The sequence below is a fragment of the Dromiciops gliroides genome, chromosome 3 (genome assembly GCF_019393635.1).
Source record: "Dromiciops gliroides isolate mDroGli1 chromosome 3, mDroGli1.pri, whole genome shotgun sequence".
NCBI lineage: Eukaryota > Metazoa > Chordata > Mammalia > Microbiotheria > Microbiotheriidae > Dromiciops > Dromiciops gliroides.
This window is the reverse complement of record NC_057863.1, coordinates 606171641-606226381: the sequence shown is the minus strand read 5'-3', so window position 1 is coordinate 606226381 and position 54741 is coordinate 606171641. Positions and strand designations below refer to the sequence as shown.

Here is a 54741-nt window from a genome sequence, read left to right as displayed (position 1 = left end):
CCTAGCAGCTCCTGTAGCCCCAAAGAACCCTAATTTTACCCTCTCGGTTCCCGCCCTGGGAATCAGAACTAGTCCACCTCACACTCTCTCCCCTCCTCTCCTTGGTCTCTCCCTCGGACCAAGGGGACGTCACCACCCCCACCCCACCCCTGCCGTTCAATCCCCAATAGTACGCGCCAAGTGCCCGGCAATCACCAAGACGCGCGGCCTGCTTACTGTGCGCATGTGTGGCTCCAAGGCCGCCCCTGGAGGCTAAGAGATTGCGACACGGAGGCGTGTCGGGGAGGAGGGGTAGCGTCCCGGCTGCTGGAGATGACGTATTCTTAAGGCGACGAGCACTGAGGAAGTACCGGCCTCCCTCTGAGATCCCTGAAGGTCCTTACCGGAACAGAGCCCGGCCAACGGCCAGCGGTGAGGAGGCCAGGGACCCCCCCAGGCTGGTGAAGTGTTGGGCCGAAGGAAGACTCGAGGTTAGGGAAAGGAGGGTCGCCCTAGGGAGACGGGAAGACCGAGCCAGGAAGGCGGGAGGGTCTCTAAGGGGAGGGGGACAGGAAGCGGAGGGGCAGAGATGCAATTGAGTGGGGGACTGCCTGGAGGAGGAGGGGGAAGAGGGGGGGGGGCTGCCTGGAAAAGGAGAAGAGATGAGGGTGCTGTCTGGAGGAGGGGGAAGGAAAAGAAGGGGGCTGCCTAGTAAAGGAGAGAGGAAAAGGGGGGGCTGCCTAGTAAAGGAGAGAGGAAAAGGGGGGACTGCCTGGAGGAGGGGAAAGGAAGAGGAAGGGGGCTACCTGAGGAGGAAAGGAAAAGAGGAGGAAACGAAGGGGGAGGTCGTCTGAATGGGGTGCAGAGAGAAAGGGGAGGACGGAACAAGAGAGAGGAAGCTGCCCGAATGGGGGAAGAGAAGGGGGCTACTTTGGGGGGTCCCAAAAGCAGGGGAAGAGTAAGGAGGGGTACCTGAAAGGGATAGAGGGGAAGAAGAGTAGGGTGTTCTCTGAGGGAGGGGGAGGAGAGAGGAGAGACCCCTGGCCAGGGGGTAGGTGTTGAGTGGGAGAAAGAAGAGAAAAGAGAGAAAAGCTCTCAGTGAGTGTGGGGAAAGGAGAAGAGAGAGAGAGGGGGCTCCTTTGGGTGTGGGAGGGGGAGAAGCAGAGACCCCTTAGTGAGCTTGTTTTGAGGGCGGTGAGAGGAGTATCAGAGCTGTTGTTCATGGTTGTTTCAATCCTGTCTGACTCTTCATGACCCCTTTTGAGTCATGGCAAAGATCCTGCAGTGGTTTGCCATTTCCTCCAGCTCATTTTATAAATGAGGAAACTGAGGCAACCAGGGCCAAGTGACTTGCCCAGGGTCACACAGCTAGTGTCTGACACCAGATTTGAACCAGATGAGTCGGCTTGAGCTCAAGACTAGCCTTGTAGGCACTGCGCCACCTAGCGCCCTCCAAGTGATAATGACCTCTTTTCCTTGAGTGTCCTATACTTACATATTCTATAACTCTAGGGTAGAAGGTTGTACAAGGCCTATATCCTATAAAACCATCTTCAGCTGGGTTTTTATTTCTGGCCATTCCCTAGTGTCCAAGGAACAAGAAAAGGCCCCAGAGGCCCTGTTGTAGTCACATCCTGGAACTTCTCATTGACTTTTCCCAGGTGCTGTTTAGTGTCAGGAGACCCACAGCTGGTTTCCTGAAGGAACCCAGAGACCATGTCGTGGATAAGGGAAGGAGAGCTTACACTCTTAGAGCGGTTCTGTGCCAACATCATTAAGGTAAAAAAAAAAAAGTCCAGGCCACATGTCCTTTCTAGTTTAGATGGGATATTATGTAGGGAGTAGATTCTTAACCAGCATCTATTCTCCTCAGCTTCAGCAGGGGATCCAATTCATTTTATTTTTTATTTTTTAATTTTTTTTTATCCAATTCATTTTTACTGACATTGATTTTAGTTAAATATTTTTCAATTTAACAACAGCTATTTTCTCTCTCCTCCAGTATGCTCCTCCCATTAAAAAAGAAAAGCAAGATTCTTATAAGAAACGTGCATAGTCAAGCAGAAATAAATGCCCCTTTGGGCAGGTCTCTTTCTGTGTCTTGAGTATCTGTTCCCCCTGTCAGAAGGTGGGCAATGTGTTTCAGCATTGGTCCCTGGGATTGTGGCAGGTCATTTCATTTCTAAAGTCCTTCTAAGTTGTTCCTTTTTACAGTATCGTCATTCTTGTCTATGTTGTTCTCCTGGTTCTTCTTACTTTCCTCTGCATCATTTTATATGAGTCTTCCCAAGTTTCTTGGAAATTGTCCCTTCATTTCTTAAAGCATAATTCTTTTGACATCATGCCAGAAGTGCTTGTTACAGATGAGACACTGTCCCCAGTGGTGGGAATACAATGACACAAAGCAAACACACCTCACTCTCTGGGAACCTCCCTTCTGTTGGAGGTCAGGAGAGCTAGACATGCATGGCAATTAGAAGAAGGAGAGAGCATGTTAACATTAACCTCTGTTAAGAGGGAGAAAGCATTAACAACTGGAGTTACCAGGAAAGACTAGAGATGACCATTGATGTAAACTAAGGTTCTTCTAAGAGGCAGAGAGATGATGAAGGAATGTGGGCTAGCTCCTTGGATTCTGTGTCCTAGCCGAAGGCTAGTCCCTTCATCAATGACTCCCGAATCTCAGCCTTCTGAGGAGGGGGAATGTGTGGTGAAGAATGGCACGGTGGGAATGTATCACACTATGAGGAGAGAAAACCAGCCGACTTAAAATCCTACAGCAGCCTCAGCCTCCTATGTAATTGGTTGTTTGTTTTTTGATCTGGACCTGTGATTTAATTTGTGTAGGAGACTCCTAGGGAAGAAAATCCTTCCGTCAATGCAGATGGACAACTGTTTTGCAGATTATATTCTGAAGATGGTTTCTGAACCCAGCAAGGGTCAGAGGTAGGGCTTGAGCTCAGGTCCTTTTGACTGGGAGGCTAGGTTTTTATCCATGTGTCCCTTTACAAAATTTACCTTAGATTCCCCTTGTTAGGAAACTCTTTGAAAGAAGCAAAAAGTTAAGTTAGAAAGGTGTGGGTAGGGTATTAGAAGGAAGTTGTTGTTCCATCCTTTCAGTTGTGTCTGACTCTTCTTGACCCCATTTGAAGTTTTCTTGGCAAAGATACTGGAGTGGTTTGCCATTTATTTCTCCAGCTCGTTTTATGGGTGAGGAAACTGAGGCAAACAGGGTTTTAAGTGAGTTAAGGCTCACTGGTGATCAGAGGCAGAGCTAGGTAAGTGACCAGACTTGTCAGGATCTCCACCTCTACATCCGTAACATGAAGAGAATTGAACAGTGTCGATGATTAGATGGCGTCTAGGTTACTCATCCAGGTCTGAGTAGAACCAGAATTAGAAGCCCAGGATCCCAGCTCTCAAGTCCATACTTTTCCCACTGCACCCCAATTATTATTGGTTCCTATAGGAAGACTCAAAAATTCAGGCAGTTTGTTTCTTGCCATTTTGCAGCTTGAAGAATTACATATATGTTAATGAATAAATTATTTTGAAATATCGAAGAATTAGTGTTGGTTCTTTTTCCACCCAGGTGGAATATAACCTTTACACACCTAGTTTAGAGCTTCATGAATTTCTGTGTAAAGTTTTTATCACCTGCTACCCAGCCCTGTGGTAATGAGTCTCTTGTCTACTTAACCAGGCTTGTACTTGGAGAACAGAAACATACTGTGTCCTCATGCCCATACTTGAAACTCTTCCAGCTTAGTGTAGGGCCTACTAGACCTTAGAGCCACCATCATGTCTTTAAGAGGGTTATAGGAGTAGGACTTAATTGAAAGGATAAGTTAGTTTTTATAACTAACTTATAAGTATTTATTTTGTGCTTAGTGCTAAGTACTAGTTATAGCTTATTCTGCTCCTTGAAGATAGGTTTGCTTTTAAAATTCTAATGTGTAAATTAAATAATTGCGGAGCATTTTGAATGTAATACTAATGGCGATTCCTGTGGAAGTAACCAAAGAATGGCTAAGGTAAGGAGAAAGTTCCATCTTGGAAGCCTTCCTAAAGAAGGCAGATTTTGAGTTGAGTCTTAAAGAGTAAACATGAGAGAAATATATGGGATACCACTAAAACAACTCTAACCCGACATGTTTAAGCAAGCTGTTGATGATGAAAATGGGGAAAGGTCGGAGGAATGGATATTGGCGCATTATGAAATGTGGTTTGCTATAAGTCTGAAAGGATTTCAGATGCGTGAGATAGGGAAAGGATAGTTGAGAAAGTGCTTCTCCGGGTCTTGGTTGTTCTCTAGTAAATCAACGAAACTTTCACTACCCACCATACCAGGTTATGCTAGTTCTTGCTTCTCTAATAAGGCTCTTCTGTGACCTACCAAAGCTAGACCAGTATACAAACTCTGCCCAGCTTCTCCCAGGCAAGAAAGTCTGCCAAAGGACCAGCCTAGCAAAGTTCAGAAAGGCTCCTCACAACTTGATCATAAATGGTTTTTAGCCACAGCAGCTCATTCATCAGCCCCCTAAAGGCCAACAGAGAGAGCAGTTTTTGTTGAGGGGAGCCACCATGCCATTGACTTCATTAATCCTTGGCTTATCTATCACTAATAAGAAAAATAATATGTAATACATTTTTATTGTTGTTGTTATTAGCAAGATCTACCCCAAGGATGTGATGTTCTCCAACCAGTTGATAGATCTTTAATCCAGTCACTGTTTTCATTCCAGTCTCCCTAAGATTTGGGTTATCTTGTTGGGAGAATAGCATAGTACAGTGGAAAGAGTGCTGTGTTTGGAGTCCTTGTGCTGCCACATAAGTATCTGTGTGACTTTGGGCACAGTAGCTATAACTTGCCTGGACCTCAGTTACTTTATTTGTAAAATGAGGGGGTTCCTTCAGACTCTCACTCTATGACTAGTGTTGTTCATAAACTTCGCTGTTACCACCCTTTCTCTTTCCCCTGCCTTCCCCGTAGTTATCTTAAGGCTTTGGCACTTGAGGAAATAGAGAAAAACAACAACAGCTTTTTGTAAAAAGTTCGGGGACCCAGTAAGAATGTCAGTGCCAGCAAACAGATTGGCTTGGCTAGTGTTGAGAAGCAATACTGAGAAGTGATGAGAGGCTGGACTTTCAGAGAAACTGGAAGAGCACTGGAGGCCCCACCAAGCTGGTAAAAGGGAGAAGTCAAGGTTATTAATGTACATGTACTATGCTGGTAACTTCACATGGATCATGGGTATCATATTGCTTGCCTTCTTAGTGGGGGGGGGGGAGAGGCTGGGGTGGAGGGAATTTGGAACTCAAGTTTAAAAAAAATGCTTTAAATAAATAAATGTTGGGGGGGGGGTACCTGTGTGGAACAAGGCACCATGCTAGGTAGGCAGTTAGGGGATACAAAGACAAAATGGAAAGTTCTGGTCGTAGTGGGCTATATGTGGAGTCCCTAAAGTCTGGATTGAAGACTACTGTGACGAAGGAATGAGAAGGCTAGCCCCTCAGCCCCCAGTTCTTCTGCCACTCCCTCTAGAGTAGCTTTCCATGCCCCTTCACTCTGGCAGCTGCATGGGGGTGGGATAAGGGAGCTGAGGCTCAAGAGAAGAGCCTTCCTCTCAGATGGGCCAGACCTTGTTGGCTTAGGGAGGAGGATCTTCCTCCTTGCCAGCTTCTCTCCTGCCACTGGCCTGCACATGATCTCTCTCTTGCCCCCATAGGCAGGCCCGATGCCCAAGCACATTGCATTCATCATGGATGGGAACCGCCGCTACGCCCAGAAGTGCCAGGTGGAACGCCAGGAGGGCCATACGCAGGGCTTCAATAAATTGGCTGAGGTGGGAGGCAGTGCCCCTGGGCGATGCTTGTGTACATCAGAATGTTTGACCCTTAGTCCTTAGGGCTACCTTAGTCTCTGCTTTGCTGCAGGGGCTTTTCTGCCCAGGTACAGGTGGGAGGGGAAGAGGAACAAGCCCTTATTAAAGCACCTACTGTGTGCCAGCGCCAGACCCTGCACTTCACACTTTACAGAGATGATCTCATCTGATCCTCACAGCAACCTTGTGAAATGGTTTCTGTTATGACACCCTCCCCCCATTTTACAGATAAGGAGACTGAGGTAGGCACAGGTTAGGCCAGAGTCCCACAGCTATTAAGTGTCTGAGGCTGGATTTGAACTCAGATCCTCCTGATTCCAGACCTGGTATTTTATCCACTGGGCTACCAGCAGCCTCTAGCCTGTGGAATGAATGATTCTTGCTTATGATTGTGTAAAGTGCCATTGTTACACAAGTCAGTCTCCCTGGATGCTGGCCAGCATCCCAGACAGCCTGCTTGTCTCCCTCCCTTCTTCAGGAAAGGCTGTCATGGTAATTCCCTGAATATTCTTGATTTTGTTTTTGATGAGGAAGCAGAGAGCCTATTCCTAAAACTGCCCCATTGGCCTCCTGGAGGTTTTTTGTTTGTTTTTTTTGTTTTTAGTGAGGCAATTGGGGTTAAATGACTTGCCCAGAGTCACACAGCTAGTAAGTGTTAAAGTGTCTGAGGCCGGATTTGAACTCAGGTACTCCTGACTCCAGGGCTGGTGCTCTATCCACTGTGGCCACCTAGCTGCCCCACTCCTGGAGTTTTTGATTGACTTCAACTTCTGCCTAAGTGTTTAAGAGACTCAACTTTGCCCTTTGTTCCAAACCACTTGTGGGGGTGCCTGCCCTGAGTAGCTACCATAGAGGTAAATTCTTTTGGATCTGAGCAAAGAACATGTCCAGTTTTCATTGGGGTGTTAAAAAGCTGGGCTTCAGTCTGAGATGCTTTGTTTTAGGGGAAGTTTTGCCCCTTTATCTATTTGACTGGAGTGGCTCGTGCTCCCCTTTAGCCTCCAAACATCTTGAGCATCTTATGTTCTGACACCAATTTTATTCTCAGATATAGAAAAGTCTGTAATTGAGAGCAGGTCTTAACTGGATGATCCTTCCCATTCCACCAGAATCATAAGAGTTAATGATGCTGTAGATCATTACTTCTTGTGTTTTAATATTTTCTTAGTAATATAGTGAGGCTGGAATTACATCCTCTGTTCTACAGAGAAGATGAAATTTCGTTCTAGAGAGGTGAAGTGATTTACCTACAGTTACATGGCTAGTTAATGAGGGAGCCAAGGATCAGAGTCCAGCAGAATCCTGTTTAGGTGAATTTTTTTCTGTTTTCATCTGTGTCATCATCTTCACAGGCTCTCCCTGTCCCCACTGAACTATGAGGCAGGATGTGAAGTGACTTATTTTCTACCCTCCCATCCTGGGGACCCTAGCTAGCCCTTTCCCTTTCTCCCCTCTTAGACCCTGCGCTGGTGTTTGAACCTGGGCATCCGAGAGGTGACTGTCTATGCCTTCAGCATTGAGAACTTCAAACGCTCAAAGAATGAGGTGGATGGGCTAATGGAGCTGGCCAGGCAGAAATTTAGTCGATTGATGGAAGAACAGTAAGATGCCATGCAGGGGAGGGAGGGAGGATATTCCATATGTTCCACAGGCTCCTAGAAAGTATGTGTGAGGGATCTTGTGCACCCCTTCTGAGTGCTTCTGGGACGGGCATAAGGCCCCAAGGCTTCATTCATGGGAAATCAGTGCTAGCGCCAAGCTTGGTCATGGTGGTTCTCCCTTACAGTTTTATGCAAAAGCTTGGTCCAGGGTGAGAATGTGGAAGAAGCCTGGAGTGGCATCTTTTTTCTTTCACCATTGAGAAAAGAAACTCCGGGATAAGTGACTGATTCTGAGGCTTGGAACTTCAGCTGGCCAGTAGGAGCCAGGCTTCTTCACTTCCAAGCAAGAAGAGGGAGGGAGGGAGGGAAGGAGTGCCCAGAAGTTCTGCAGCCTCCAGCCTGGGCAGATCTAAGAAGGAAGCTCCTTAGAACAAGCTTTCAAGGAAACTAGCTCGGCTGTCCCAGCCTCACATGGCTCACCCGGTAATCCAGTGGCCATGTGGCCCTGGAATAAACACCTAAGCAAATAAGTGAGAGCTGTTTAGGGAATGGCCAACTTGGAGCTCTTCAGAGCTTTGTGTTTGGCACTTGAAAAACGTGAAAAAATCATTATGATTATGCTGATGTTGATTGAAAGTGATATTATATCCTTTGAACAACCTAAAATGTTCTAATGTAGATGCAATAGAAGGGTCCTTTAACCATCCAGAAAGGGAGGTGGAAAAGCATTTTCCTAACAATGACCATTTCAGCAAAGTATTCCCTACCACCACCACCAAAAAGAGAACAAAAACCCCTTTGTTTGACCTTTTGCAAATGACCTGTCAGTCCTGATCCTTGACTTGAGTCTAATTGTCCACCCTTAACAGAGTGATGTCAGTAAATCACAGTTTTGTTTGGGGGGGGGTGCGCGCGCATGTACGCATCCGCACGCACACACGCCTTTTTGTGTGTTTTGGTTTGTGGGACAGTGAAGGTTAAGTGACTTGCCCAGGGTCACACAGCTAGTAAGTGTCAAGTGTCTAAGGCTGGATTTGGACTCAGGTCCTCCTGACTCCAGGGCTGGTGCTCTATCCACTTTGCCCCCTAGCTACCCCAGTAAATCGTTTTTATAAAAGGTGGCAAAGGCTCTTCATTTGAAAACATTCCCAGTACCCAGGCAAAAAGTAGCCTGTGCTTGTGTTTTCTGTTCCTGTGGTGCTTATGGTGAGAGAAACATTGCTTTTTGGGTCTATCTTCAGCTTTTAAGAAGTGTTATTTAGGTTATAATAAAAGTACATGACATAAAACACCTTCTGGTTTGCAAAGTGCTCTGTTTTTATTCTTTCATTTGATCCTGCTTTATAAATATCCTGCCCATTTTACAGATAAGGAGGCAGGTTTAGGTTAATGACTTACCAAAAGTCACACAACTAGTTAATAGCAGGGATGGAACTCACAGCCAGGTGTTTTATTTATTCCACTACATTTTGGAAAGATAGAGACCCTAATTCAAAGGGTTCTTCCTTGGTGAGAGTAGGCACACCCTGACCCTCTGGCCCCATGTACTCTTTGTATCATGTTCAGTTCCCACCATTAATCCTCACTGTGTGCTGGAGCCCTAGTCCCAGCTCTGTGAGGTTTCAAAACAACCTATTGTGCGCACCCCACTTGAGCTTGCAGTCTCAATCCTGCAAGCATCTATTAAGCTTCTGCTTTGTGCAAAGGCACTGTACCACCCTTGGGGAATACAAAGATGAAATGGAAACGAGGTTCTGCTCTCCAGGCCTGGACATTCTCCTGGGGCCTGTTGAGCTTACAGGGATGACACTGAGGGAGGCCCAGAGAGGGAAAAAGATTTACCCAAGATCATTATGCCAAACGGGATTTTCTGAGAACAAGAGAACAATGTTTGGTGAGAGAATTGGGACATGAGATTGAGTGCCTACTGTGTGCAAAGTACTGCTAGGGAAGATGCATTGATAATTCAAGTCCAGTGGTTTCTGCTGCCTTGGTGGAGGCCTCAGTCTAGCAACAGGGATGTGGATAGACGTGCATTACCAACCTGTATGAATACATAATACTCTAGTAATTATAATTCAGAATGGAGAGCTATCACTTCTACCCATGGGCAGCTGTGCTTAGTAAGAGATTAGAGATTTTTCTTTAAGCACCAGGTGCTTTTATAAGGATATATGTCTTGGACCTCCAGCTTTCTTCAAGAGACAGCCCAAATGCTACCTGCTGGAGGCCTTCTTCTCCCCCTTCCCCCCCCAAAAACTGCTGATGCCTTCCCCTCTCAGGTTACCTTCCATTTACTCTATGTGTATCTCGTGTGGACTAGTATGCATCCATGTTGTCTTCTGTATCAAAATGAGCAATCTTTGAGGGCAAGGACTGTTTTTGCTATTTTCTTTGTGTTTCTAGTGTTTAGTTAGCAAAATGCTTGTACCTATTAATTGCTTCACAAATTTTCATGACTTGATTCACGCACAGGAAGAAGCTGGAGAAGCATGGGGTGTGTATCCGAGTCCTGGGTGATCTTCAGCTATTGCCCCTCGACCTCCAGGAGCTGATTGCAAAAGCTGTTCAGGCCACCCGAAACTACAACAAGTGAGGGGGACCAGCTCCTAGTCAGGCTATCCCTGTCCCCTTCCTCCCCTGCTAGGGCTAGCCCAAACTTCTTATAGTTTGGGATGTTCCTAGTCCTCTCCTTTCACTCTAGGGAGTGAGAAGAGGTTAGCTGGGTCCACGTTTTATATGTCCTGTTCTCACTGTGGTCAGAAATTCTATAAATTCTATTTCATTGTGAAAGAAGGAAGGAGGAAGGACAGGAGGTTCTACTCAAAAGACTGATCCTCCTTGGGAGCTATTTTTCACCCAATCTACCTCAAATTATGAGGTAGAAAAGCTCTAAATAGCCTGCAGATTTAGAAGGGAAAAGTGTTTAGACAATCAAAAAATGATTTGTTTGGCTTTGTTTTGCATCAGATTTGCCTTTCCAATTCTGCTTTGTTTATGCCATAACACTTAACTTACATTCCCAATTCCCCGAGAGCACACTGACCCAAAATGAAAGGCAGTTGGTGACCAGGTGTGTGTTGGGGGCAGGGAGCAGTCTCGGGATTAAAAATTAGACAAGGTCAAAGAATCATCAGATGTCAGAAAGGGCCATTTAGAAATATAGTCCAGCCCCCTCTGACTCCTCCTCATTTTATAGGTAAGGTAACAAGGCCCAGTGAAAGAAAGGAATTTGTCCAAAGTCACAGAGCTTAGGATATGGTAGCCTAAGCATTCAACCCAGCTTCTTCGAACTCCCAGTCCAGCGGTCTACTCACTAGAACAGGCTGTCTTTAGATAATAATGACTATATTGGGCAAATCCAGCAAACCCAGACACATCCCCCGTCCCAATCTCATCCTGGCTCCCTCTGGGCCCTAACTCATGGGGAGACTGATGACCATTGCGGAAGCCTTAGTGAAGGCCTACTTTGATCCTCCAAAGAGTAAAGCCAAGTAAACTAGAAAAGAGATGGGGCTCAGGGCATCATAGGCTCCCTTTTGGCTCTCCCTATCTCTTTCCATGGCTGGATCTCCTCCCAGGTTACCAGAAGACAGTTGAAGTCTGGTTTGGAATTTTGAGACCTCCCTCCCTTTTTTCCTGTGTTGGGAGTGTACAAAGTTTAGCTGCTGATCCATGAATATTTTTAGTAGCTGACTTATATGACCACTTCGGATTAGGGCTGCTATGAATCAGACTCTCTTCCACCCCCTCTTCCCACCTCCCCTGACTCCCTATGATTTAGTTTTGTTCTTCTCCTTTACAGGTGCTTCCTGAATGTCTGCTTTGCCTACACATCTCGACATGAAATCAGCAATGCTGTGAAAGAAATGGCATGGGGAGTAGAGCAAGGTTTACTGGATCCCAGGTAGCCCTGGTTACCCAACATACTCAGTGGCTTGCCTGTCCACACACTGGTGATTTGGGGTTGGGAATAAGCCCACACTAGAGACATTCCAGTCATCCAGCCCACTCTCCCTGTCGTGTTTGCAGTACTGGGGAGCACCTCAGAGTTCAAGGGTTAGCAGCCTTTGGCTGGCAGAATGAGATGGGCCAAGAGGAGGATTGGGGTGATCCTCAGCTTGGTTCCAACTCTGAAGTCCCAGGCTCAGCTTCTGGGTTGAGGTTTCTATCCCACTCCCTGCTTCAGGATTTCTGTTTCCCCCAACCCTCACTGCTAGGCAGAATACGAGAAAGTGAAGATGCCTTAAAGCCACCGTTGATGAAAAGAGCCAGGCCAACAGGGATCCTCCAAACAGGTTTCTCGGTTGCCTACACGAGAGGCAGGGTTTGGTGCAGAGGCTGTCTCCTACTGCTTTCTGGTGTACACTTCAGAGTCACTGTCCCTCTTGGAGAGACACTTCTGGATGTCCAAGTTAGATAAATGCCATTTATATTGAAAAACATTGCCTGCTTCTGTCCATCCCTTTCATGGACTTGACTCAGGAATGTGGCGTGCAGAGGGAGTGGGCTGCTTTTATTTTTGTGGAGCTGGCAGATCTCAAGCAGGATTCAGGTGTCTGACTGCAAACAAAACCCAAATCATGATAGTTCCTCTTGGGCTGCCTGCTGGGTGAGCTAGAACTTTTTTTTTCTGACTAAAAGGATCTTGATCAGTTGGCGTGGCTACTAACAAGTCATTCATATTCTAAAGTCCTATGCCAGTGCTGTGGGCAAAGGTGCTATTAGAGAAATAGAAATTGCAGCTTTCTTCCACTCAAAGCCCGTTGCAGGGCTGCCTGTGAAATGGAAGCCGTTTGGGCCCCTCAAGGCTCTGCCAGGCTGGGGAAACTAACAAATACTGTCAGCCTGGACAGCCAAGGATGGATGGGATCCAAAAGCCAGCCTCACTTCTCCAAGTAAGAAGCTGGACAGCCACCAGCCTCCCAGCCAGAATTTTTTAACTGATAAGAACTCTTGTAGACAGTTTCTGCAAGAAGAGCTTCAGTTGTGTCGGTGGAAAAAGTATCCATTCTGCTATCTGAGACCCTGGGAGTACAACATTTTATAGGATACTCGTCCCTGTAGAGCTTAGGAAACAGTTTTAAATGAATATTAACCCCTATATGTATGGTGCTTTCATGTCCGCAGAGCACTTTTCTCAGAACAAAGTAAGCAAGCAGGTATCTTGAGTACACATCTTCCCATTTTATAAGTAAGAAAACAGGCTCTGAATGTCAGAGCTTGAGGCCTGCTGTCAGGGTGCATGCTGGGAGAGGCTGAGACTCAAGCTGATGGATACTGTGAACTGGGTGTTCTGAGTGGCAGTCAGGCTAAACCTTAACGTGGGTGTCTACCCCAAGTTCTGTAGCGTGTCACTTCAGGACAGTGAGCCCTAGGAACAATTGGCCTCTGGGCTACTTAAGGAGGAACAAAATGATCCGGATCTGAAACAGAAGGTCAGAGCTTCTAGGGGAATGGGGTTGGGCCCAGAGTGGCTGCTGGGCTTCCTGCCTGGGTGAGATTAGGGAGTCCCATTCTCCAAACCAAAAAAAAAAATCAGAGCTCTGATTCAAATCCAGGCCTCTCCCAAGTCTAGCAGTCTTTTTGCTGGACCATACCTCCTCCTTTATTTTACAGGGGAGGAAACAACATATAGTTATAGTACCCAAGTCAACTGACTCTTCCCACCTGATTCAGACCATCTTTGCTAAGCACTTTCATGTCATGTTTTCTTTTTTCTTTTTCTTTTTTTAAGTGGGGCAATGAGGGTTAAGTGACTTGCCCAGGGTCACACAGCTAGTATGTGTCAAGTGTCTGAGGCCAGATTTGAACTCAGGTACTCCTGAATCCAGGGCTGGTGCTTTATCCACTGCACCACCTAGCCACCCCATCATGTCATGTTTTCTTAACAGTTCTCAGAGATGGGCCTAGTAATGTAGATAAAGAGAGTGACAGATTGGATCTAGGACTTAGCAGGGTCCTGAACATTTCAATCCTGAACTCAGATGCTCAAGTTAATCTCCAGATGATTAACTTCTAAGGTAATACTGAGTACCCAAGGCTAAGTTTGTACTAATACCATTTTATTCATGTTCAAAGCAGAAAAAGAATAAAAGATTTTCAGTTTCTAGAATTTTCATTTTCCCTCTTGCAGTGTTTCCCCTCTCTGGCATCAAGAAAAATCGGCCTGATAGTTTAATAATCACAATATTCCTGTCCTTTAGTTGTGTTTTCTTCCTCTGGACTGTGCTCAAGAAACAATGACAGAGTATAGCGGTCTCCCTTTGTTTCCTGATTTTATCTTGGCTCTCCTTTTTCTTTTTGCCTGTTTTTGCAATAGGCCCCTTCCATTTCAATAGCCATTTCCCATGTGACTGCTTATTTTACATCGGTAACGTTTAGGTTGAAACTTTCCTGATAACGTCTATGGAATCAGCTTAATCATAGTGATTTCCCAATCACACAATAGGCATAGGTTACTACTGAAATTGGTTTCTGTGGAGTTTATGGGTTCCTGTTATTTTGAGCACTTCCCTTCTTATGTTTATTTTTTTAAGGGAAAAAGAATAATTTTTTAACTTTCATCGTAGAACTATTTTTTTTTAACTGGAAAATATTTTTAATGAATGATAGAAACAAAAGCTAAGTACTAAAGTGAAACTGAAAACACAAGAGCAAAAAAAATGAAGTTATACAAAATAGCTTTAAAAATGCTTTGTTCTTTTATACAGCTATGCTTTTTGTTTTTGTTTTATCTTCAAAAATCATTTACTGCTGCCATAAGCATTATATTCATAATAAATGAATTCTGAGACTGAAGATTCCCTGATGGTCAAAATGCTGACTTTTCTATAAGAACTACTTTTTTAAAAATTGAATATTTAATTTTTTCCCCCAACTACATGTAAAAATAACACTTGTTTTTTAAATTTTGAGTTCAAAATTCTCTCTGTCCCTTCTTCCCTCTTTCCCCTCCCAGCTCCTTAAGCAGGCAAGCAATTTGATATAGCCTGTACATGCAGAGTTATACAAAACATATTTCTATATTATTCGTGCTGTGAAAGAAAACACAAACCAAAAAAAGGTTTTAAAAAGTATGCTTCAATCTGCATTCAAACTCCATGGTTAGCATTTTTCATAAGTCCTTTGGATCATTCTACGACTGAGAATAGCGGAGTCATTCACAGTTGATCATCATATAATATTGCTGTTAATGTGAACAGTGTTCTGGTTCTGCTCATTTCATTTTGCATCAGTTCATGTAGGTCTTTCCAGCTTTTTCTGAGAGCATCCTGCTCATCATTTCTTATAGCACAACAGTATTCCATCACAGTAATATACCACAACTTGTTCAACCATTCCCCAATTAATGAGCATCCTCGTGATTTCTTTCTTTCTCCCTCTCTCTCTCTCTCTCTCTCTCTCTCTCTCTCTCTCTCTCTGTCTGTCTCTCTGTCTCTCTCTCTTTTTTTTTTTTTGGTGGGTTAATGAGGGTTAAGTCACTTGCCCAGGGTCACACAGCTAGTAAGTGTCAAATGTGTGAGGCTAGATTTGAACTCAGGTCCTCCTGAATCCAGGGCCAGTTCTTTATCCACTGCGCCACCTAGCTGCCCCCATCCCCTTTTCTTTTCCAACACCAAAAGACCTGCTATGAATATTTTTGCATGTATGGGTCCTTTTCCTTTCTTTTTTTTTTTTTAAATCTCCGGGTTACAGACCTACTAGTGATATTGCTAGGTCAAAAGGTATGCTTAGTTTTATGGCCCTTTGCTCCAGAATTGTTCCCAAATGCTCTCCAGAATGGTTGAATCAGTTCACAATTCTACCAACAGTGCATTAGCATCCTCATTTTCCTACATCCCCTCCAGCATTTGTCATTTTCCTTTCGTCATATTAGTCAATCTGATAGCTGTAAGGTGGTACCTTAGCATTGTTTTAATTTGCATTTCTCTAATAGTAAGTTAGAGTATTTTTTCATATGACTGTAGATGGCTTTGATTACTTCATCTGAAAGCTGCCTGTTCATGTCCTTTGAACATTTATCAGGTGGGGAAGGACTTGTATTCTTATTCATTTGACTTAGTTCTCTGTGTATTTCAGAAATGAGGCCTTTATCAGAAATGCTTGCTCTAAAAATTTTTTCACTTATGATTACTGTATATTTCCTTCCATGCTATTTTCCCCTCTGTTTATCCTACTCACTCTTTCCCTTTGCCCTGTCCACTCAAAAGTGTTTTGCTTCTGACTCCTGCCTCCCCCAATCTACCTTACAGCCCCCATCCCTCTTCCCTCTTCCTTTCCTGTAGGGTAAGATAGATTTCTGTACCCAACTGAGTATGTATGTTATTCACTCTTTGAGCCAGTTCCAATGAAAGTAAGGTTCAAGTGTACCTCCCTTATCTCCCCCATCTTCCCCATCACTATTCAAGCTTTTTCATTCCTCTTTTTTTTTTTTTTTTTGGTGGGGCAATGAGGGTTAAGTGACTTGTCCAGGGTCACACAGCTAGTAATTGTCAAGTGTCTGACGCTGGATTTGAACTCAGGTCCTCCTGAATTCAGGGCCAGTGCTTTATCCACTGTGCCACCTAGCTGCCCCATGCCTCTTTTATGTGAAATAATTTACCCTACTCTGTTCCTCCCTCCTTCCAGTGCATTCCTCTTTCTCAGTGCTTAATTTTATTTTTAAAAATATCCCATCATATTCAACTCACACCTTTGCTTTCTGTCTATGACTTTGTTATCTTCTTCTGAGTGTGTATTTCAATTTTTCTTGTTACCATAGAAACTTTCTGTGGTCAGCATCTTTTTCCATTTACTCATTTTCCCAGCCTATTTCTTGATTTTTTTGTTTGTTTATTTTGCAGGGCAATGGGGGTTAAGTGACTTGCCCAGGGTCACACAGCTAGTAATTGTCATGTGTCTGAGGCTGGATTTGAACTCAGGTCCTCCTGACTCCAGGGCCAGTGCTTTATCCACTGCACCACCTAGCTGCTCCCTATTTCTTGATTTTTAACTCTTTGTTAAAGTCGGGCACTGCTTTCAAAGTGAAGAGTGCACTGTCTGAAGCTCCAGGGGGCTTGTGCAGCTGTTTTCAGAGATATTTCTAGGAATTTGTAAGTTTTTAGTTCTTCCAAGGTGGTATGATTTAAGGAGAGGTATGTTTACTACTCTTCTGGGCTGTGTTCTGGTCTGCAAGCAGCAGCAGACCTGCTTTTCTGCCCTGGTGGAACTATGAACAGAGTTCCACTCCAGTGGCCACAAACTCCGGGGTGCTTGTGCTCTTCCCTTGGCTGGGACTGCCACCTAAGACTGACCTGGATCCGAGTATGAGCAAAACAACAGTGCTGCCTCAGTGCTGGAAAAGAGATCCCTGTAATCTCCTTCTGGCCAGTTGTTCGACCCCCTTGATCATCTGTGGGCTGAATTCCAGAAGTTGTTGCTGCCACTGCTGATTCAGAGGCTCTCAAGGCCTATTCCAGGTTTGCTGGGGCTGAGTCTGCGCTGGACTGCAGTCCACTCTCACCCCAGTACAACAGACCTTTCCTGCTGACCTTCTAAGTTGTCTTTGGCTAGAAAATTATTTCACCCTGTCTTTTTGTGGGTTCTGTTCCTCCAAGAATTGTCTAATGGCATTATTTGAAAGTTTTTGGAGGAGTCTTGGAGAGAGCTCAGGCAATTCACTGTCTTTCCTCCACCATCTTGGCTCTGCCTCCCTTTAAGTTCTTTTCTTCAGTGAATTTCTGTATATCTTTTCCCATATAGCCAATTCTGCTTCTTAAGGAGTTCTTCTTTTCAGTAGATTTGATCTATTCTGGTTTTTGAGGTTAGTTTCTTCAGGGTTTTTTTGCCTCCTTTACCAATCTATTGAATTTTTTCATTATTTTCTTGCATTACTCTCATTTCATTTCCCAGTTTTTTCTCTATTTCTCTTATTTTATTTTATTTTATTTATTTATTTTGTGGGGCAATGAGGGTTAAGTGACTTTCCCAGAGTCACACAGCTAGTAAGTGTCAAGCGTCTGAGGCCGCATTTGAACTCAGGTCCTCCTGAATCCAGGGCCAGTGCTTTAGCCACTGCACCACCTAGCTTCCCCCATTTGATTTTTAAAATCCTTTTTGACCTAGGAATTCATTTTGGGTCTGAGACCAATTCTTATTTTTTTTCTTTGAGGCTTTGGATGTAGCTATTTTGACTTTGTCATCTGAATTTGTGTTTTGATCTTCCCTTTTACTATGGTAACTTTCTGTGGTCAGGTTCCTTTTTTGTTGTTTGCTTATTTTTTCAGTCTCTTTCTTGATTTCTAACTTTATATTAGAGCTGGACTCTGCTACCAGGGTTAAGGGGGCACTGTTTCCAAGCTTTAGGTTTTTTGTGCAGTTGTTTGCAGAGATAGTTCTGGGTTTGTGTGTTTTCAGTTCTTCTAAGGAGAGGTGTATTTACTATTTTTCTGGCCTGTACTCTGGTCTGTGAATGACCACTCTTTTCCATGCTGGAACTGTGAGCAGGGTCCCTGGTCCCCAGTGACCATAAGCTTTGGTGTTCTAGTGCTCCTCCTCACCCTGGGACTGGGACCTGGATCCACATGTGGGCAGTGCAACAGAGTCCTACACACAGTGCCAATAAGGGGTCCTCTGTAATCTCCCTCTGACCAATTGTCCAGCTGCCTTACCATCTGTGAGCTGAGATCTCCCAAAGCCACTGCTGCCAATTTGGTTGTCCCCAAAGCCTGCTGCTGGCTTGCCAGGGCATTGCTTGCACTGGATGGCACTCCATCCTCACGTCAGTGGAATGGACCTTTCCTGCCAACCTTCTAGATTGTTTTGGGCTGAAAAATTGTTTCATCCTGTCCTTTTGTGAATTCTGCCACTCCAGAATTCGTGTTGAGGCATTATTTAAAGTTTTATAGGTGAATTTAGGAGAGTTCAGGCGAGTCCTTGCCCTTTCTCCACCATCTTGGCTTCACTAAAACTACTTTGACCTTGGGTTTTTAACTCTCTGCCCTTTGACTGTAATCAGCAAGACAGTAAGTATTCCCATTTTGCAGATGACACCTAGCCAAGAAAGTGCTGTACCTGAGATCACAGAGCACAGTAATGATCATGCTAGAGCCTAAGTCTCCAGCCCCCCAGGCCAGATCTCTTTGTAGCTGATCATGTGGCCAGGACAGATTGAATAGGACATCAAGGGGATCCCAGCTAGAACCCCTGCTGCAGTGAAAGTCTAAATGGTGACCATCATCTTTTATGTTTTAGGTGCTAATAACACGAGCTCTTTTTACAGAGTAATTGACAGTGTACAAAGCACTTCCATCCCCAGGGCTGTGAGGTATATCATGTGTAAATGATTATCCCCTTCTGACAAAGGAGAAGGCAGAAGGAGGTGAGGAAGCCCACAGCTCCTAACTAGGAAATGGCATAGTCAGGACTTGGCTCCAGGTCTTCTCCTCCTGGGGGGCTCTACCCTAAAAGATCCACCCCAAGGGCTATTGACTGGGAACCAATCTTTTCCAAGAGTAGTTGCTGGCACTGTCAGCGCTGGGTCTGGAGATCTGAGTTCAAATCCAGCCACAGACACTCCCTAGCTCTCTGATGCTGAACAAGTCATTTCCCCTTTGTTTGCCCCAGTTTTCAACTGTAAAATGGTAATAATGATAGCATCTCCTCCCACCCCCACCCAGGTTGGTTGTGAGGAACAAATGAGGTCAGTTCAAAAGTGCTTAGTCCAGCGCCTACTTCATAGGGAGTTCTTCATGAATACGTGTTCCGTTCCCTCAGAATAGTGTGGTTGAATTCCCCATTCTACAGGCAAGGGAGATTATTGATACAGCTATTCCTCTGAGAACATCAACAGCAGCACAGCAAAAATCAAAGAATTTTGTCCTGAATCTCCCAAGATAAAACAATACAAGCAAAATTCCTTTTCTTGTTTTTATTTTGGGAGATATAGAAGCCAAAATAATTCTGGGAACTTAGAGCAGCTAAATGTTGGAACCTACTAATGGAAGCCTTTCAATAATTGCTGTCCTTGGTTGAGGAAATGTTCCTGTCAGAGAGGGAGTAAAGATGTAGATTTCTTTCTTCCTGGGTGTGTGGCAGGGGGAGGAGTGAGAGTCTATAACCAAGTCTGGGGGGCTGGTCACTTTATTACTGAATGTGTATCTGTCTGTTTTCCCTGCCCTAGTGACGTGTCAGAGTCTCTCCTCGATAAGTGTCTCTACACCAACAACTCCCCCAATCCTGACATCCTCATACGGACTTCTGGGGAAGTGAGGTTGAGTGATTTCCTGCTCTGGCAGGTAGGTATCTTTGGCCAGAAAGGGACAGGTGGCAGGGAGTGTCCTGGTGGAAATGATTAGAGGAGTCAGTCACTCCAAGGGTTCCTGAGGCACTGGCACTTGAGAGTACAAGGAGAAAGCTAATGGGCCTAGAGAATGGTTTGTTTTCCTCTCGGGACCTCAAAAATTACCAAGTCCAGTCTGGTCCCAGAGCACAAACCTTCCCCTGCAGCGTACCCAACAGCAGGTCATGCAACCTCTGCTTGAAGGCCTCCAGTTATGGGGAACTTACAGCCTCTTGAGGTGTTTCACTACACTTTGGGATAATGTTAATCACCAAAAAGTTTTGCCTTATAGTCATCCTAAATCTGCTTCTTCCCATTATTCCTAGTCCTGCTCATGGACGGCCAAGCAAAACAAACTGAATCCCTTGTCCACAGGATAGACCTTTATACACTTACAGAGAGTACAGTACAAGGCCCTGCTTGTAGTAGGCACTTTAACATGTAATACTTGGCAGCAAGCGTGTGTGTGTGTGTGTGTGTGTGTGTGTGTGTGTGTGTGTGTGTGTGTGTTTTGTGTGTTTTTTTTAATGAGATATTTTATTTTTTCCGTTACATGTAAAGATAGTTCTCAACTTTTGTTTATACATGCTTTACAATTTCAGATTTTTCTCCCTCCCTCCCCCCCCCCTCCCCTAGACAGCAGGTAATCTGATATAGGTTATATCTATATATCTCTATACATATACATATAGATATATATATATATATACACACACATATATATATACACATAATAACATTAATCCTATTTCTGCATTAATCCTGTTACAAGAGAAAAAATCAGAGCAGTGATGCAAAACCTCAAAATAGAAAAAAAAACCAACAGCACCCAAAACAAAAGAAATAATATGGTTCAATCAGCATCTATACTCCACAGTTCTTTCTTTCTTTTTTTTTTCTTGGATTTGGAGATCCTCTTCTATCATGAGTTCCCTGGAACTCTTCTGTACCATTGCATTGGTGAGAAGAATATAGTCCATCACAGTAGGTCAACACTCAATGTTGATGATACTGTGTACAATGTTCTTCTGGTTCTGCTCATCTCACTCATCATCAGCTCACGTAAGACCCTCCAGGTTTCTCTGAACTCTTCCTGCTCATCATTTCTTACAGCACAATAGTATTCCATTGTATTCATATACCACAACTTGTCCAGCCATTCCCCAATTGATGGGCACCCCTCAACTTCCAATTCCTTGCTACCACGTAAAGAGCAGCTATAAATATTTTTGTACATGTGGGTCCCTTTCCCCCTTCCATGATTTCTTTGGGCAAAAGACCTAAAAGTGGGATTGCTGGGTCAAAGGGTATGCACAGCTTAATCGCCCTTTGGGCATAATTCCAAATTGCTCTCCAGAATGGTTGGATCAGCTCACAGCTCCACCAACAGTGCATTAGTGTTCCAATTTTCCCACAGCCTCTCCAACATTTATTATCTTCCTTTTTTGTCATTTTAGCCAATCTGATAGGTGTCAGGTGGTACCTCAGAATTGTTTTAATTTGCATCTCTCTAATCATTAGAGATTTAGAGCATTTTTTCATATGGGAATAGATAGCTTTGGTTTCTTCATCAGAAAACTGCCTGTTCATATCCTTTGACCATTTCTCAATTGGGGAATGACTTGGATTCTTATAAATTTGATTTAATTCCCTATATATTTTAGAGATGAGGCCTTTATCAGAAGCACTGGCCTCAAAAATTGTTTCCCAGCTTTCTGCCTCCCTTCCAATTTTGGATGCATTGCTTTTGTTTGTACAAAAAATTTTTAATTTAATATAATCAAAATCATCCACTTTGCATTTTATAATATACTCTATCTCATGTTTGGTCAAAAACTGTTCTCCTTTCCAAAGATCTGATAGGTACACTATTCCTTTCTCTCCTAATTTACCTATGGTATCACCTCTTATGTCTAAATCATGTATCCATTTTGACCTTATTTTAGTATAAGGTGTAAGATGTTGGTCTAAGCCTAATTTCTGCCATACTATCTTCCAGTTTTCCCAGCAGTTTTTGTCAAATACTGAGTTCCTATCCCAGAAGCTGGAGTCTTTGGGTTTATCAAACACTACATTACTAGTGTCATTTACTACTGCATTTCCTGAGCCTAGCCTATTCCATTGATCTACCACTCTATTTTTTAGCCAGTACCAGATAGTTTTGATGACTGCCGCTTTATAGTAAAGCTCCAGGTTTGGTACCGCTAACGTGTGCGTGTTTTTGAGAGGGAGAGAGGTCCATCCCCAAGTCTTAGCTTCTTTAGGCTAGATATCTTTAATTCACTAGCTGAACCTCATGTGGCATACTTTTGAATTCCCTCATCATTCTGATGCCCTTTCTCTGAATACACTTCAACTTGTTAATGACAACATTTTTTTCCTTTTTTCTTAATGACTGCATTTTAAAAAACCCTTAGTTCCTAAGTACCAAGGAAAAAGCGTGTACTAAATTTATGAACAAGCAGTTAAATGCCAAGGTTGGGTAGGAACAATTTCAGGAGTATCTGCATCTAGTCCTATAATAAGACCTTCCCACTGAAAGCAAAGACTGGAAGTCTTTCCAGAGTTAAACATTTTCCAGTGCCCCCAGTACTTGTTTTTGTAAATGTTGAGTAGATGAGACATCTCATTTTACAATTGGGGAAATTGAATCAGTCAATTTATTAAGCTTGGAAGTAATGTCCATTGAGACTGGAAAGATAGGTTGAGGTCAAATTGTGTCAGGATTTAAAAATCTAAACAGAGGAGTTTATATTTTATCCTCGTAGATACAGGAGCCACTGAAGTTGGTTGAGTATAAGGGTCACATAGTCAAATCTGTGTTTAAGAAAAAGTACTTTGGCATCAGTGTGTAGGATAGACAGACATGGGGAGAAGCTTCAGGCAGGGAGACTAATTAGGAGGCTGGTGGAATAATCTAGCTGAAGTGATGAGGATCTAAAGTAAGGTGGTAGCTATGAGTGGAGAGAAGGGGTTGGATACAAGAGATGTTGTGAAAGTACAAAGAGCAAGATTTGTCAACTGATTGGATAGGTGAAGTATGGGGAAAGTCTGGGATAATGCTGAAATTATAAACCTGGGATGCTGAACAGATGGTGGTGCCTTGGATAGAAAGTCAAAGTTAGGAAGAGTGAAGGGTTTCGGGGGAAAGAGAATGAGTTTTGTTTGGGATGTGTTGCATTTAAAGTATATCTGGGGCATCTCATTTGAAATGCCCAGTAGGGAATTGCTGATGCAGGACATAGCTAATTAGGATTAGCAGAGGGATTGGAGCTGGATATAGGGATCTGGAATCATCTACATAGAGTTGGTAGTTAGAACTGTAGAAGCAGAGGGTAGAGGGAGAAGAGAAAGCCTAGGACAGACTTTTGGGAAGTCCCCACAGGGAGTATTTTGGAGGAGCATTATAGGCCTGTAAAGGAGAATGAGAAGGCCCAGTCAGACAAGTAGGAGGAGAGGCAGGAGAGACCAATGTCACAAAATTCCAGAGAAGGGAGAGAACAAGCATAGTCAGTGATGGCAAATGCAACTGGATAAGGCCTGGAAAAAGACCTTCAGATCTGGTCATTATAGGAAGTTAATGGTAATGGATTTGTTTTTGTTTTTGTTTTTGTTTTTTTGTGGGGCAATGAGGGTTAAGTGACTTGCCCAAGGTCACACAGCTAGGAAGTGTCAAGTGTCTGAGGCCAGATTTGAACTCAGGTACTCCTGAATCCAGGGCGAGTGCTTTATCCACTGGGTCACCTAGCTGCCCCCAATGGATTTATTTTGAGAGAATCATTTCAGATGAGAGATGAGTTTGGAAGCCATATTGCAGAGGCCTGCAGAGTGAGTAAGGAGACCAACAGAGGTAGTGAGAAGTTTGCTTGAGAAGGGGAGACTTGGGCATATTTGTTTTTGTTTTTGTTTTTGTTTTTCAGTGAGGCAATTGGGGTTAAGTGACTTGCCCAGGGTCACACAGCTAGTAAGTGTTAAGTGTCTGAGGTCGGATTTGAACTCAGGTCCTCCTGACTCCAGGGCCGGTGCTCTATCCACTGCGCCACCTAGCTGTCCCCGACTTGGGCATATTTGAAGGCAGTAGGAAAGGAACCAGTGGGCAGGGAGAGGTTGAGCATTTACAGAGGGCCACAATTGAGGATGCAGTCTGCTAGAGAAGATGGGAATATATGTGATCAGGTGCCCACGTAGACGGGTTGAACTTGGCGAGGAGAAGTCATTTAGTTAAGGTGTTTTATGGCTGTTAGCTTGTTCCTATCCTATGTGTCCCTAGAGTCTATAAACTTCCTAGAGGCAGATCTCTGTGTACAATGATTGAGCCTTGATGCAATGAGGTAGAAAAGACATCCTCAGATACCTGGACAGACTTCATCTCATTCCCCTCTCCTTGTTAGCACTTCAAGTCTGGAGAGAGTTATAAGAGCCAGGTGTGGGCAGACAGGCTAATAGACTGCATAAATATAAGTTGGGTTGTCTTTTTTTCATCCTTCTTATCCAGCCTGGATTTCCTTGTGAGGAAATTCCTTCTACCAATGCAGCTTGGCAGCTGATGTGCAATTTATAGTCTCAGACTTGCCCAAGATACCAAGAGATTAAGTGACTTGCTCACAGTAGTATGTCAGAGGTGGACCCAGTTCTTCCTAACCCCAGACTGGCTCTCCACTATGCCACCCTGCTTTCAGAGCATATGACATTAGGGAGATGCTGGTCCCATCTCATTTCTCCCTGGTCAGGCCCCATGTAGAGTATTATGTTCAGCTCTGGGTGCTAGATTTTGCTTTGTTTATTTTTGTTTTTTTGGCAGGGCAATGAGGGTTAAGTGACTTGCCCAGGGTCACACAGCTAGTAAGTATCAAGTGTCTGAGGCCGGATTTTAACTCAGTTCCTCCTGAATCCAGGGCCGGTGCTTTATCTATTGCACCACCTAGTTGCCCCGTGGGTGCTAGATTTTAAAAGAAAGACCATATTGATGAAATTGGAGCATGTTGAAGACAATCGAAGTCTTATGAAGACTCAGTTGTACAAACTGAGGATATCTATTCTAAAGTAAAAATAGCTTTCGGGAAAAGGGCCCACAGCCAGTCTTTTGATAGCCAAATGCCTGTTGGTTGAAAGGGAAAATAAGCTTGTTTCTGCTATGTTGTTTCTGACTGGCAGGACTAAGATTTTATTGAAAGGGCTTCTAGAGGTCACCTAGCCCAGGGCAGGAATCCCTTTGTCAATATCCATCCTCTGCTATAGAGGCCTCTGATGGTGGAAAGGCTCACTGCCTCCAGTGGAAGCCCATTGAAGCTGTTAGGCAGCTCTTTTGGGATATTTCCCTCTTATATACTGAGTCCAAATGTGCCTCTAACAGTCCTCCTTATTAAATAAAATTAATACTCTCTTATCAGCAGGGCTATGTAATCCTATGTTCCTCTCCACACCACCTCCAGTTTTTGGTTTTCAGGATAAAAATCTCTGGGTTTTCAACAAATTGTCAGGTGTTGATTGCTTAATCCCCTTATCACCCTATATATTGGCCAGGGAAGCAGAATACAGGTGGACAAAAGGAAGACCTTTCTTAATTTTTTTAATTTTTTTTTTTTTTTGGTGAGGCAATCGGGGTTAAGTGACTTGCCCAGGGTCACACAGCTAGTAAGTGTTAAGTGTCTGAGGTCAGATTTGAACTCAGGTCCTCCCGAATCCAGGGCCAGTGCTCTATCTACTGTGCCACCTAGCTGCCCCAGGAAGACCTTTCTTAAGACCAGCGCTGTCCAGCAGTGTCACACAAAGTCATTGGGAGCCTCGAGAGATCATCTTGAATCCTTTAGGAAGGCAGCAATTGCATCATACTAGGCCATGTTCAGACCATGTCTAGGGTATTATGTTCAGTTGGGGGTTTTATATATGGATCTGTCCTTCAGGGATTCCTGATCTGAGCAGGAAAGGACCGCAGAGACCACTTACTCCAACGCCTTCTTTTATATATGAGGCCCCTTAGTCCCCAGGGTGGGTTTGACTTGCCCAACTGTACAGAGGATATAAGCCTCCGAGGTAGGATTTAAACCCATGTACACTGCATCCAGGGCCAGTGCACCACACTGGGACTCCCAGGAAGCAGCTGATGAAGTTCATGATCTAATGGGACCAACAGGCTGGCAGTACAGATGAGGAGATCATCTGCAAAACAAACACCTTGAACTAGATGACCCATCTCTGTTGTCCCTTTCAGCTCTCATCCTGTCATCTTCTGCAGTGCCCATAAGTATCTGGGATGCTTCACTTTTCTCTAACTTAGTTGAGAGATCATGGATTTTACAACTGGAAGAGACCTTGGAAATCATGTAAGAGACCAAATTCCTCATTTTATACATGAGGAAACAAAGGCTGCAGAGCCTAAGGTGTAGTCTGTGGCAGAGCCATGGCTAGAAGCAGCTCTTCTTGTCAGCAGACATGTCCCAGCCAAGACGGAATGACTGTACAGGGATCCTGGATGAGAGGTTGGGTTCATATACTTCTAAGAATCCTTCTAGCTCTGAGTCTGGAATTCATTTTTTTAAAACTGTGAGCTTTTTATTTTATTTTTTAATAGCCCTGCTATTGTCTTAGCTTCCTATAACCCAATACCCCTTTCCTTGCCACTATCACCACCAGTAATCCTGTCCTTATACACAAACTCCTATGAACAACATGCAAAAATCATTTGTACATCCAGTGGCCACTGGATGACATATTAAGCTGTACGATACTGAGTGTTGGAACCAGAGGAGTGAGTTTTGCTAGTTAAATTTCCTTCCTAGTGATCATATCTTGGTCAATTTCTGCTTTAGAAAAATCATTTTTGGGGGCAGCTAGAGGGCACAGTGGATAAAGCACTGACCCTGGATTTAGAAGGACCTGAATTCAAATTCAGCCATAGACACTTGACACTTATTAGCTGTGTGACTCTGGGCAAGTCCTTTAACCCTCATTGCCCCGCAAAAAAAAAAAAAAAAAGGAAAGGAAAATAATTTTGACAGAAAAGGATCAGGGAAAGGGATTGATTTGAGGCAGGGAGACTACTAGAAGGCTATGGTGGTAGTCCAGGCAGAAGTTGATGAGGGCGTGTGTAGACAGAGGTAGTGGTTGTGTCAGGAGAGAGATTTCTATATAGGGAATGTTGTGAAGTTAGAAGCAGCAGGTTGGATGTGTGGGGTGAGGGAGGTTGAATGAGTGAAGGATGGCAGCTTGGGTGAGTGGGTGGACAGTGGTCTCCTCAACACCAATAGGGAGTTCAGAGGCTTTAGAGGCAGATAAGTTCTGTTTAGGACTGGTGGAATTTGAGATGCCTGCAAGATATTGAGTTCAAGTTGTACAAAAGGCAGGTAGTATTGCAGGAGCTCTGGAGTGAGATTAGGTTGGGATATATAGCTCAGGAATTAGAGATGATAATTAAACCCCTGGGAGCCAGTAAGAGCAAGCAAATAGTGTAGAGGGACAAGAGAAGAGGCTTGGGGTTAGTGGACGTGCCTTAGATGAAGATTCAGTAAAGGAAACTGAGGAGCAGTAGATGGGTAGCCAGAGAACCAAGAGAGAACAGTGACATGGGCATCTGGAGAAAAGAGAATGTCCAGGAGAGGATCAGTTAGAGGTTGTGGAGAGGTCAAGAAGCATGAGGATTAAGAATAGGCTAGGTGGCGCAGTGGATAGAGCACTGGCCCTGGAGTCAGGAGTACCTGGGTTCAAATCCAGCCTCAGACACTTAACACTTACTAGCTGTGTGACCCTGGGCAAGTCACTTAACCCCAATTGCCTCATTAAAAAAAAAAAAGAAAGAAATTACTCGTAACTGGGGACAGCAGTTTCAGAGAAAATTTCAGTCAAAGGCCAGATTGTAGAGGTTTTAGAATCGAGCCAGAGGAGAGGAAGTCTAGACATCTAGTGTAGACAAGTAACTTTCTTAAAGAGAAAACCAAGGAGAGATAAAGGCCTATGACTTTTAAAAGACTGTCCGTTAGCCAAGCCTATGGCTAGTGTGAATGGTTGGCCTACTGGGGAGCAGAGGGTCCCTTGAAGAAAGAGTTCCTAATTCTTCTTGGCCACTGGGAGGAATATTCTCTTAGGCTGCAATGATAAAAACACATGGACTACTCAAGGAAAGTGATTGTCACACTTCACTTTGCCCAGACCACATCTCTAGTATTGTTTTCAGTTTGGGGCATCCTCTTTAAGAGCAACTCTAACAACTATAAGCAAAAAATCTGAACACTGAGGAATCAATGAAGTAACTTTACCCTGGATACTTCAGAGACATGCAATAGATTTTCTCAGATAGTTGACGAACTCACGTAAGAAGAGTGAAGAGACTGTGGTGTTCCAGTTTGCATTATAAGGATCCTTGGGTGAATATGTGAAAAGGGACAAGTCTAGGGAATACAGTCTCCTTTGACTTTCTGATGAGGAGGTGGGCCTTAGGCTGTGTAGCCAATGATCATATGTTCTCTTCATCCTTCATCCACTTGGTGAAGGCCCTGTTCCTCCTCTCCCTTGTACCTTTGACTTTCCCAATGTTGTTGTGGGGCGCAGCTAAAGCCATAAGGAGGAAAATCAAAGCCGTCTCATGCTGGTCTTAGGACCACTGATAAAAAGCCTGAAGGGACTTCAGAAAACAACTCCTCACTTTTAGAGATTAGGAATCAGGCCCAGGGAGTTCGAGTGACGTCCATGAGGTCAAACCTGAGTGAGCATGGGAGGAAGGGGTTCCAATCCTGCTTCTCTGGCACTCAGATAATGGAAGTTTTCACCACATGACACTGTGGAGAGAAGAGGGACGTAGCCTATGATACACATCATATCTGTGCAAGCTCAACTTTATCCCTATTGACTATTGTCAGTGGAAATAATTTCTGTTTGACTTTAGAGCTATTCCCCCCGCACACATATGGTTGCTGGGGCCCTGCTGGACACTGGGGAAAGTGGTCCTTGTCAACCAAGCAGATTATCCACAAAACAAAGTACAAGGGGTGGGAGAAGCCTGCTTGGCAGCAGGTCAAGTGGAAAAGGGTGGGGGGCTTTAATTGGCCGCAAGCTTTGATTAAAAGACCACGTAGTGGGCAGCTAGATGGCGCAGTGGATAGAGCACCGGCCCTGGAGTCAGGAGTACCTGAGTTCAAATCCGGCCTCAGACACTTAACACTTTTACTAGCTGTGTGACCCTGGGCAAGTCACTTAACCCCAATTGCCTCACTAAAAAACAAAAAAAAACAAACAAACAAATAAAAGACCACGTAGGGAGCTAATGCAGCCTTGAGCTGCCTTAAAAGAAGGAGGTATCCAGTCCTGGGAAGTGCCAGGCCCACTGTCTTCATTGCTGGTCAGACCACGTCTGGGCTGTTGTGTTCAGGCAGAGTAGCCATGTTTTAAGTGGGGTCAACAAGTCGGAGAGGCCCAAAGAGCAAAAGTGAGATGCTTGAGGGGGTGGAGTCTGGAAACCATATGAAGAAGGAACTGGGAGCTTTGAACCTAAAAATGAAGAGACAAAAAAGATATGATTACTGTCTTCAAAAGTTTTGAAGAGAGGCAGCTAGGTGGCTCAGTGGGTGGAGCACTGGCCCTGGAGTCAGGAGGACCTGAGTTCAAATCTGGCCTCAGACTATTGACACTAGCTGTGTGACCCTGGGCAAGTCACTTAACCCCAACTGCCTCACTCCCCACAAAAATGTTTCAAAGAGCCTTCATATAGAGGGGAGCCAAGCTGTGCCTATCAAGTGGGAATCACAGCCAGTTTCTGGCTCAATCCAAGAAGGAACAGAAGTGTCTAATGATGTAATGGGCTCCCACTAGGGACAATAACTTCTCCTTCATGGCATGTCTCAGAGCCCAGCCTAGGTGACCATGAATGCTGTTCAAGAAATAGAGGGGATTTGGGGCTAGACAACTTCTAAAATCCCCTCTGGCTTTGGAGCAGCTATAAAAAAATGAGGATTTATATTAACTGCCATTTACCCAGCACTTACCAGGCTGCAGAGGGCTTTATGTACATGCGAATCAGGCATTATTTTTAGTAGTAGTGTAGCAGTTACAGAGCACTTGATGGTCTGCAAAGCACTTTATGTGTTCTCTCATTCGATCCTCACCACAACCCTGGGAGGAAGGTGCTGTTATGCCCACTTTACAGATAAGGAAACTGAGGCAGACATGGGCTGAGTGACTTGCCTAGAGTCACACAGCTGGTAGGTGTCTGAGGTGGGATTTGAACTCAGGTCCTCCTGGCTCTCAGTCCACTGTATGTAATCTAGCTACCTCAGCTTCCTCGGGGCAACTAGGTGGCGCAGTGGATAGAGCACCGGCCCTGGAGTCAGAAGTACCTGAGTTCAAATCTAGCCTCAGACACTTGATACTTACTAGCTGTGTGACCCTGGGCAAGTCACTTAACCCCAATTGCTTCACTTAAAAAAAAAAAAAAAGTAGTAGTGTCCCTGTTTTGCAGATCAAACATGAAGGTAGAGAGGTGAAGGGATTGGCCCAGGGTCACAAAGCAAGTAAATATCAGGTGGGATTTATATCCAAGCCTTTTTGTCTGACTCACCATCTGTCTGGTGCTCCAGCCACCACACTGCTCTGCTTTCCTTTGTCCCGGGTTTCTCAGCATCTGCCCTCAGTTGTATCCCATCTTCTGGGGCTGGGCCGCCAGGGAGGGATAAGGAGGTCTCACAGGCAGAATGCCTGAGCTGTGTTTATCTTCTGCCCTTCTCTGCCCACCCATGCTAGACATCTCATTCTTGCCTGGTGTTCCAACCCATTCTCTGGCCAGAATACTCCTTCTGGAACCTCTGTGAAGCCATCTTGCAGTTCCAGATGAACCACAGCATGTTACAGGTAAGAGTCCCAGAATCTGCCTGGGCAAAAAGCAGGGCAGGGGAGGGGAGGGGAGGAGGTGGAGGATGTCTACCCACAGAGCCCTCTTCTATCCCCACAAAGGAGGCTTGTCAGCACCGTGGCCCTGTGGCGCCTGAGATGATCCAACAGCATAACTGGTGGGTAAGGCCTGAGTCGCACAGAGCATCAGTGGCTCTTGAACCAAACCGTAGTCTTTCTAGGCCTGCCTCACATGATATCCAGGCAGGAGGGAGATGGAATGGTGTCTGTGTAATTCAAACTCTGTGGGCCAAAAAGATGAACAGGATGAACATTTACGCTGCTTGGCCTGAGTTGATTTGGTCTTGTTCAGTGAGCCCCAGCATATTAGAACTTGGGGCCCTTAATGTACTTTACAACCATCTCCTTCAAACTTGAAAGAAGTACAGTAAGGCCTCATTTATCCAACATCACAGGGGAATGAACTGTTCTGTGTAGGGGAATTTTCCACCTACTTAAAGCTTAGCCCTTTAAGAGCCAAACTTTTTCATTTAAAATTTAACCATTTTTTAAATGGAAATTGCCCTAAAATACATTTCATGCTTCCCTCCCTTTTTAAACAGAGTATACTGAATATGGTTTAACCCTTCTTGATGACTTAAAGTCATCTTTCTGCCGTCACTCTGCCTGCTGCTAGCAACAGTCTACATCTTTTCTCATTTGCTATAAGCTGGAAAGACCAGGTAGTCAGGCTAATTAGAATTGTATTTAAAATAAAAGAGGCCTAGGCTTTGAGTAAGGGAGGCCTTTGGGGCTAACTTTTCAGTGAATAAGAAACATGGGCTTAGTGGCAACAATTATGGCTGTGGAGAAGCATTTTTTTACTTTTGAATTTCCTCCTCCCATTACCCCTGGCCCAGCTCAAGACCCTAGAGATGCTTGACACACCAGCCCAGCTTTGTTGCTAGGACTTTGGTACCACCTGGAAGGATTTCTAGGAGCAAAGAAAATCCAGACTTAAATCAGTCCCCTTTAAAACCCATAAAGTGCTAGTCTAGATTCAGCTCTGCTGGGAGCTTTGGCCTGCTTACCTTGACCTGAGAGGACCACAGTAAACTGTGTTTTTTGGGGGGGTGCTACGAGAGTTTGGAAGGGTCCTGACTAGATATCAGGGAGGGAGATGGGGTTGCTTGTCACTTTTCCAAGGCCATACTTTTGTTCTTGGCCCTATATAGGTTTGTTAGTTGACTCTCAGAAAAGTTACCTGTGAGCTTGATTAGCTAAGCTGTTTCTTGACTGTATCTGTGGTCACACGGTGGAATGGTCAAGTGCAGGAATCATGGCCTAGGAAGCAGAGAGCCTACCCTCTGCAGACCTGTGCCTTTGCCCCCTAACATGCAGATAACATTCCATGTGCAGTGCCCTTTTCAGGATGAGTGGGGGAACACTGTCCCCAGCAGGGGCTATGCCCAGGCTGTCGCTAGTTTTCACACACAACACAGCAATGTGAAGTCCATGACTCTGGCATCATGCTGTGCTGCCTTTTGGGTACAGGAGTGACCAGTACACATGTAAACTTGTACATCATTATGAGCATTACTGAAGGGAGGGGGATAAGACAGTCATAAGAAGAAGAACAACAGAAAAGAAAACTCATATTTGTAAAACATTGGAGTGTTTCCAGTGTGTTCTCATCACAACAGCCCTGTGATTGACATGAAGGGTTTGGTAGGCAATGTATGCTGTGGAGACTTCTTCTAACAAGGCAGATTCACAGCTCTGGTTCTAAGACTTTAAAGGGCCTGCCCGTAATAATATCACTAATCTGTAGGAGAGGCAAGACTTGAACACAGGCCAGCCCTCTCTGTTACCCTTTCACACTGCCTATCACATACTCTCCCCATTTTATAGAGTCGAAAATTGAGGCACAAAGATTAACTGAGTTGTCAGGATCTACCCATTTATTGTCAGAGTTAAGAACTGTGAGTATAATACTCTTCACAACTCTACCTCCTGTACAAAGAAAAATAAGAAGTTGTGAGATAACTTGTGCCCATAAAGAGATACTGAATAATATGAGAGACTCTATGATATCTGAATTCAAGAAAACAAGTTGCTATTTTCACTCGTGCACTATCTAAATAACATAGATTATATGGGAAAATAGACCTAGATTCTATTCAAGTCTCCTACTGATTAGCTGCGTAATCCTGGAAAAATCATCTTTCCAGTCTGGGCCTCAGTTTCTTCATCTGTAAAGTGAAATTCAGTGACAAAGGACCTTAAGGAAGGTCACTTCTTGCTCAGTTGATCAGGGAGAGCTTTGAGGAGGAAGCAGTGCTTGAGCTGGTCTTTGAGATTAGCCAGGTCTCAGAGTTTGGAAGGAAGCAAGAAAGTCCGTCTGGGCAGGCATCCGTGAACTTAGTGCACAGGAGGAGTCAGGGAGCTGAGCAGAAGCTAGCTGAGCCATCTAGGTGAGCAGCAAGAAAGCCAAAAGGTGCACAGCCAGCGGCATTGAGGAGAGTAACAGGAAGGGGAGGAACCTTCCGAGACAGGATCTGTATCAGCTTCTCACCAGGTTAATTTCTGTGCACAAGGGAGAAGGAATCTTTGCAATTCTTCATCAAGGATCGTAAATTTGTGGATGAACCAGCAGAAAATATCATAGAATCCCAGCAGCTCGAATCTGGAGGCATTATAGACATCACTCACTCCTGCCTCTCCCCTCATTTTCTAGAGGAAAAATGGGCTGAGAGCAGGGGACATCTTTTCCCCAAAGTCACCAAGTGAGTTGGTGGCACGGCAGGATCAGAACCTGATTTCTTGACTTGTAATTCTGTCTACTTTGTATTTCATACCCTGCCTCTTACATTTGAATAAAATATTCAGTATATGTCTAGGCTGCAGCCCTAAAATGAGAGCTCTTGGGAAATCATACCAGTTAGTAGTTCATTGTCCTGTATTCCATACACTGGACTTGGAATAGAGCTCATTGTGATACTTAATTGATATGGGATCATTAACAAAATTAAGGGTTTGTGAGCTCAGTCTTCAACCTCTAAGAATGATCTTATGAAGGGGAAACCACCTAACCACCTGGTCAAATGTCTTTCAGTACATTGGGCAAAGAGCAAAGACGAGAGAGATCGATTGCTCACATTCCTCATGCTCCAGGCCAGGAGCCACCAGAGCATGCTGAGAGCCCAAGCTCCTTTGTGATCTCACTACCCTTCGTCCTTAATCCATAAAGGTGTGGGTGCCCATGATCTGACTGTGGGCTGTATCCCTAAAACAAGTCCTCCTGCACCTCAGACATGACAGAGCTCCCACAGGCATCATCTCCCTTCCCTCCTCACCTTCCCATACCATGTTGGGCATACAGTTCGTGCAATAAGTGCAAACATGACTACAGAACAGGTTTATTACACACCTTTTGTGGGCAGAGCACCGTGATGGGCACTGCATGAGGTAGGAAAGTTCAGGCAAGGTCTGATCTCTGCCTTCAGGGAACTTGAAGGGGAGGAAGGGAAGGCAACAAATGCTTGATCATTGGTTGATTAGAGCTAAATGCTCATCCCTGTCTTTGAGATGATTTGGTTGCAGGAAAATAGCCAGAGTGATTCAGAATGCAACGACCTCTGGAAGGCCTCTTGGCCCAAGAGTTGTGATAAGAGCTTCTTGATCAAACCTTAATGTCAAAGATGTGCCTGATTGAGTAGGAATCCTGTTCTTTCTGAAGGAGGCCAAGCCATTTGGCTATTTCCTTAACTGCAAAAAAGCTTAAATGACAACAGACTACTAGGCAGGGGCCTTTGTGTCCTCTTGAGTCTGGTTCTCACCAGCTCCTAATTCAAAGGCCTCTTGTCCAGTCTGTGACTTAATCTTTCTGGCCAAACACTTCCTTCTCTTAAAAAGTGAGGCGGGGGCAGCTAGGTGGCGCAGTGGATAGAGCACCGGCCCTGGAGTCAGGAGTACCCGAGTTCAAATCCGGCCTCAGACACTTAACACTTAACTAGCTGTGTGACCCCGGGCAAGTCACTTAACCCCAATTGCCTCACTTTAAAAAAAAAAAAGTGAGGCGGGGGACCAGTGGACTTATGAGGGCCATTTCTGCAATTCTTTGTAAATGTCTGGATTGGTCAATAATAGAGCCAATCATCTAGTCAATCAACAAGCATCTTTAAGTGCCTATGTGTGCTAGACACTTAGGCACTGGGAATATAAATACTGAAGTGAGACAGTCACTTCAGTTCACTCACAATCTACTGGAATGACATCACAGATGGGGCAGAAAAGCATCGGAGAGTTGGACTGGTAGGTCAGAGGATAAATTTGTTGGAGCTCTTGGCTTCGTGGTTTGATGAAAGTACAATGAATTCTGAGTCCAAGGACCTAGATTCAAATTTTGGCCTTGCTACTTAGTACCTGTCTGACCGTGGCCATATCAGCCATCCTCTTTGGAGCTCAGTTTTCTTATTTGTAAAATATAGGTGTTGAACTAGCTGACCTTTGGTCTCTTTGAACTATAAATCTGTGATTCTGTGATAGAGCATTGGCTGTTTTAAAATAATGATGATGATGGTAGCTAGTTAGCATTTATATAGCTCCTTAAGGTTTACAAAGCACTTTGCATATATTATCCCACGTGATCCTCAGAACAACTCTGAGGGAGGTGCTCTTTAGCCCCATTTTACAGATGTCAAAAGAGAGAGGTGAAGTAACTTGCTCTCAGGTTCACATAGCTAGTCTGAGGTAGGATTTTTAATTAATTAATTTTTTTTTTCGGGGCAGTGAGGGTTAAATGACTTACCCAGGGTCACACAGCTAGTAAGTGTCAAGTGTCTGAGGTCAAATTTGAGCTTAGGTCCTCCTGAATCCAGCCCCAGTGCTTTATCCACTGCACCACCTAGCTGTCCCCTCGAAGTCAAATCTTGATGCACTTTGATACCTAGCTGCCCCAGAAAACCTAATCCTGGCCTGGCTCCAACTCTTACTAGCTATGTGACCTTGGCCAAGTCACCTAACGAAGAGCGTCAAGACAAGTGAAATGGTGTAAAAACGGAAAGCACTCTAAGTGGAGAGAAATGATTAGTGAAGGAAGGGAAAGCAGGCAGTTGGCCTAACAGAACTAGTTTTTAGTGTAAGTCAGATTTGGCAGAGTGAGGTGCTAGAACTCAGATTGGCAGGTGAATGCCCAGTGAGGGATGGCAGTAGGGTCTTGGTCCCAGCCCAGTAGACCTTTCTATTCGCTTGTGCCCAGCCTTGACCTGAATCCCCAGCCTGTGTGCTAGAGGCAGCTGGTGGCGCCATCGTGCACAGAGCGCCAGGCCTGAGTCAGGAAGACCTGAGTTTGAATCTGGCCTCAAATGCTCTGTGACTCTGAGCAAGTCACTTGGCCCTGTTTGCCTCAGTTTCCTCACTGTAAAATCAAGTGAGATCATTGTAAAGCACTTAGCCCAGTGCCCATCCCCCAGTAGGTGCTTAATAAATGTTGATTTCCTTTTCCCCCACCCCATCCAATATGGACTTTGTAGTTTTGTAGGGGAGGTAATGCAGTAAGTATGCCAAGAGAGGTACGAACTTAATTCTAGGAGAGTTCAGAAAACAGAAAGGACTAGGAGTTGGAGCTTCATAGAGGAGCAACATGATGTCAGAAGAACACTGGACTTGAAATCAGGGGCCTAAAAACCAGGGCGCTAACACTGACCCCAAACCAGTCTCCAACCTGTCTGAGCCATACTTCTTTAATCTGTAAGGTAGGGCAGTGATGCAGTACCTTCTCCGAGCTAGTTGTGAGGCAAGTGGTTTGTCTGTTTGAAGGCTGTTTAACTGCTGTCTGGTGGTGCCTGAAGCATGAGATGGAACTGAACAGGCAGAGATGGGATTGGGAGGAGATGAGCAGGTGCACAGAGGAATCGTGGCAGCTCCCCAGCAGCCCCAGTTGTCTAGTGCTTCCCTGTCTTCCTGGTGGGTCTCCCTGGTGATGTCCTCCAAGGTGTAAGTCGGCATGTGGAGGTTTTCTGCAGCGTCACTAAGCTGTCCCTAGCACTTGTCCTTATCTCCCCTGATCCCCCCTCTGCTTCACCACCTCCCAGGTCACCCTAAGTCCAAGACCTGCTTTCACCTCTTGCCCTTGTTGTCCAGTGCAGTCAGTCACCCTACTCCTGCCTCTGCCCTACTTGAATCTTATCCATGCTCCCCTTCCCCTGATTATCTCCGGCAGAAGGCCAGAGAGGCGTATGTGGAGGAACGGAAGAGGCAGCAGCTGGAGAGTGACCAGGCCGCAGTGACAGAGCAGCTGCTCCAGGAGGGCTGTGGGCCTGGCAGGGACAGCCAGCTTCGGCGCATTCTCTTGCACAAACGCGCATCAGGACGGGAGGAACGTGTGCAGGGCTTCCTGCAGGCCCTGGAGCACAAACGAGAAGAGTGGCTGGCACGCCTGGGCACGGCATCAGCGTGAAAGGGCAGGTGGCCCGCTTGTGTTCCTGCTCGCTGGCCACAGGCCTGATCCACGATTCCTGAGAAGAATCAACTTGGGTTTTGATAATGAGATTTGCTCTAATCCTGGGAACAGGTGCGGTGGGGATTGGGCCTTTCTGCCTAGCTAGATTCTTTGTCAATTGATGCCCTCTGTCCAACCCCCACAAAGGGGTTGGTTAGGGATGACAGAAGGTGAATGTCTTCCTTGTGGCACCCTGTAGCTCTCTCAGTACCCATGGGCAACTTGGGGAGCATCAGGTTCTAAAGTGAACCTGTTCCTTCAGACCTGTCACCTCCTGAGCTGCTGGTGGCCAGGTTTCCTTATCTTCCAACACACATCATCTCTCCCCTCGGTATGGGGCTTTTTAATATAAGGTTGTTTGGGTGTAGAGCACTTCCTCAGCCCAGAAAGTACTACTAACTACCGTGTTGGCACAGCCTCCCACCCCACGACCTCCACGCCTCCATTTCCCTCACAACAGGTTTTCGTTCACTTTGGATTTGACAGAAAGCTGGGAAGTGTTTTGGGGCTGGGGGTAAAGACAGAAGGGAAGGCTAGCCATCTGCTTCCCCTCATGAGCATTTCCACCTGGCCTTGCTATTTCTTCCCCCCACTCCTGGCATGTCAGGCAGCTCTGATTGCTCTGATGAAAACCTGGGCTTCTCCAGTGGTAGAACTAGGCCTGTGATGACAATCCAATTACCTATTGTTGACTCAGCCCATACATGCTTTTCTCAGGCAGGGTCATGGGGCCAGCCTCTCTTCTCTGCCAGAGCAGGTCCTCTTAACTTGGCTAACTGAGAAGAACCAGCGTGTCTGTTTGGCTGGGACACTTCTTCCCTGATGGCTGATGCCCTCCTCCCGTGGCCCTGGCTGGGACAGTAGTGGCCCTCTTGATAAGCAGATCTCGGGTCTGACCCATCTTGGAAAAGCTCCAGGTGGTAGCAGCTCTTCTGCTTTTGGCCTTAGTAGAGTGGACCCCACAGTATGAACCAGAGGGAAGGGTCATGGGCTGTGTCCTTCCTTTCTCTCTCCTTGCCTCCCAAGACGCAAAAGCTGCTCAGAGGATTAGCAGCTTGGCCCCTTTGCGGCTTTGGAAGGGGCTCTCTTCTTGAGCTCCTCTACTTCAGGGGCTTGGGATAGCAGCAAAAGCTGTACGCCTGTAATCCCATCTGATGCCAGATACTCTTGTCGCTTCTTTGAGTTTTCCAGATCATTTCCTCCAGGCCTATCAAAGAGTGCCTTTTTTCCAGTTAACTTGGCCCTCAAGTATCTTTATTATTGTCATTGCTGCTTTTGGAATGAGGCATTTCCCCCAGAAATATTAAGGCTACTAGCCCTTACTTTCCCCCCTTGGGATGATTCCCGCCCCCTACACTTAGTGTTAGCACAGGGTTCCCAGAGAGCAGGTGCTATGTATTTCCCAGCTTTAAAATGGGGCTGTTGACAGCTTAAATTAGGGAGCCATGAATTATAATGCTATAATTTGGAGCCCTACAATTAAGAGGGAACAAGGGGCTGGAGGCAATGAATAGAATTGGCCTGTAGATGAGCTTGAGTGACATGAAGGACGAAGTGGTCCTGTTTCTCGACCTGCCTACATCGGCCAAGATTAACTTGGGTTGCACGGAGGGATGGCCCAGGTGATTAATGGGGCTGGCATCCTTAATTGGCCATCAGTCTTTGGGTTCTGGGAAAGGTGTGTGGGGTGGAGCAGGGAGGAGTTACACCCCAGGGCACCTTTGGGATATAGCACTGAGCTTGGAGGAAGTGAGACCGAAGTTCCAGGCTGGAGCAGGAGCTGCAAAACACAGGTGGTTTGAATTTGTACTGTTGTGGCTACACTTTAGTTGCAAGGAAATGTTGATCTCTACCTTCACCCCTTTACCAAACTCTAGATTTCGAAATCAGGTGGTATCTAATTTAAATAACCCTCCCTGTAATGTAGCTTCACCCTTCTCTACCCCCATTTATTCATCTGTGGTCTCCCAAGCGTCAAATCCATTAAAAAGGAGTATCTGCCTCACCTGTAGAAGTCATTTGCTACTAATGCAATGGAAGGCCCTGCTCATAGGGGGACAGCAGCTACCTCTCCAGATTCCCAGCGTCCCTTTTGTGGAGTGTCAGTGGGAGCAGGGAAAACGCCCTTTTTCTTTCCCCTTGCAGCCCGTTTCCCTGTTTGCTCTCTAGTCCCTTGGGTCCCCTGCAACTCTTCTTTGTGCAGCTGTGTTTTAGGGTAGGTTAGAAAAAATGGGAGTTGGGGGTGTAGAAGGGAGGCTACCAATCATTTTTGCTGTGCCTGCGTAGATGGGTCCTACTGGGACAGCCTAGGGTAGTTGTGCACGGACTGTGGCAGGCTTTTTGCCTTTGGTCCGGTACTCGACTAGAGGGGCCACGGTGGGGGGTGGGGGGAACTGTTTGTGGGGCGGCCACTGGGCAAGAAGGAGGGTGCTGAAAGGACAGCTCCCACCTGGCCTCCTTGCCCGGGTCCCTAGTCACCCGAATAGTACCGTTTCCCCCAGCCCGGAACCCCTCTGCTGGGGGGAAAGACCAGCCTCCAGGTAAGTTTTCTGGGAGATGTCCGCGAAGCGGCAGCTCCGAGAGCTGCACGTCCGGCTGCAGCAAGCCGTATCCCCCACTTCGTTCCTTCCCTGCCTCAACGCTGTGTGCACGCGAAGCAGCGGGAGCAGCGCAGGCTGGTGGCTTGGGCGCTGCCACGCTGCGCGCAACAAACCGCTGCCTTCGGAGGAGACTCGCAACCCCCACCCCTGGGGCCCCCTGACAGGGGGCGGGGGAGGGAACCCTGAATGTGTCCTGGGTATTGCTTGAAAACGAAGTGACTTTGGTTGCTTAAGGTGGAAGGAACTTAAGAGTTTGCAAAACCAAGCCTTAGACGAGAGTCCGAACCCACCCCTCTTGCGCCTCGTATTTAGCGCGCGCCTCCCTAGTCGGCCTGGTGCCCCCCGCCCCCACCGCGCGCAGTCGCCTCGCGCTCCCCCCTCCAATCTCGCCCCATCCCCTCCGAGGAGGTGAGTTTAAACCCCGCCCACGTGACCCCAGCTGGGCCAATGAACGGCGGCGGGAGGTGAAATCCGGTTCTAACCGGTCCGGGGCTCCCAGCGCTATAAAAACTTTATAAACCCCCCGGAGCCCAAGCAGTGTGAGGAAGAGGAGACGGGAGCGACCCCCGGACCGGCCGCTGCCGCCGCTGCAACCCGCGCCCAGACTCCGCTGCTGCCGCTGCTCCCGCCCCTCCACCGTCACCACCATGCCCAAGAGAAAGGTACGTGGCGCGGGGCCCCAGCTCGGGCGCGGAGCCGCCACCCGCCGCCGCCTTCTCTTGGGCTGCTGGGTGCGGGCGGGCGGGCCCGGGGCGGGAGGCCGCGAAGCCGGGCGAAACGCGGCCCCTCCTTGCTCCCGGGCTCCGGCGCCTGCGGGCGGCAGGGGCCATATTGGAGGGGCCGCGGCGGCAGCGGGAGGAGCCATGTTGGCGGCTGTTGATCCTACTCCCCCCTCGGGCCTGTCATCCTCCTCCTCCTCCCGCCGGCCTCGAGGGCCCGCGCGACCCCGCGCGCCGAGCCCCCTCCCCTTCGGGCAAGCAATTCAAACCCGAAGGGCGGGAAAGCTGAGGCGCGCGCGGGGCGAAATGGAATGGGGAGGGGGGTGAAGAGAGAGTGGGGGGCGGGGAGGGGAGCATAAGGGGGGGGCGGGGGAAGGGGAAGGACGCGCTGCCGCCAAAAACCGCCGCGCGGCGGGGAAGGGAGGGGCGGGGCTAACCGCCCCCAGCGGGGGCGGGGCTTGCACCACGTGTCCGCGTCCCGCCCCTCAGCGCCGGGCGGTGGAGCCAGAGTGGGACGCACCGAGCGCGAGGCCGCCCACGCCCCCCTGGCCCGCGCCCGAGCCCCACGCCGGCGCGCGCCGGGGATTTAGTATTCTCTTTCCACCCCCTCCCCTCTCCTCCCCCGGCGCCAGCCGCTCTGCGCGCGCGCTCCAGCGCCCGACGGGTGCCATGGAAACGGGCGCCTGGAGCCCCTCCTCGGCGGGGGGGGGGGGGGGGGAAGGAGGAGGAGGAGGAGGAGGAAGGGGGTTATTTGCACTGTCTGCAGCTGTTGCTTCTGCCTCTCGTGAAGACACCCAACCCTGGCGGCTCTCCCGGCGGAGGCGGCGGCCCCCTGAGTCCTCTCGGCCGCGGGATCTCCGGCGGGGCCCCGGGGAGCCCCCCCCCAACCTTAACGGCCTTTCCCCGCCCTCTTTTAACAGGCTGAAGGAGATGCTAAGGGAGACAAGACCAAGGTTAAGGACGAAGTAAGTTTGTCAAGTCTCTCGTGCCGGAGGCGCCCGGGATCCGGGGGGGGGTGGGGGGTGGGGGACCTTCGGAAAGGGAGAGGGGAGGGACAGGCAGGGCCCTGGAGTGAGCGACTTGCTTGATGACCCAAACCTGTTTAATGAACTTGTGGCGTCTATCAACAGGCTCCTCCCCCTCCCCGAAGGTCACTGCTGAGTGTCTCACAAAACTGTTAGTGAAAAGGCTCAGCTATGAGTGACAGTAGGCTGAAGGATTTTAGCAGTGTTTTCTGCTAGTGTTAGTCTTTCTCATTTTCCTACCTTACGCTTAGCTCTCTTCATTCTTTTTACTAGCCACAGAGGAGATCAGCACGGTTATCTGCTGTAAGTACCTTTTCTTCTTACCTTACTGAAAGGCAAGAATAGATGGAAAATTAATCTTCTGTCGAAGGAAGCTTACTTAACTAATTTACTAGTAAGTGGTTGAGATGGTACTTATAGTCCTCTCTTGAGCTGGTTCCCAACGGGTCCTTACATACCTATCTAAAATACTAACCCTTCCTTTGGGCCTTTAAAAGAGGATGACCTAAAATAAAATTGGGTGGGGAATTTCAAAGAAGACCAGAGGTTTCAAGTGAGGCAGAACCTGGTGATTCTGAGTTTGTGTTGTCATTCAGAGTCTGTAGTTCAAGTCTTTAATTTTAGACCTATTTTTCCTTTCGAAATTAGAAACCTGCCCCTCCGAAGCCAGAACCCAAACCCAAAAAGGCACCTGCAAAGGTAAACTTGGTGGGTCTGTTGGGGAAGGGAGGGAGGAAAGGAAATGAAGGAATATTAGAAATGGAAGGAACTTTCAAGGCCTAGAACAGCTTGTTCATTTTATACACATGAAACTTGAGCTCTAGAGAGGCCAGGTTCATTGATGTTCACCATGTTCTTGACATTTTTGTGAAACTAGTTTCCTAATTAAGTTTTCTATGTGCAGAATTTTCAACAAAACCTTGACTAGTGTCATCTGATTAGATTTTACTCCATTTATGCATCCATATTTAAGCTGATTAGGATTCTTGTGATAATAGAGTACAATCTGAATGTTTATGTATCCAGTTCAACACTTTAGGCCTGTGGGCCCTGTTCTAGTGGGGGGTAACAAAGATAAATAAGGCCCAGGGCTGCCTTGATGGAGTTATAGTCTAAAAGAAACAATGCATTATAATGGCTGACAGTTATATCACGACAACTGTTATCCTCATTTAAGCAACTAATCTAGGGTCACAGAACTAGGCAAAAACAGAGTTTTTTGGACCAGGCTGTCTCTCAGTGCATCTATATTTGCTTTATTATGCTGTGGTGAAATCCAATGGTATTACAAAAGATTTGTATGTATTACATAGAAGACCTAGTCCTCACTTAATCAATGTTGAGTTTTTTCTAACATTCTGTGAATTTGTAAATGAGTGGTGCCAACATCTTTTTCTTATTAGAAGGGAGAGAAGTTACCCAAAGGGAAAAAGGGAAAGGCTGACGCCGGTAAGGATGGGAACAACCCTGCAGAGAATGGAGATGCCAAAACAGACCAGGTAAAGTCTTACTTGTTCAGCCAGTTACTGACCTCAGAGACTGTCGATTGCATTTAATGGCAACAGCATAATCTCATTGGGATCTGAACATTTGTGTATCCTCCAGTTAATGCAGTTTTTCCTTCTGCCCATTTTAAAGCAGGAATTCACTGAACTGACGTTTTAAGTTGCAATAAGAAATTTGCTCCTTCACTGCCATGTGTTTGCCAGTTGTCCCAAAGACTGCTGAGAATATTGCATGCACCTCGTAAATTTTTGCCCTCCACTCCAGAAGCACCACTCATAAAATGGTAAAACATTAAGAGCCAGAAAGGACATTGAATAACATCTAGTCTAACAACATTTTACAGATGAGAAAACTGGAGGCCCAGAGAAGGAGTTACAATCTGTTGGGACCTTAGACAAGGCATGCTTTCCCTTTCTGGGGCTCAGTTTTCCTCATCTCTAAAATGGGGGGTGTAGACTAGATCTTGGAGGTCCCCTGGTAGCTCTCAATCTATGACTGACTTGCCCAAGGTCATGTAGTAACTCTTAATTGGATTTTAAATAACAACAGTCAATCTCTTTGAAGTACCTAACAATGCCTCTTACCTAAAACATGAAAACCTGGTCATGGGAGGGAAGAAGAAACATCGAAAGGAATAGTTTAGTAGGTTTCAGGCAAGGTCATGATACTGAAAGTTGTTCACATATATAGAGATATGTACGTAGGGCTTTTTATCATTTGCAAAGTGCTTTTTTCACAGTAGCCTTGTGAGGGAAGTGATAAAAAATTCCCATCATAAAGTTGGACCAACTTAAGAGACAAGGGTAGGGATCTGCCCAGGGGCATACAGAAGTTAGTGCCTAGACAGAACTCTTACTCAGATCTCCAGTGAACCTGGCTATGTGTCATGCCCATCCATGCTATTAATAGCTATATTCTTTTTCTTTCAGGGCACAGAAAGCTGAAGGTGCTGGAGATGCCAAGTGAATTGTGTGAATTTTTGATAACTGTGTACTTCTGGTGACTGTACAGTTTGAAATACTATTTTTATCAAGTTTTATAAAAATGCAGAATTTGTGTTTACTTTTTTTTAAGCTATGTTGTTAGCACACAGAACGCTTTGTTGTTTGTTTTGGGGGGATGGTGCAGATGTTACAGATAGGATGTCCTCAGAAGCTGGGTTGAAATGGGTGGGGATTTCTTCCCCTCCTGGTTTATAAGAGGACTTCTCTTGAATACCAAGAGTAGGTTCCCTGACACACACACACACACACCCAGATACATAGATCTGAACACTGATACCCACAGCCCTGTCTGGTGAGGGGTAGGGAGTGGATAACTACAAAAAATTTGTACTTCCCTTTCTGCCATAAGCATCAACTTATCTCCTCCAAACCCAGGGGCCCTATCAGGACCTGCCCCTATTTCCCTCCTTTCCCCACCCCCAAATCAATTGTGTTGGATACCAGTCTTTCAGGTAATCTGAACTTCAATTATGGCCCTGAGAGGCCTCCCCAAAAGAGCCGAAGTTCCTTTCATATTGGGGATCTTTTCCAATTAAGAATTCTGCAGTTTTTCATTTCATTTCCTCAAAGTCAGGGTAGGCTCGTGAAAGTTGTTAAACAACATACGCTCAATGTGAAAGTGTCCACCCTCACTCTAAACTTTTCCCTGTTTAAAGTATAAAATTAAAGACTCTTCATTGGGTTTTATAGTGACTTTATGTTTTTGGTAGTCCACGGAGGAGGGGAGTTTGAAAGTTGTTGTATACTGTTGCCGATCGTAGCCCATGTCCTGCCTGAATACCATGATTGTTTATGAAAAGTATCTTTAATAAAGCTGGATACAGTTTGGCTTGGACGTTAGAATATTTTTCTACTTCCTGTGGAGCCCAGGTTGGTAATCAAATGTCTTAGGCAGTGGTTTTCAGCTTCCTGAGGTGTGATCGCTCATCTCTTCATCATCCATGGTGTTGATTCTTCAGGATATAATCCCCAATATTACTTTAAAATATTGGTGCCAACAGTAGTGTAAATGGCACTTTGGTGGCTCTGGCTCAAATCCCACATCTGACTGCCACTTCACTCAATAGTTTGACTAAAACCAGCTTTGCTATACTGGAAAATACACTAGATTGGAGGATCTGGAGGCCTGCCTTCTAGTACTAATCCACTTTTACTCTGGCTGCTGGGTTCTTTAAGAAAAATGAGCAGTTTGGTCCTTTCCAGAGGATGGTTCTTTTGGAATAGTGGAGGAAGAATTTGATGATTAGGAGGTGACATCTGAGTTCTCTGGTCTTATGTTTTCATTATATTTCTACAACTTATGACTGGAACCCACGTATTAACCATCTCATTCTCGAAGGTAATCATTTCCCCTCTGGCCCTGTAACCTTTGTAAGATAAAGAGATTAAATAGCTCTTCAGGTCTGACTTCTTTGCCTCTTGTTGGTTCCTCTTTTCCATCACTTCAGTGTGTCTCAAGTTTCTGTCAAGTCCTTTTTTACTTTGTACCTTCTCGTAATGCTTGTTTCCTAGGCTTTATCACCTCTAGAGGTAGTGTCCCAGTTTGGATTTCTGCCCTCCCTGTCTGTTTCTGAACTCCTGTCTTGCATGTGCAGCAATCTGCTGGACATCTATCCCTGGATGGATGACAGTCACCCCAGTTAACACATGCAAATCACTTTCACTATCCCCATTTCACCCAACCTTAAAAAGAAAAAGGAATTGCACCCTTCAACCTACCATGTATTTCTATTTCTGACATCTATCCAGTTCTTTTTTCATCTGTCAGTGATCTGTTTCCAAGTTCTTGAGATTTCATCCAGTGTCTGCTCTATGATCTGCTCCTAACAAGTAATTTCCCTAAAGCATCAGTGTGAGTGGACCATCAATATTTACCATTACCTGCCTTCATTACTTAATTACATCTCCAGTCTTATCACTCAGCTTGATTCTTTGAGACTTTATTAGGACTGACCTGTTCTGATCCTTCTATCTTTGGTCTTTGACTGTGCTCCTGCCCCTCGCCCCCCCCCCATCTCCCAAGGATCAACTTGGGTGCTGTCTCTGAAGATTTTGCCAGTACCCCCCCCCAGCCCCACAAAAGTGGTCTCTAATGAAAGATGTCTGCATGTCTGACCAACCTCCCACCCCAACCTCAGATCTGCCCCAGTGGGAATTGGGTCCACACTTATGTATGTGTTAGCTGAATGATGAGAGAATGAATAGCATTCTTTGGCCTTAAGACTTAGCCTTCCAGGGGGCAGCTAAGTGGCTCGGTGGGATAAAACCCTGGCCCTGGATTCGAGAGGACCTAAGTTCAAATCCAGGCTCAGACACCACACTTACTAGCTATGTAACCCTGGGCAAGTCACTTAACCCTCATTGCCCAGCCAAACGAAAACAACAAAAAAAGGACTTAGCCTTCCAAATCAAGTCTTTGATTACAGGTGATCACCACTATAGGTAGTGGTTACAGACCTGAGATGGAAAAGTGGATGAAGCTGAAATTGCTCACTGTTTACTATTAATCCAAAACACAGTGTGGACTGTTTCTGTGCAGAAGATTGCTTCTAGGATTTAAGGGGGAGAAACCCCTTCTAAGCCTGGCCTTTAATCCTCTTCATGATCTGACTCCAGACCTCTTCTCCACCTGCTACATTCCAGTCTCCTTGCAGTTTTGTCTTTCCTGCCTTTGCCCAGGCTCTCCCATATACCTGGGATGTCCTTCTTTACCTTTACCTTAGCTTATTTCAATGTTCAATGCAGGTGAATGGAAACTGTTCTGAATCTCCTAGTAGTTAGTGCCATGTCCCTCAAATGATCTCCCTTTGGCTTTTGTAAATGTTATCCTTGTAGAGAAGTTTGAGGGAGGGCATTCTGTCTCCATTCCTTTGGACAAACATCCCCCGTGCAGAAAGGCACTCTTCATTTTGGGGCCACTTCCCTCGAGGTTCAGCTGCTGTTTCAGCTGCCTCCTACAGGAAGCCCTTGATAATCCCCAAACTAGCAGTCCTTTCTCCTCAAATTGTCCTGGATGATTTACTTGTCTGCATCCCCTCGTAGAATGTAGGCTTCACAAGGGCAGGAAACTGTTTTTGATTTTTGGCTTTGTATTCCTAGTTTCAAGCCCAATGCCTTGCACATAGTAGGTGCCTAGTATTTTATTTGTTTTTGCGGGGCAGTGAGGGTTTAAGTGACTTGCCCGGGGTCACACAGCTAGAAAGTGTAAGGGTCTGAGGCTGGATTTGAACTCAGGTCCTCCTGACTCCAGGGCCAGGGCTTTATTCACTTTGCCGCCTAGCTGCCCCCAGTGCTTAGTATTTTAAAAATAATTGTAGGGGCAGCTAGGTGGCACAGTGGATAGAGCACCGGCCCTGGAGTCAGGAGGACCTGAGTTCAAATCTGATCTCAGACACTTGATACTACCTGTGTGACCCTGGGCAAGTCACTTAACCCCAATTGCCTTACACACACACACACACACACACACAAAATTGTAGTCTTGTTATTCTGAACTTAACCAACACATAAGAACATAATTGTTCAGTCATGTCTGATTGACCCCATTTGGGGTGTTCTTAGCAAAGATACTGGAGTATCCACTCCAATAGTTTCGCATTTCCTTTTTAAGTTCATTTTACAGAGAAGGAAACTGAGGCAGAGTGAAGTGGCATGCCCGGAGTCACACAGCTACTAAGTGTCTGAGGCTCCAGACCCAGCATTCTGTCCAATGTACCACCTAGCTACCTGTGAATATAATAGCTAAGATTTCTATAGTGCTTACTATGTGCCAGGCACTGTGCTGATAAGCTCTTTACAAATCTTCACACAACTCTGGGAGGTAGGTATTATCATCCCCGTTTTACAGATGAGGAAAACAGACAAGCAGAGCTTAAGTGACTTGCCCAGGGTCACACACACCACTTAAGTTTGAACATTCTCAAATACAAAGAACAGAAAAAGGGTTTATATATGAAACCAGAAGTCTTTATCACATCTTGTTTTCTTTATATAATAAATCTAACTTGCTAGTTTCTAAACTGCCTGCTTGTCTCTTTACCTCTAACCTGTTTTCTTCTGTGCATGTATCTGAAATGCTTCAATGGTCCTCTGTTTGGGTTGTTTTCTTTTTGGGGGTAGGGTAGTATAGGTGGTGAGGCATCACTACAACTAATTTCTGCCCCACCAAAACCTTGCCAAGTTCAAAACCCTCCCACATAACAAATAAGTATAGTCTAGCAAAACAGATCCATATGCTGATCATGTCCAAAAACATATGTCTCCTCTTGCATTTTGAGTCCATTACCTCTCTGTCAGAGGTGGATAGATGTTTCATCATTGGTCATCAGCAGTTGTGGTTATTGCATTGATCAGAGTTCTTAAGTCTTTCAAAGTGTCCTTTACAATGTTGTAACAGAAATTGTCCTCTTGGTTCTGTTCACTTCACCACATCAATTCATATGTCTCCCCTGGTTTTCCGAATCCATCCTTTTCATCATTTCTTGCAGCACAATAATATTCCATTGTAGTCACATACCATAATTTGTTCAGCCATTTCCTAGTGGATGGTCATTTCCTCAGTTTACAGTTCTTTGCTTCAAGAAAAAGTGCTGCTATGAATATTTTTTGACATATGGATCCTTTATTCTTTGACCTCTGGTAGGGTAAATACCTTGTAGTGGTATTGCAGGTTGAAGAGTATGCATTGATTGGTGATTTGGAGGATATAGTTCCAAATTGCTTCCAAAATGGCTGGACCAATTAACTGCCTCCACCAGCCGTGCATTGGCATGTCTGTCTGCCAGAGCCCCTCCACCAAGTCATTTCCTTTATTCCTGTCTTTGCCAATCTGGTGTATGTGAGTTGGATGGAACTCCAGTTTAATTTTAATTTCTCAGTGCATTGGAGCATTTCCCCCCATGTAGTAACTGGTGACTTGCCTTATTGTGAGAATTGATTGTTCATTATTTTGACCATTTATCTATTGGAGTATGACTCTTCTTAATATTTGAATCAGGTCTCAATATATCTGGATATCAAATTTTTATCAGAGAAACTTGCTGCAAAGATTTTTTTTCTCCTAGTTCCTCCCAGTAGCTGTTTCCCCTCTTATTTTAACTGCATTGATTTTGTTCACGCAGAAGGTTTTCAATTTTGTATATTAAGATTGTTCCTTGTATTTTCTGTGATCCTCTCTATCCCTTGTTTGGTCAGAAGTTTTCGCTGATCTGTAGCTGTGAAAGGTTTTTCTTTTTCTGCTCTATAATTTGTTATGATGGACCTTTTATACTCTAGGTCATATATTCATGGTGCAAGTTGTTGGTATCAAACTAATTTCTTTTTGTCTAATAGTCCCTCACTCCCAATTATTGGAGTTGAGGATTCATCAAATATATATTAGTTTGTATGTTTCTGGATGTCAAGTATCTAATCTGTTTTCACTGATCTCTACTTTTAACCAGTAGCAGAAAGCATTTATCATTATTACTTATAACATAGTTTGAGATGTGATACTGCTAGGCCTCCTTCCTTCCCACTTTTTCATTATTTTCCTTGAGATTCTGGATCTTCTGTTTCTCCAGTTCAATTTTTTTCCCCTAGCTTACAAAGTAACTTTTTTATAATTTGATTTATATGGCATTGAATAAGTAAATTTATGGAGTTGGGTTTTTTTTTGTTGTTTGGTTTTTTTTTAATGAGGCAATTGGGGTTAAGTGACTTGCCCAGGGTCACACAGCTGGTAAGTGTTAAGTGTCTGAGGCCGGATTTGAACTCAGGTACTCCTGACTCCAGGCCAGTGCTCTATCCACTGTGCCACCTAGCTGCCCTATGGAGTTTTGTTACTATATTGACATATCCTAACCATGAATAGTTGATTTCTCTTCAATTTATTTAGGTCTGTCTTTATTTCTATAAAGAATATTTTTGTAGTTGTAGTCATATAGTCCCTATGTGTCTTGGTAGGCGGGCTCCCCAATATTTTATATACTTGGTAGTTATTTTGAATGGAATTTCTCTTTCTATCTCTTGCCCCTGGGTTTTGTTAGTAATATACAACAAAGTTATGATTTATGTGGATTTATTTTTATCCTGTTACTTTGAGAAAGCTACTGTTTCTATTAATTTTAACTGAATCTCTATTTAAACCATTATATCATTTATAATAAATGATAATTTTGTTTCCTGTTTGCCTCGACTTATTTTATTGATCTCTTTTTTGTGTGTGTGAAGCAATTGGGGTTAAGTGACTTGCCTAGGATTACATAGCTAAGTGTCAAGTGGCTGAGGCTGGATTTGAACTCAGGACCTCCAGAATCCAGGGATTGTGCTCTATCCACTTCGCCACCTAGTCGCCCCCCATCAATTTCTTTTTAATGCTACTACTAGCATTTCTATCACTATATAAAATAATAGTAGTGATCATGGATATCTATGTTTTCCCTGGCTATTATTGGAAAGGCCTTTGTGGACACATGCAATGGCCTCCATTATATTTAATGCTGGCCATTTGTTTTTGGATAGATTTTATTTACCAGACTAAGACAAGGTTCATTCCTGTGATTTTTAGAGTTTGGGGAAAATTTGTTTTGGTTTTGTTTTTCCAGAAATGGCTGCTATATTTTTCAAGAGCTTTTTTAATATCTCTAGCAATAAAAGTGATTTTTATTTTTGTTTTAACATTATCTATTACGTTTATAATTTTCCCGATGTTGAACTAATCCTGCATTCCTGGTGGAAGTGAAACTGAGTCATAGTATATAGTCTTTTTAATATGTTGCTGTAATCTTTTCCCTAATATTTTATTCAATATTATTGCAATATTCATTAGGCATAAGGCATAAACATTGATAGTTTTATTGCTCTGCTTTTTTTTTTTAACCTGGTTTAGGAACTAAGGCCATATTTATATCATAGAAAGAATTTTATAGTATCCCTTCTTTTCTGTTTTTAGAAGCACTATGGAATATTGGAATTGTATTTTGAACGTTTGATAGAATTTACTTAAAAATTCATTTACTGTTTTATTGTTGTTATAGTTGGGAATTCATTTATGCTTTTCCAATTTTATTTGTTATCAGTTTTGTTAGCCTGTAATTAGACAAAATAATTTCTAATAATTTCCCTTATTTCCTCTTGATTTGTTCTTAATTCTTTTTTAAAATTTTTTTTTATTTTAGCAATTTGGTTTCTCTCTTAAAAAATCAGATTAGTGATTTATTTTATTAGTTTTTTTAAAAAACATTTTATTTTTATTTGTACATTTAATAGGGTGCTTTGCTTTCAATTTGATTAATCCTTTCTTTGATTTTAGAATTTCTAATTTGATATTTAGTTGGGGGAACAGGAGTGTGATTTATTGCTTTTCTAGTCTCTTTTTTATTGATGAAAGGATTTGGCATTTAAAGCTCTTTACAACTTACTCCCTTTCTATATTTCAGTTTCTCTTACACTATTCCACTCTATATATCTATATTCTAGCTATAGTGGCCTAATTGATATTCTTCAGACACAACATTCCATCTTCCAACTCTTTAAATTTGCTTTTTAAATTTAGAACTTAAATACAAAAAAAATTTCCATATGCACAGCAGAACACATAATGAAACCATGAATCTCCATTTCACATTACTTACTTTTTAAAAAAGGTACTAAATTCTACACTTTACTTTCAAAATGTTCCTGCTTCTCTACTCTTCCTTTTGAACTTCTTTCTGTTCCTAGGTCATTCCCCTCCTCGCTAAACTCTAATGGCTCCCTATCACCTCCAGGGTCAAATGCAAAATCTTATGTTTGACATTCAAAGCCCTTCATAACCTAGAACCCCTCATTCCAACCTTTCCAATCTTCTTACACATTATTCCCTTATACATATTTATTGATCAGCAATACTGTTCACAAACAAGATCCTCCATCTCTCTCGGCTGTGTGCATTTTCTCTGGCTATCCCCTATGCCTAGAATGCTCTGCTCTCTGCTCTGACTACTGACCTAACTGGCTTCCTTTAAACCGCAACTAAAATCCCACCTTCTAGAAGAAGCCTTCCCAAGCCCTCTTAATTCTAGCTGTGTTTCCTTTATAGATTTGAAAAATGAGACCTTTATCAAGAGACCTTGCTATAAAAATTTTCCCTTAGGTTCCTACTTTCCTTCTAATCTTGGGTATGTTGGTTTTGTTTGTGTTTAAAACTTTTGAATCTCATGTAATCATAATTATGACTCTTTCTTGATATATGGTGTTAGATGTTGGTCTATACCTAGTTTCTGCCAAATTGTTTTATAGTTTTCCCTGCAATTTTTGCCAGCTAGTGAGTTCTTGCCCCAAAAGTTTAGATTCATTAGGTAAATTGGTCTGTAATTTTCTTTGACAGTTTTGACTTTCCCTGGTTTAGGTATCAAGACCATATTCGTGTCATAAGAATTTTGGTAGAATCCCTTCTTTACCTATTTTTCAAACAGTTTATGTTGTATTGGAATTAATCATTCTTTAAATGTTTCATAGAATTCCCTAGTAAATTCATCTGTTTCGGAGGTTTTCCTCTGAGAGTTTATTATGGCTTGTTCAATTTCTTTTCCTAAATTGGATTTTGGGGTTTATCAAACACAAGATTTTTAGATTACTGTGGTAACTAATTTCTATGTATTATGTACCTAATCCATTCCATTGATCAATTTCTCTATTTCTTATCTAGTATCAAATTGTTTTGATAATTACCATTTTGTTACATAATTCACCTTCCTTCACTTTTTTTATTTAATCCCTTGATATTCTTGACCTTTCATTATTCCAGATGAATTTTGATATTATTCTTTTTATGTCTATAAAATAAAGCTTTGGTAGTTTGATTAGTATGGCACTAAGTAAGTAGATTAATTCAGATAATAAATCTAAATAATATTGACTGGGCCTACCCATGAGCAATCAATATTTCTCTAGTTTTTTAGTTCTGTCTTTCTGTGAAAAGTGTTTTGCAATTGTGTTCACATATTTCCTGTATTTGTGTCGGCAGGTAGATTTCCAAGTATTTTTATCTTTCTGTAGTTATTTTAAATGGAATTTCTCTTTCTGTCTCTTCCTGTTGGATTTTGTTGGTAATATATAGAAATGCATATGATTTATGTGGGTTTATTTTATTTTCTTCAACTTTCCTAAAGTGGTTCATTGTTTCAGCTGGTTTTTTAGTTTATTCTTGAGTCTTCTCCCAATTGTGTCTGAGGCTGGATTTGAACTCAGGTCTTCTTGAATCTAGGGCTGGTGCTTTATCCACTGTGCCACCTAGCTGCCCCAGATTCTCAAGTCTTCTCTAAGCCTCTTTACTTTAAGTAAACCAGCATATCATCTGAAAGAAGTGATAATATTTTTCCTCATTGTCTATGCTTATTCCTTCCATTTTTCTTGTCTTATTATTATAGCTAGCATTTCCAGTACAAATTGAATAATAATAGTGATAATGAACATCTCTGCTTCACCTCTGATTTTATTGTGAAGGTTTCTAGCTTATCTCCATTTCAGATGATGCTTGCCAATGGTCTTAAGATAGATATTACTTATCATTTTAAGAAAAGTTTCATTTATTCCTATGCTTTCTCGTGTTTTTAATAGGAATAGGTGTTGTATTTTGTCAAAAGCTTTTTTCTGCATCTAATAATATAATCATATGTTTTTGTTGCATTTTTTAAAATTGATATGATTAATTATGCTTATAGTTTTCCTAATTTTGACCAGTCCTGTATTCCTGTATAAATCCAGCCTGGTCATAGTGTATGATCTTCATGATATATTGATGTCATCTCCGTGTTAGTATTTTATCTTGAATTTTTTTGCATCAACATTCAGTAGGGAAATTTTTCTATAGTTTTCTTTTTCTGTTTATGTTCTTCCTAGTTTAAATAGCAAGATCATATTTATGTAATAGAAGAATTTTGGTCAGACTCCTTCTTTACTTATTTTTCCAAATACTTTATAGAGTATTGGAGTTAGTTGTTTGGTAGAATATATTTGTAAATCCATCTGATGCTAGGGATTTTTTTCTTAGGGAGCTCTTTTATGACTTGTTCTTATTTCTTTTTGTAAGAGTTATTTGAATATTCTAGTTCCTCTTCTGTTTTTTTAATTTTGTTAATATTCATCCATCTCAGTCAGTTTTGTAGTGATATAATTGGGCAAAATAGCTCCTAATATTTGCTTTACTTTCATCTTCATTGGTGGTACATTCACCCTTTTCATTTTTTTTCTCAACAAACATTTATTTTATTTTCCATTTACATTCATTTTCATAAGATTTAGAGTTCCAAATTTTTCTCCCTCTCTCCTTCCCTCCCTCCCTTTCCTCCCACCTCCACAAGATCGCAATCAGGTTATATATGTACAATCCACAAGTGTTCTTTTTATCAGTTCTTTCTATAGCAGTGCATAGTATGCTTCTTCATTAGTTCCTTGGGATTGTCCTGGATCATTGTACTGCTGAGAGTAGCTAAGTCATTCACAATTGCTCATTGAACAATACTTCTGTCACTACGCACAATGTCCTCTCAGCTCTGCTCACTTCACCATACATCGATGTTCATTAGTCTTTCAAGGTTTTTCGGGAATCATCCTGTTTGTCATTTCCTGTAGCACAGGTCCATTCCACTACAATCATATAAGACAGCTTTTTCATCATTCCTCAATTGATGGACATTCCCTTGATTCTCAATTCTTAGCCTCCACCAAGAGTTGCTATAAATATTTTTTGTATAATTTTTCCCCCTTTTCTCTTTTTCATGATTACTATTGTTAACTGTTTCCCTTCTATCCTATTCCCTTC

The 54741-nt window shown here is 44.2% G+C and overlaps 2 protein-coding genes across 6 annotated transcripts; both read left to right on the top strand.

The window, feature by feature from the left end:
• Positions 1–294: 294 nt before the first annotated feature.
• On the top strand, positions 295–39109 carry DHDDS (dehydrodolichyl diphosphate synthase subunit). Of its 5 annotated transcripts, none has more exons than XM_043996208.1 (9): positions 295–411; positions 1641–1758; positions 5709–5825; positions 7323–7465; positions 9941–10057; positions 11271–11372; positions 19629–19743; positions 30516–30623; positions 36826–39109. In XM_043996208.1, exons 2-9 carry the CDS (start codon positions 1696–1698, stop codon positions 37060–37062), a joined length of 1002 nt encoding a protein of 333 aa, XP_043852143.1. In that variant the 5' UTR covers positions 295–411; positions 1641–1695; the 3' UTR covers positions 37063–39109. The 5 variants fall into 5 exon arrangements, with proteins under 5 accessions (XP_043852143.1, XP_043852146.1, XP_043852142.1 ...); XM_043996207.1 differs by having other exon boundaries at positions 311–470; XM_043996211.1 differs by lacking the exon at positions 5709–5825.
• A 1035-nt stretch (positions 39110–40144) lies between these two features.
• Positions 40145–43982, top strand: HMGN2 (high mobility group nucleosomal binding domain 2). Its single transcript, XM_043995263.1, has 6 exons — positions 40145–40366; positions 41344–41388; positions 41722–41751; positions 42097–42147; positions 42852–42947; positions 43885–43982. The coding sequence occupies exons 1-6, from the start codon at positions 40352–40354 to the stop codon at positions 43918–43920; spliced, it is 273 nt and encodes a 90-aa protein (XP_043851198.1). The 5' UTR covers positions 40145–40351; the 3' UTR covers positions 43921–43982.
• Positions 43983–54741: the final 10759 nt, after the last annotated feature.

Bases quoted from the DNA above. Each gene is read 5' to 3' on its own strand.
- DHDDS (XM_043996208.1), top strand. From the start codon at position 1,696: ATGTCGTGGATAAGGGAAGGAGAGCTTACACTCTTAGAGCGGTTCTGT. The intron at 10,058-11,270 runs GTGAGGGGGACC...TCTCCTTTACAG, and splicing joins GCCACCCGAAACTACAACAA to GTGCTTCCTGAATGTCTGCT. The intron at 30,624-36,825 runs GTAAGAGTCCCA...TATCTCCGGCAG, and splicing joins TGAACCACAGCATGTTACAG to AAGGCCAGAGAGGCGTATGT.
- HMGN2 (XM_043995263.1), top strand. The intron at 41,752-42,096 runs GTAAGTACCTTT...TTTCGAAATTAG, and splicing joins GATCAGCACGGTTATCTGCT to AAACCTGCCCCTCCGAAGCC. The intron at 42,948-43,884 runs GTAAAGTCTTAC...TTTTCTTTCAGG, and splicing joins GAGATGCCAAAACAGACCAG to GCACAGAAAGCTGAAGGTGC.